At 37.0% G+C, this 72089-nt stretch overlaps 1 pseudogene; it reads right to left on the bottom strand.

The window, feature by feature from the left end:
• Nucleotides 1–16488: 16488 nt before the first annotated feature.
• On the bottom strand, nucleotides 16489–53452 carry LOC122438930 (annotated as a pseudogene).
• Between the last annotated feature and the right edge of the window lie 18637 nt (nucleotides 53453–72089).

Raw genomic sequence — 72089 nt, 5'->3', positions numbered from 1 at the left:
CATACTCTACTCCAGATTCCAGACTCATCCAACAGCCCAAAGAGCTGATGAAGAAACTCTTCCCAGGCTTGGGCATGAAAAAGAGATCAGAATGCAGGAAGTTGTTCTAAATTACAATTCTATCATCTTCAGCTAGAATAGTGTCTGACATTTAGATGAAGCACTGTAAGCAGCATTTACTTATAAGAAAAGAACCTGTGTTTGGAATCTCATTCTGTATTATTAACCTGAGTAGTTCTAAGAAAGCTATAACTCCTTGAAGTCACTGTTTTCTCTTCTGTGAAATGAGGATGGTAACATCTACCACTCTGAGTTCTCTGGAATAGCAATTAGTACTCAGTACTACTTACCAGAAAGAAATGAAAAAAAGAAAAATTACATGTATATAACACATATAGTATTAATACTATAGGTATATAAACATATATATACATGTGTATATAATACTCATGAGCAGAGACAAATATATTAACTCTCTGATGTTCAGTGTATTTAAAGGATAAATATTATGTACATGGGTAGAAAATTGCTTTAGTGTTAAATACTATGGGGAATGTAGCAGTATACCTGAAATACCATACACTCCTTCTTTTAAAGAACTTATAGGTATTAATATATAATTTTTTATTTGCTAACTTAACCCAAATAAAAATTCTAGCCACTAGTTTTGGCATCCCTATTTTTATAAATGAGAAAGAAAAGCGTTGAGTAGTAAAAGGTAGTAATACTAACAGCAGTAGTGTTGTTGCTATAGTCCAGTAAACAAAATATGATGTAAAATGTTTCTGATCATAAAAACAGGAGCTATTGCAAGGAAAGGGTGGGCCTATCCAATGGATAGCTTCAGTGAAAAAATAAAGGAGTTTTCTTTTTTAAAAAAGATATTTTTTGCTTAGAGAATGAAAATTAGGCTTGAGCCTAATGGATTACAAGTTTTAAAAAGGGCTACTTTGATATACATCTGGGTGGATCCCCTGGAGAAGGAAATAGCAACCCACTCCAGTACTTTTGCCTTGAAAATTCCATGGACTGAGGAGCCTGGTAGGCTACAGTCCATGGGGTCGCAAAGAGTCGGACACGACTGAGCGACTTCACTCACTTCACTCACTAAGACACAGTGGAGTTGGGTATGAATATCTTGATATCAACAGTAAACCATGTGTAGTTTTGTTACTATTTTTATTGGTGACACTATCATTTGAGATTTTTTAGAGTGGAATGAGATATTTGGTACAAAATCTAACCCTCTAAAAATCAACAGATAAAAGTAGAGGCTGGAATTGAGGAAACCAGGAAGAGGAGCTTTCAATTGCTTATATTTTTTCAAAATGGGGAGTGAATTTTTTTTTTTTTTTTTTAATGGAAAGTGGGGGAAAAGCTGATTCTGTAGTGGTATATAGATAGGAAGACAAAATTTTAAAGGATCATAAAGATACTATTAGGTTGGTGCAAAAAATACTGTGGTTTTGCATTGTTGAACTATGCTGTTTGATATTGGAATACATTCTTAAATGTGGTTAATGCATCATTTTAATGTACATTACTTGCTTTTAAGTTTTTTTGCTAGTGACTTATTATTTGCTGTTTATTTTATTTTATTTTAGCCTGTAGAAATGATGTTAGACAAAAAACAAATTCGAGCAGTTTTTTTTAAATTCGAGTTCAAAATGGGTTGTAAAGCAATGGAGGCAACTCTCAACATCAACAATGCATTTGGCCCAGGAACTGCTAACGAACATATAGTGTGGTGGTGGTTCAAGAAATTTTGCAAAGGAGACAAGAACCTTAAAGTTGAGGAGCATAGTGACTGGCCATCGGAAGTTCACAACGACCATCTGAGAGCATCATCGAAGCTGATCCTCTTACAACTACAGGAAAAGTTGCTGAAGAACTCAACATCAACCCCTCTACAGTTGTTTGGCATTGGAAGCAAATTGGAAAGATGAAAACCTCAATGAGTGGGTGTCTCATGAGCTGACTGGAAATCAAAAATTCACCATTTTCAACGTGTAGTCTTCTCTTATTCTATATAACAACTACGAACCATTTCTCAGTTGGATTGTGACATGTGATGAAAAGTGGATTTTGTATGATAACCTGTGATGACCAGCTCAGTGGTTGGACAGAGAAGAAGCTCCAAAGCACCCCCCAAAGCCAGACTTGCACCAGAGAAAGGTCATGGTCACTGTTTGGTGGTCTGCTACCAATTTAATCCACTATAGCTTTCTGAATCCTGGTGAAACCATTACATCTGAGAAGTATGCTCAGCAAATTGATGAGATGCAATGAAAACTTCAAAGTCTGCAGCTAGCATTGGTCAGTAGAAAGGGCCCAGTTCTTCTCCATGGCAATGTTCAACCACACATTGCACAACCAATGCTTCAAAAGTTCAATGAATTGGGCTATGAAGTTTTGTCCCATCTGCCACATTCACCCAACTTCTCGCCAACCAACCACCACTTCTTCATGCATCTAGGTAATTTTTGGCAGGGAAAATGCTCCCACAACCAGCAGGAGGCAAAAAATGCTTTCCAAGAGTTCATGGATTCCCAAAGTATGGATGTTTATGCTACAGGAATAAACAAACTTATTTTTCATTGGCAAAAATATGTTGATTGTAATGGTTCCTATTTTGATTAATAAAGATGTGTTTAAGCTTTGTTGTAATGATTTAAAATTCATGGTCTGAAACCACAATTACTTTTGTATCAATCTAATACTTTAAAATATTTCACCTTTTGAAAGTACTTTCACACTCATTATCAGTAAACTTTCAAAGAACCTGAAAGGTGGAGCAAGACAGCGATCTCTTTCATTGCCAGAGATGAAAACTAGAGAACACAGGAACCATAGAATTTGCTCAGTCACAAAAGTAGCAAGTCCCAGATACCCAAGGGTAACCCATATTGCCCATCTCCCAGTAAATTGCTTTCACCCCACTGTATCACACAATCTGTCAGATATATGTGCATTATTCCCTTTCCCATAACAGGTAATGTTCTAACTTGCAGTATACTTTCTCTGAGGGACTTTTGGAAATTAGAGAAATTATAATCATGAATATTTAAGATTCATGGAAAGTAAAAATCATTTTTATAAATATTAAATTGTAGGTGACTAGGAGTATGAAATAATTTTAGTCTAAGCTGCTAGCAATGATTAAACATAATTTCAAAGCGCTACTTTTTTGAAATTCTACCTATTTTTAAACCCAGTACTTAGCAAGGCCCTTTTAATGTTGCCTTTTGTATTGCTTGCTTCCTCCTACGCATAAAATCTGTTACATTATATTGACATAAATCAAGATAGAAGATATTATGCTAAAAAAAATGGTGTTAATTGGGGACCACACAAAGAAAAACGGTAAGAATGAATGTTGCAAGGATATTTTAAATCCAAGAGAAGAACTGGTTTTGCTGATTGTTGGGAATAGTCTCTCTGTAAGGAAGAGTGATTCCTAATGAGGATGGATGTATCACCTAAGTGTTTACGAAACAGCAGCAGCAAGGAAGAAATTGTGATGCATGTAGAGAGCCTTTTCTTTGAACCATGTCTTTTATAAGGCTACACTTGAAGCCAGTAGAAAGCATTCTCCTATGTATTGTACAATAAGCAAATGGCATGATGGAAACAAATATCATCAAGCACTAAAAGGCTAGAAATTGTGAGTTCTTTGTTTTCCAAACAAAAGAATTTTCCACTGTCCAGTTGTCTGACAAGCAGTCACTGAATTTATTTCAGTTTCATAATCAAGATGAATTAATGCAAGGTAAGAAAATTATTTAGTAGAGGGAGAAAACACATGTATGGGGTCAAGTATATTAACACCTAATGGTTTGGTTCAGATTTTACTGAAAACAATTAATACAAATAAAACAAAAGATGTAAGAAAAACATTTCTATCTACCCAACAGGAGTCTATAAATAATTATGTATATCTATTTGTTTAAAATGTAAACATAAATATACAGAAAATACTCATTTTCAAAATGAATATTGCATGTAAAATTTGCACAGAGGAAAAAATTATGGTATTTAAGTTTTTTGTCTGTCATGCTGTTATACAAGGATAAGAAATACTATTTCATTTCCAAATTAACAATAATATCACCTTATGGTTATATGGTACATTTTGTCTGAGAGCTTAAAAGGTCAACACAATGCAAGTTATAACAGGATTTTATCATTAAAATTAATGCCTTTTCTGGTGGTGAAAATTCAAAAGTGATAAATAGCATCTGATTTTTGCTGGGTTGGCACAATGCAGACATAGGAAATTTAAAAATTTGTGACTTTGTATTTTCAGATATTTAAAGAGATAAAGAGAACCATCTGGATACTTCTACAACATTTATATAAGTTTTTCAGGAATCCAGTTTGAACCTTAAAGGTTAAAAACATGCCATATGTAAAAGGTTCAGTTCAATTTGAAGTATTCATTTGAGAACATTTAAAATATTTTCTTGGATTTGAAAATCTATGACATAGACAAGTCTCCAGGAATATCAAAGATGAGAATACTTACTGCAGTATAATCTGAAATTCTGACACATATCATCTATCATAGCATATTTCATCTATATTTTAATATATTCTCAATATAGTGTTGAAAACAGTAAATTCAAAATTATACTTTGGTCCCAAATTGGTGCAGCTACTGTGGAAAACAGTATGGAGGCTCTTTAAAATAATGGAATTTCTATAGGATCCAGCAATACCATGCCTGGCCGTATATCCATAGAAAATCATAATTTGGAAAGATACATGCACCCCAATGTTCATTGCTATACTATTTACAATAAACAAAGCATGGAGGTGACCTAAATGTCCACTGAAAAGCGAGCAGATAAAAGATGAAGTATAGATACACGATGGGATGTTACTCAGCATAAAAAGAATGAAAGAATGCCATTTCCAGCAATATGGATGGACCTAGAGATTACTAAGTAAGGCAGATAGAGAAAGACAAATACCGTAATACTCCTTGTATGTGGAATCTAAAAAAAGATGCAAATAAACTTATTTATAAAACATAAATAGACAAAAAAACAAAAAACAAAGAAACCATAAATAGACTAACAGACATTGAAAACAAATTTATGTTTACCAAAGTGGAAACAAGGGGAGAGATAAATAAGGAGTTTGTGATGAAAATATATGTAATAATATATGTAAAATAGATAAAAAATTAAAACCTACTGTATAGCATACAGTGCTATACACAATTTCTTGTAATAATCTACAAGGGAAATGAATCTGAAAAGAAATATACATGTATGAAAATCTGTATACACACACACACACACACACAGACAAATGGCCACCCACTCCAGTACTATTGCCTGGAGAATTCCATGGACAGAGAAGCCTGGTGGGCTTCAGTCTCCTGAGTGACTAACACTACTGCTATGAATAACTGAATCATTTTTGTACACGTGAAACTGGCACATTATAAATCAACTATCCTTTAATTAAAAAAATAAATACTTGGTCCCAATCACAGGGTTATCTGTGATCACAAGTCTCCTAATTAGTTTATCCATTGTAATTCTCTAGAAAAAGACATAGCAACATATTGCTTGTAAAGAAGATGAAAGACAAGTGATAATATGTTATATGTGCTTCCTGTAGGTATCACTTATCAATGATCCTTAGCACTGATTACACTATAATTTCAGATGACATTTTAAAATACATAAACATATTCTTGAAAGGTATATAACAACCACCTCTTAGAATTTCAGGTGAATAATGGATGCTAAGAATCATTCAATCTTTCACCTGATTTTACAGCTTAGGAAAATTGGAGCACAGAGAAATTGAAGAGACTTTCCCTTAGGTTATGCAGTATAAGTTGTTAGTAGAGCTAGTTCAAAAATTTAAATCTACTGATTCACTTTAGTTACATTATTCTATGGGCTGAAGAGTAAATTAAGACTTGTATTTATTTGTGTTTATTAAGCAGATATAAGTCTTAGAGAGCCATGACACTTTCAGTATAGGACTGTAAGTTTTAATAATTATTTGATGACTGATTTAATTAAATCAGTACTAACATTGCAACTAGTGTCACTGTGACCTGAATAAAATGTAACTAAACTTCAGTGAGTAATACATACCCACTCATTCATTAAATCATTATAAAATATGTTTCTACTAAGTACTAGGCAGTGTTCAAGGCATTCACAGCATAGGGGCCAACAGAAATAAGTCAGTTTTCATGAGATTAATTTTTTTAGGAAGAAATGACACAAAATAAATACGTTAGTTGATGATAAGCACTTTGGAAGAAAAAAAAGCACTTTGTAAGCAAGCATGCCTAAGGCACGATGGAGTTTCATTTGAATAGGGTGTAAAGAAAAGCCTCAGTTTAGAAGCTAAAATTTGATTTGTTAGCAGGAGCCATGAGGAGAAACATTATTGGCAGCTGGAATACCAAGTGTGATGATCCTTAATAATAAGTATGCCTGATGTGCTCAAGAAACAATGAAAGATCTAGAGCAGTGGATATGCGAGTGAGTTATTTATAGAGAAGATAAGAGCAAGGAAGTAAGCAAGTCATGGATTGGTGAAGACTGTTAGGGGCCTGAGGCCATGGAGATGTATTGGACTTTTAGATTTAAAGCCCTCAAGTGGTCTGAGCAGAGAAATTATCTGATCTTACATTTTAATAAGATCACTCCAGTTGCTGTGTAGAAGACAGACTAGTGGAACAAAAGTAGTAGGAGGGAGAACAACAGGAAGTTAGTGCAAAGCAGACAAGAATTATACTCCAATTAAAATAAATTAATTAATTTAAATTTTTTAAAAAGTAGACGAGAGATGATGTGACCCTGAAGATTATTACACCATGACTAAATTCTCTGCGAAACACGTTTCCCACACTGTAATAGATCAGTCAGGAAACAGATGGATCATTTAAATGGCATAATTTGAGAAAATTTTAATACAGGAATATTTCCATGGGTGGATCAAGGTTTAAAGATGTTATCAACAAATAGTGTAATACAATGAGGCTAGTTATAACAGGGAAAAAATACTACCATCTAGGCCTAATGAGTGGATGCAATGGGAGAAACTATCACTGGAACCTAAATAGCAGAGTATGGACCTAACAGTGTGGACTTAACAGAAGCAGAAGATACTAAGAAGAGGTGGCAAGATTACACAGAAGAACTACACAAAAAAGATCTTGATGACCTGGAGAACCATGGTGGTGTGATCACTCACCTAGAGCCAGACATCCTGAAGTGCAAAGTCAAGTGGGCCTTAGGAAGCATCACTATGAACAAAGCTAGTGGAGATGATGGAATTCCAGCTGAGCTATTTCAAATCCTAAAGGATGATGCTGTTAAAGTGCTGCACTCAATATGCCAGCAAATTTGGAGAACTCAGCAGTGGCCCCAGGGCTGGAAAAAGTCAGCTTTCATTCCAATCCCAAAGAGGGGCAATGCCAAAGAATGTTCAAACTACCACAGAATTGCAGTCATTTAACATGCTAGCAAGGTAATGCTGAAAATCCTTCAAGCTACGCTCCAACAGTATATTAACCAAGAACTTCCAGATGTACAAGGTGGACTTAGAAAAGGCAGAAGAACTAGAGATTAAATTGTCAACATACACTGGATCATAGAAAAAGCAAGAGAATTCCAGAAAAAAAAATCTACTTCTGCTTCATTAGCTATGATAAAGCCTTTGACTGCATAGAATAAAACAAACTGGAAATTTCTTAAAGAGATAGGAATACCAGACCACCTTACCTGCCTCTTGAGAAACCAATATGCAGGCCAAGAAGCAACAGTTAGAACTGGATATGGAACAATGGACTGGTTCCAAATAGGGAAAGGAGTACGTCAAGGCTGTATATTGTCACCCCTCTTATTTTACTTATACACAGAGTACATCATAGGAAATGCAGGGCTAGATGAAGCACAAGCTGGAATCAAGATTGCTGGGAGAAATATCAATAATTTCAGATATGAAGATGACCCTACGCTTATGGCAGAAAGCAAGGATGAACTAAAGAGCCTCTTGATAAAAGTGAAGGAGGAGAGTGAAAAAGTTGGCTTAAAACTCAACATTTAGAAAAACAAGATCATTGAAAGCAGACCCATCACTTCATGGCAAGTAGATGGAGAAACAGTGGAATCGGTGACAGACTATTTATTCTTGGGCTCCAAAAGCACTGCAGATGGTGACTGCAACCATAAAATTAAAAGACACTTTCTCCTTGGAAGAAAATTATGACAAACATAGACATCATATTTAAAAGCAGAGACATTACTTTGTAACAAAGATTCATATATTCAAAGCTATGTATTTTTACATTCATCATGTATGGATGTGAGAGCTGGACCATAAAGAAGGCTGAGCACTGAAGAATTGATGCTTTCAAACTGTGGTGTTGGAGAAGACTCTTTAGGACCCCTTGGATTGCAAGGAGATCAAACCAATCAATCCTAAAAGAAATAAACCCTGAATATTCATTGGAGCGACTGATGTTAAAGCTGAAGCTCCAATACTTTGGCCACCTGATGCAAAGAACTGACTCACTGGAAAAGACCCTGATGCCAGGGAAAAAAGAGAGCCGGAGGAGAAAGGAATGACAGAGGATGAGATGATTGGATAGCATCACCAACTCAATGGACATGAGTTTGGACAAACTCCAGAAGATGGGGAAGGACAGGAAAGTCTGGCGTGCTGCAGTCTACGGGATCTCAAAGAGGTAGATAGAACTGAGCAACTGAATATCAACAAATAGCAGAAACATCACTTTGCAGACAAAGTTTCATGTAGTCAAAGCTATGGTTTTTCCAGTAGTCATGTATGAATGTGAGAGACCATAAAGAAGGCTGAGCACTGAAGAATTGATGCTTTTGAACTGTGGTGCTGGAGAAGACTCTTGAGGGTCCCTTGGACAGCAAGGCGATCAAACCTAAATATTCATTGGGAGAACTGATGCTGAAGCTCCAATACTTTAACCACCCAAAGGGAAGAGCCAACTCTTTGGAAAAGACCCTGATGCTGAGAAAGACTGAGAGCAAGAGGAGAAGGGGGTGACAGAGGATGAGATGGTTGGATGGCATCACTGACTCAGTGGTAATGAGTTTGAGCAAACTCAGGGAGATGGTTGAGGACAGGGAAGCCTGGCGTGCTGCAGTCCATCCGGTAGCAAAGAGTCAGACATGACTTAGTGACTGAACAACAGCTACCAAGAGGAGAGCTATACAGAGAAGGCTTCTAAGCGGGAGTAATAGCCAAAAGGGACACTGGTCACATGCTGGCAGAGAAGTATCCAGGGGAATTATTAACCCTATGTCACTCTACTGTCTCCCTCGACCAAACCCAAGGAAAAACCAGATGGCAAGAAATGCTTTGATGAGGCTCCCACAGGTGAGACCTTTAAGAATAGAATAATGAGGAGAGTAAGCACTTAAGCAACTACAGAAGTTGTCTTAACTCACTCCAAGAATGTTCACACACTGACTATTAAGAACTTACTATAGCTTAGAGAAAACACATGCAGAAATTTGAAATATATATATTTCTGGTAATAATTCATGCATACAACCAATTTATTAACATTGTTAATGTGTTCTTATTTGGGGGCAATGATGTATAAAGTTTAAATATTATCAATTTTTAATGAAATTATTCCATTCAGTTAATCAGTGAAAAATAATGTACATTTGCTCATCTCTATATGATCAAATCTGACATTGAGAAATTATTAAGAGGTACTGAACATGTGTCAAATATTTAAGAGATTTTCCAGACTATACAAACATACTGAATTCACTCAAAATTCTACTTATTCTCTTAACCAGTTTCTCTTTTTTTCTGTCTTGACCCTCGTAGTACATGCAGTTTAAACAGGTATTTCAGATGTTGAAAACCATCTCATTTTCCAAAATTAGGTAATTTTGCGAGGTATTTCCTTCTTTCGGATTAGTTCAGAATAAAATTAGTACCTCTTGGACCAGTAGAGTTCTTAAACATAGAAAGTAACAGTTCACAAAAAATAAATATTATGTTTTATAATGTTTTTTAATTTTCAAAGCATTTTTGTATTTAAGAACTAAATTGTTAGGGAAAACATAAATAATAAAAAATACACACTTGGCTGAGGAGGGTTTTATGAAAAATTTGGGGGTTTTATGAAAAATTAGTTGCTGTCAGTCATCCAAACAATCAAAAACAAGAGTTTAACTCAAGTTCAAATGAGTTTGTTTCTTCAGAAATCACTTCTTGTCTGTACAATTCAGGGAAGATTATCGTTTCATGGCAGAAGGACAATTTTCCCTGCTTGCTCGCTTGAATGTTCACATGCTCTTCTGCTGTGGTCTGTAGGTGTATTTCCAGTTATTAAGCAATTAAACTGATCCAGGTGAATATGAATGGAGAATGCATTTCACTGATAACTCACTGGAAGCTGTTAGCTTTCATCCACTTCCTGTATTTAACCAACAAGTAATCTTCAACCCACATCACACGAAATATCCGATACTTATTTTTGCTTCTATAACAAAACATATCCAAGGTTCTTTTATGATGTGCGGTCATTACTTTCTTGGATAGTCCACAGAATTCTATTTGCTTGAATTGTAGTATTACAAGAATTATAATTGCTTATTTTGCTCTGGGAAAATACATTATCACTTCTAAGAGTAGAGTCAGCAAATGGATGTGTAGTTTGGGCTGGTGAAGTGGAAAGAATATGTGCCTCAAAATCAGAGTTTTATTTCATTTTACAAAAGCATATATTGCTCACCATGAGATTCTAACTACTTTATAAACACTAACTCAAAAAAAAAAAAAAACCTGCAAAGAAGTTTATCATCCATGGATCATCTTTCTCAATCACATTTTATGAATAAAGATACTGAGGCTCAGGTGGTTAAATAACTGACCAAAAGTCATATAGCTTAAAAGTGGGATATTGAATCAGTCAGTCTCCAGTCCCAACATGGGGGAAACATATCTTACTTCAGAACATTGTAAGGACCCGATGAGATGTTTAAGTGCCATCAGCAAAATCTGCCTGACACATGGCCAGGACTTAGTAAATATCAGCTACTGTTTGCTATTTTTATTTAAAAAATAGGTGCCAATTGTAAAGCAAGTTTGGATAAAAAGAGAGTGAGCCAGGCTTTCAAGCAGAGAAAGATTTTTTATAGGAAGAAAGAAAGTGACTGGCTTTAGAGAAAAAACAGTGTTCCCCTTTACAGCCAACATTTCTTATGCCCTATCAATGGGAAATTGTGCCCCAAAGGGAGGGGGCCTTAATTTATCTTTAGCATGCAGCTGGGGTCTTGTGATCATGTAGTCAGAGGGGTCTTATGGTTGGGTGGGCATGTAGTCTTGAGAAATTCACACCAGTAGGGAAAAACAGGTATCACCTTAAGGAAAAAACAGGCTGCCACCAGGGCAATGTGGCCATTGTGACTTTATCAGTCACCACAATGGGCCATTTTTAAACTATGAGTCCCTTATGGACCCTAACACCAATATTGTCAGCTTTATTTTCCTTCCAGTTCCTTTACATTTAGAAAAGATTGCACTGTAATTTCCTCAAAATTCATGAAAAGGCTTAAGAATATAGTTGACCCAGCACCAAGAACTGGAAGTCATTCATCTCCCTTTACCCATTGCCCAAGTCTAGAAGTGCTTTCATTTTCTTCCTCTGTTTGAGTGGCTGCTTTTCCTCTTCCTTGGGACTGGCAAAAAAAAAAAAAAAAGTAGTAGTCTTCTGTGCTCAGAGTAAAAGGCAATGAGAAATTCACAAACAGCAACAAAATTACAACTATGACTCCTTCATATGCAAAACTTACAAAAGCCTCAGGTTGTTATCAAGAAGTTTGGAATTCTTGGTGGCTCAGATGGTAAAGAAGCTGACTGAAATGCAGGAGACCTGGGTTCGACCCCTGGGTCAGTAAGATCCCCTGGAGGAGGGCATGGCAGCCCACTCCAGTATTCTTGCCTGAAGAATCCCCATGGACAGAGGAGCCTGACGTGTGAAGGCCACACTCCATGGTGTCGCAAAGAATCGGACACAACTGAGCGACTAAGCAGACAAGCACACACGTCTTAATGTGATGCTGGAGAAGACTCCTGAGAGTCCCTTGGACAGCAAGATCAAACCAGTCAATCCTAAAGGAAATCAACGCTAAATATTCATTGGAAGGACTGATGCTGAAGCTCCAATACTTTGACCACAGGATGGGAAGAGCCAACTCATTGCAAAAAACCCTGATGCTAGGAAAGATTGAAGGCAAAAGGATAAGGGGCAGCAGAGGATGAGACGGTTAGATAGCATTTCCTACTCAGGGGACGTGAATTCAAGCAGACTGGGAGATAGGGAAGGACAGGAGAGCCTGGCGTGCTGCTGTCCATGGGGTCACGAAAGTCAGATATGACTTGATTATGGACTAAACAGCAACAACAAATTCTTAATTCAGTGCAAGAGGAAGGGGCATTACAGGTGATTTAAGCCATCACAGCATCACCACTGTTCTGATGCAAATGAAGACATTCAGTGTAATGACAGAAAAGTAAAAGACTATGAATATAAAGGATGTGCTTCTTGCCAAAATGGACCATTCAACCTCTGTGACAAGCAGATTAATCTAAAATCTCATTTTTTCTTATTTACGAAATAGAAGCCCTGATGCATTTTCTGCTCACCTTTCAGTCTATGAGCAGTATTATCTACTCTCCCTATGTTCTGCTTCCTTCCCCAGACAATGAAATGTGCTCAGTATTCTTTAAAACAAATGATTTAACAAATAAAAAACTATTGTTTTACTCCACTTTCTTCTCCAAGATTTCTTGATTTCTCTCCTATTCATTAATTTTTTTTGAAAGGACTACAGCTGCCGCCTCTGTTTCCTCATCCATCCTTTACTTTCCTACTTATAGGCTCCTCCACTCTTTCTCTCTGAGTCTTCTCCTCTTCATAAAATCTGTTTCTACCATGGTCACTAATGACTTCCAAATTTCAAGTTCGGTGGAGATTTTCAGTCGTTAGTTGAGTCAAAGTCTCCACTGAACTTGAAATTTGACAAGACACAGCAAAGTCTATTCATTCGGGTAAAACAACCCCAGAAAATGAGGAAACAGAGAGCAGTTAGGCCTCCACAGTATCCACAATGCCTTGAGACCAAAGAGAGGGTGTTCAGTCCCTCACGCTGGAAAACCCCTTGTTCAGATGACTCTTTCTTTTCATACTCTTGATTCAAAATTCAGAGATCTGTCCTTTGCTCCTCTTTTCTCACACTACATACTCTGCAGAAATGATAATATCCACTACTCTGACTTCAGTTTCCTTGTATGTAGATTCTTTGAAATATCCTGGGCTCCAGCGCAGTTACGTCTTGCTCTAATGCCCAGGTGCCATCAGCTGCTGACGTCTAGAGCAAAGAAGCCTATCACTCGCTTCCTGATCTGTCACGCTAATCGTGCTCTTACTTAGTCCAACTCTGGAGACTTCTGTTTTGCCATGTTATACATTCAGCGGTCTTTAGGAACTCACCTGGGCACCCTCTCTTCAGTTTCATAGCATTGTGGATACTGCAGAGGCATAACTACTCTCTTTCTCCTCATTTTCTGGGATTGTTTTACCCAATTCAATAGACTTTGTTGTGGGGTGCTAAGCCAGGTCACATCCCAAGTATCTCCTACCTCCTTCTCTAGGCTTAAAGGAAAGCTAGGAAGTTCTGGAAAAAATTGGGAATATGGCTTGGCCCTTTTTCAGCTGGTCATGTCACTGCTGTACATATCACCTGGGTGGCCACATGTTGCACTGGCTTTCCCTCTAAGGGAACTTGACATTTTTCTAATATGTAGCTGGGAAAGTGAGAAACAAACCCCCTTGTTCAGAACTCCTGAAAAAGTATCTGGTTGTTTCTATTGCTGGAAACACAATGTTGTCAACTGAAAAAGAGAAGCGAGGAGGAGTAAGAATATTGTTTTATCCCTCACTTTCTGTCTTCACACAGTCAGCTCCCCTCTGGCAATGGGAATAGCTACTTTCATTTTTACATTCCTTAACTTAGAATTTGTTCTTCCCTTTGCTGTGGCTAAGATATAGATATAGCTGATACAGATATAGGTTTGGGAATAATGCAAGGTCCATAGATCCTTTAGTGCCGGTTGACAGATAAAAGAAGGTTAAATGAGAGGGAGAACTAAGCATGTTTCTAACTCTGGGGAATTGTTCCAATGGGTAATACAGGTCTGTATATTGACCAGCGTCAGTGGACTCTGTCCACTTGACCCACCAGACACTAGGGGAGAATCCAAAAGGAAACATTGATAATGTTCTCTATGACACAAAAGGATAATCCAGTAGAGGTTTTTATGCATAAATCCACTACATCTCCAAAGACAATTTTAATGACTTCTATCTATTGCAGCAGTTTGAGATATGAAATGATATGGTTTCTGACTATTGCTTTTCTGTGGGATTCTGGAATCTGTGTTAAAGATCACTGAAAGTTTAAAAATAATATCTCTAAAATTAAAATTGAATAGCTATGGTCATGTTTATTTGCCAAAGGCATGGTTGATGATATAAAAATATGATCTATTTCAGCTGGCCAGGCAGCATCTTAATAAATGCACTGATTCATGCTGTGATTTCAGTCACTTGAGATGAGTTTTTTGTATTAAACCCTTTCCTCCTGATTTCAACTTATTTTTGTCTTATATTTACTACCTCCAACAAATTTATGTAGACAACCTGTGTAAATGGTGGAAGAAGGATAAAGAAATCTCTTTTGCTTTGTAAATTTGCATTTTGATTTGTGTGATGTCAAAATGGTTCAGAGGTAGTTAAAAAAGGGAAAGCATTTACCCAGAGGTTAGAACCTGACCGAAAATGAGAAACAGTTGAGGATATCCAGATAAATGGTTTCCTTATAAATATCCATTGGAATTATTCAGGGTGAAAGAAGACAAAGATTTAGAAGTCTGATATACCAAAGGGCTCTAGAAATTGCTTAAAACAGGTCTTTTCATGCTAAAAGTCAGAAATAGGGAGTGTTAAGAAGGCAGTTATCTACCTGTAATCTAAATATCAAGTGACTACACATGGTACCTACTAGATTCATAAACTATGAAAGTGAATTATTGCTTCTGCAAGGAGTGAAAATAGCATATTCATCCATTCATTCAAAAATTATTTATTAATAATCTAATATGTGACAGAGACTGTGGGGTTTCAGTAACAAACTATAAATTGGTGTGACATAAAATAAGGAATGAAATACATGGATAAACAAGATACCCAAAGATCATGGTAGGTTTTATAAAAGAAATAAGCAGATGTTGTCATAGAAAAAACAGAAATTCAAAGTTGGGAATCTATTCTACATAGAATGGTCAGGAAATACTTCCCTCAGGGTGTGGCATTTTCAGAGCTCTAAAGAATAAGAAGAGCCATGGGAAAGTGGTCCAGATAGAGGTGAGAGTGGATATGTGGATACAAGGATCCACGGCTAGAAAAGCTCCATTTCTTCAAAGAAGACAAAGAGTAACGCAACTGAAGAAAAAAAAACTGGGGGAGCACAATGGATTAAAAACCCAGACAAGAGTTAAAGCATGCAGTATCTTATAGATCAGGATACAGAGTTTAAATTTTATTCTAGAACAACAGAAAGTCACTAAGAGGTTTTAAGTAGGGAAGTGACACGATCTGAATGATCTTTCAAAACTATTTGTTTTGTGACAAAATTAGAAGGATGAAATGGGAAAGTCCTCAGACTAATTAGAAGACTACTATCATAATACTGGCTAGAGATGATTGACACTTAGACTAAGGAGGAGCAGAGGAGGTAAAGAAAAGTGGATTGAATAGACTTGTATTTCGGGGGTTGTTCATTTTAGTTCAGTAACTCAGTCCTGTTTGACTCTTTTTGACCCCATAGACTTCAGCACACCAGGCTTCCCTGTCCTTCACTATCTCCCAAAGTTTGCTCAAACTCATGTCCATTGAGTCAGTGATATCATCCAACCATCTCATCCTGTTGCCCCTTTCTCCTCTTGCCCTCAATCTTTCCCAGCATTAGGTTCTTTTCCAGTGAGTCAACTCTTCCCATCAGGTGGACAAAGTATTGGAGCTTCAGCTTCAGTGTCAGTCCTTCCAATGAATATTCAGGACTGATTTCCTTTAAGACTGACTGGCTTGATCTTGTTGTCCAAAGGACTCTCATGAGTTCTCCAGCAAATTCAGAGGTAAAACTAACAAACAGATCATTGAAGAAACACAGATTAGAGAAAATGTTGAAATAAGGATGATTCTTGCTTGAGCAGGTGATAGTTCCATTATATAAACAGGAAACAGCTTGCAGATAGAGAGGGTAAACAGATGATCTGGATTTTTGGTTGGTTTCTTCAATAGAGCCTTTATTTCATCTTTAAAATATCACAAGGAGATTTTAGTAGTTGCCAAGCATCTTATTGTTTCCATAGGTAGACAACTCTTAGATATTATTCATCAGCCAGCTGAACTTTTCCTTTTTCAGAAACATAGATACCATACCCAAATTTTCTGATATTCTCAGTTATAAATGTTCTGGCTTGCTGAATCAAAATAGCTAGGTTTGATACATGTTCAATGCCATTTTCTTCAAGAATTACCTCATCATTCTGAACTTGAGATGGTGAACAAGGAATGCCTAGTCTCATTCAAACACTACAGATGTAACTTTCAAATAAGAAATTTCTAATTTCAACAGGAGACTCATTCTAAATAATTAGGTTGACTGGCAAGTGGCACAAATCTCATCTTGTAAGAGGAGCCTAGTGCAACAGTCTTGATCATGTTCTATGCTTGACAAGATAGTGCAAGCAGTAACCACTTCCTTTCTATTTCCCTACCATTTGTCAGGGTAGAGTCTCTTCATTTCAAGGAAACTGAATTCTACACTGATGTGACTGAAGTTTCTCCACAGTGGGGTCCTTGAAAATAACTGTACTTCCTTTCAGAGTGATGTCAAGATTTTCTGAAATATTAACAATCTGATCAAAATCATCTTCCTTCTTACAGTAGAGGTAGCAAAAAGTGTAAATAATCTCTTTTGAATGAATTATGTTTGAATTACCCTAAGGGAGATATCAGGAAGATAGCTGAATATATGTAATTGAAGCTTAAAGAAGAGATCTAGATAAAAGATATAAATTTGGAAGTCATCAGCATGGAGGGTAAATATTACTTATGGTCATAGTGAGGCAGGAGGTAGATGTAGATGTACCCCCCTCCTCCCAGGGTAAAACAATTGGAGATTCATTCCCTATTGACCAAAACTCCAAGAGGAGAATGTGAAGTGAGTGAAGTCGCTCAGTTGTGTCCGACTCTTTGCGACCCCATGAACTGCAGCCTCCCAGGCTCCTCCATCCATGGGATTTTCCAGGCAAGAGTACTGGAGTAGGTTGACATTTCCTTCTCCAGAAGAGGAGAATAGCAGGACAATTAAGGGAGGAGGCTGGGCCCTGCGCAGACCACATATTTCACATTCTTGAAGTCAGGAGACCTCCCTGGCCACACATGCACAGAAAGCCCCCTTGAAGATCAAAGGGGAGTGATGTTAACTAATGTCAGGCTACCCACAGGCCTCTTTGGTAGAATCCATCTTGGCTAAGAGATGCGTGTACACACATGGAAAGATCCTGAGATACCAAAGATGGACAGTGAACCAGACAAATCAAAATGATTGGCCAAAGGAAAACCAAAAGAAATGCTTCTTAAAAGTAATTCAAACTGCCATGTGGGTGTGACTCAGGCACTCTTCCTCTGAGTCAAACTGTGTGTCCAACCACATGTTCTGTATTCTTCATCCTCTAAATAAATAATTGAGTTGCTTCACTACTTTCCACCTTTGTGGAAATTCCTTTGTGCAAAGTCGAAAAGCCAGGGCCCTTGTCACTGAACTGGTCTAGTGGCTAGGATCTAGTGCTTTCACTGAGACAACCCAGCCCCAGGCTCTGGCTGGGAACCCATGCCCCACTCCAAGCGATTGCAGGTTGAAGCCACTCGAGATCAGTAGGACTAGGTAAGATCATCTAAATGCCAGCTGTCAGACACCAGGGGTAAATCACACATGTGTAGAAATCCTAAAAGCCTTTTGAGGATAAAATCTGAAATGAAAAACCATGTTTGCCAAAGAAATCATCACAGAGGAGGACCCACACTTAATTTGGGTTTTGTTTCTTGATTCTCCTGTGTCTGAAATTTATTCTATTTCGTTGTACAAGGCTTCTGGCATTGTTCAAAGAAATTCCTGTGATTCTATCATTTTAAATACTATTTTCAAAGAATGGATTAGCATGTTAAATATGTTGGCGATTTACATGAGAGACTTCCTTGAAATAATTAATTCTACAAATGACAAAGAACTGGCTAATGAAAGTGTTGACAAAGGTCTAAGTCTTAGGTGTTGAATGACAGAATCAGCTTTTACAAAAATGCAGTTCAGAGTGATGATTTGGAATGTTAGAAATAAATGATATTAGTTTGTAATAAAAGTTACATGTTTCACAGACTCACAGGATGGGAGAGCAAACTTCTCTTTGCCCAGTGGGGTATAGTAAGGATGAGGGGAAGGGATAGTTAGGGAGTTTGGGATAGACATGTACACACTGCTATATTTAAAATGGAACACCAAAAATGACCTACTGTATAGTACATAGAACTCTACTCAATGTTATGTGGACAGGGGAGGGGAGTTCGGGGAGAATGGATACATGTATATGCATGGCTCAGTCCCTTTGTTGTTTATCTGATACATTGCTAGTCAGCCATAATCAAATACAGAATAAAAAGTTTGATAAAAGAAATTTAAATATATCAGTTGAAACAATTATTAAAGTAAGAGATGCGAGCTACATCTCTATGTAATAGTTTATATTTTTTAATTTGGAGGTTCAAAAAATAAAGACTAAACTTCAATTAATGATGTGATATAGGTACTTAAAATGGAAATGTAAGCTGTGTGGTTATCAGTGAAAAGCAGATAGACCTGAAGTGTAAGTCTATGCCATCACTTTCCAGCAATGGGTCTTTGGAATCTTAATATCTATGCCACTTGTCAAATTGTCTTAATAACAGTCTAGAATATAAGGAGCTTCTCTTAAAAATTGTTTGAGGGGATTTTTCCATGCTACTAAGCATACTGGAAAATTATTATAATAGTTGCACAATAGTCCATTTACTGAAAGTTCTAAACTGTCATTTCTTATCATCTTGTTGGATATTTAGAATCTTTTTATTTTACATTATTATCAGAAATTTTTATTTGTTTTGAATCTTAGCCCTTGGTATTCTGCAGAAGCTCTACTATATACACCCCACACACCATCTCTCTACTTGACCTTCTCTTTGAGGGTGTTTAAATGCCCTCTACTCCTTCACTCTCATACCTCCAAGATCTCTTCTGCTTTCCCCCTCAGCAGTTGACCTTGCTTTAAAAAAAAAAAAAAAAAAGAAAAGAAAGGAAAAAAAAGAGAAAAAGCAAAGAGAAGAAAATGTTCCAAATTGCTACAATCAAGTCACCTATTTGTATCTGTGCCTATACATTCTGTTTTCCCTTCTGTTGCTTTGAATGAACAGCCTGTGTTTTTGTTGAAGGACATTTCTTCCACTTGTGCACCTGCTCAAGCACACTGCTCCAGGAATTTTTCTTTGTCTTGGACATTTTAATTTTCCCTCTTGACTAAATGATCCCAAAAGCACACAAACATTCTGCTATTTCTCCCATCTTGATAAAAATAAGAAAAAAAAAATCTCAATACCACATCCTTTGTCTACCTTATTTGCTCTCCTTTAGAGGCAAACTTCTATGTGTTCTTTATAAGTTGCCTTCAGTTCCTTTCTTTCCAGTCTCTTGACTCTTGCCCAATTAGCATTTCACCCCATATGCCACCAGAACTTTCCTCAAGGTTATCACTGCCTCAGTATTTTAAGCCAATAACAAATTCTCCATTCTCATCTTATCTATAAGGCCAGAAGTACTAATAAGGCTCAGGATAGTCTCCTAAATATACTCTTTTCTCAGCAACCAGGCTTTCATATGTTCTTTCTCTCCCAGTTTTTCTAGCTTCTCCTTCTCATTCAGTTTTGCTGGGTTTACAGTATCTCATGACCTCCAAACACTAGAAAGGCTCAAATCTCAGTTCTAACCTTAAAACCTCTTGAATTCATACCATAACTTCCCTATGATCTCACCCATGAATTTTTTATGCTGAAAACTTCCAAATATATATCACGAGCTCAGACCTCTCTGAACTCTAGACTTAGCCATACAACTTTCTAGTCCATATATCTGCTGAGATGTAAGTATCTCAAAGATTGAACTCATGATCTGTACCTCCAAATCGGCTCTTCCCACAATCTCAGTAAAAATCAATAAACTCAATCTCCCTAAAACCAATCAATAAATCAATACTCTGTCTTTCCCACTGCTCAGGCCTAAAAAAATAGTCATCTGTAATTTTTGTTTGTTTGTTTTCTCTTATACTTTTCCTCTGTCAGCACATTCTTACCTTTCACCTTCAAAATATGCCTGGTATCTGAACACTTTTCATCGTTTCCTTTACTCCTATCCTAATACAAGCTACCACTATCATTCACTTAGATTATCATAATAACCTTCTAGTTCAAGCATGTGTACTTTTTCCTGCAAGGATGAGATAGTGAGTGTTTTAGGTATTGCAGGCCATAAGGTCCTGTTGCAGGTACTTAACTCTGCCAAAATTTGAAAGCATTCCATCAACAGTATACAATTAATGAATGTGCTGTGTTTCTGTAAAATGTTATTTATTAAAACAGGAAGGTGGCCAAATGTGATCTATGAGCTGTAGCTTGCCAACACCAATTCTAGTTTGTCTCCTTGACTCATCTTTCTTTCCTAATGTCTGTTGTCAACAGACCGTGCTCCCCATTTCACTCACAGTAAAAGCCAAACTTTTTCGTATGGCATACAAAGTTTCTAAACAATATGTTTCCTCAGTTTTGCTCCTGTGTTCTAGCTACATTGATCTTTCTGATGGCCTTTGAACTTGCCACATGCATGAGGGGACCTATCCTTTCTCTTTCCTGTCTGAGAACCCATGAACTATAAAACTCACTCTCCACCCTCCTCAGGTCCCTGATCAAATCTCTTATTTCAATGGAGAAATCAACATCGCCCTCCTCCCAACATGCCCCATTCTCTTTCTCCGCTATATTCTTTTTCTACCCTCATCAGTTGGTATGCTAAAAAATTTTATTTTCATTTGTCCCTCCAATCAGAATATCTCCCATTAAAATACTGGTATATACATGAGGATATGTTTATTTTAATGGTTTTCTATTTTATCTCCAGAGTCTAGAACAGTTTCTGGTATATAGTTTAGAACTAAAAATTAAATAGTTATTGAATGAAACACTCCTTAAATGAACTCAGGGAGGGCAAGAGAAAGTTCTTGGCTTAGATGCAACAGAGAAATTACTGTATCACATGATAAAAGTTATTTAAAACTTCAAATGCAATACACCAAGGTTTATCTCTAAACTTTTTCACATAACATTTTGATGCCTTTTTTTCTCCTCTGTCTCTATGATGCTTAATTTTTTTGTGTCAACTTGATTGAACTAAGGGATGCACCGAGAGCTGGTAAAACCTTATTTCTAGATGTTTCAATGAGGGAATTTCTAGAAGAGATTAGCATTTGAACTCAACCGAATAAAGCAGATGTCCCTCCCCTACGTGGAAAGGCATCAGCCAATTCCATTGGAGGCACACACAGGGCAAAAATGTGGAGCAAGGGTGGGTCTGCTGTTGATCTGAGATACCCATCTTCTCTTGCCCTTCTGGTTCTCAGAATTTCTGACTCAGACCAGTACTTACACCCTTGGTCTCCCAGTTCTTAGGCTCTCAGACTTAGACTGAATTCTACTTTTGGCTTTCCTGGGTCTCCTGTTTGCAGACAGCACATTCTAAGACATTTTGGCCTCCTTAACTATGTGATCCAATTCCTATAGCAAATCTCCTTTTACCTCTAACTGCATCTCTATCTAATATATTTATTATTGGTACATTTCTCTGAAGAAACTTGACCCAATATAGTCTCTACAATGAAAATGACTTTATTTAACAAGCTTTTAAATTTACCCAATACAGCCACATGTACATGCTAATGTGCACACTATTCTCAGTGTACATACTAATCTCATATTTTCTCTTATCATGCTCACACATGAAACAGATAGCTCAAATATTTTCTTGGGAGCAAAGAACTTCAGTGACCATTTTCAAGCTTTCTGTGTACTATAGCAATTATACCTCTGAATTTAATCATTATTTTCATTCTTGGCAGCTCCCACTAGACCAGGATGCTATTTAGTTTATGTCTAACTGATTTATTTAGTAATTTAATAACTAATTTAACTTATGATACCCAAGATCTCCCAATTTCAGGTATGAGAAAAGCATAGAATGAATGAATGAATGAACAAATGGATGAATGAATAGTTAGTAGTGCTGGAATCACGGCTTGGGCTCTCTTATTTCCAGTATGGTATTCTCTCTGCTACAGCCTACTCCCATTATGGTGACTTCACTAATCCTTGTTAAGGGTAGACAGTCCTCTGGACCACAAGTTGAAAAAACAAAGACAAAAAAAAAACTACAAAAGCACTACACACAGAACTGCCCTTCTAATTAGACAAGAGATAATTTATGAAATGAGAATACAAGCCAACCATAGAACCGGTTTCACAAGGTTATTTTGAAAACAAAAAAATGCATCAGAAAATTAGTCAGTGACTGAAAAAATAACCTATACAAAATAGAGAAGGGCTGGTAGATAAATCCCTTCTATGACTCTATAATAGTAATTCTTTTTTTTTTTTTTTATTAGTTGGAGGTTAATTACTTCACAACATTTCAGTGGGTTTTGTCATACATTGATATGAATCAGCCATAGATTTACACGTATAATAGTAATTCTTAAATGGATTTAGTTTGAGTTCTTAAACCCCTAACATCAGTTTCACACAGGATGCTTGTTAAGAATTCAGGATTGGTGACCCCCAGTCTAGTCTTCAAATTTTTGGAGAGCTAATCCTGGAATCTGAATTTTTAATTATCAGAGTTGTATACATAGATTTACAGACAGAGCCTTGCTACTCAAAATATACTCTGAAACCAGCAACAAGGAGAGCACTCTGAAACGTGATAGTGATAATGCATATTCTCAGGCCTCTTCTCAAACCTACCAATCAGAGTCTGCATTTTAACAAGATTCCTGGGTGATTTGAATGCAAATTAAAATTTGAAAGGTACGACTCTTGAGAGTATCTTTCCATAAGCAATAAAACATAAAGAAACTATTGTATCTCCTAACAGCTAGTCTTTCTTTACACCTTCCCTTAATCGCTTTCCAATGTTACTCTAGAGTCCTATATGGAAACTAGACCATTAATTTACATAAAATGGGATTACGTAATACATAAAAACAGAATGTTCAAAGAGGAAAGGACCTCAGAGAGCACCTCCTTGAACTCCTTCATTTTATGGAAGCAGAAAGATCAGACCCAGAGAGGTCACCTGGGCTCATGGAGATAACTAATGGTTAAGCCAAGAATACACATCAGGCCCCCTGATTCTGATTTCCTGGCTGCTTTAACTACATGCCACTTCTTTTCAGAAGAATTTTACCCATGATTGGGATTTTACTAAAAATTTGACCTTTAACTTATACAGTGTTTTTGAAAATAAAGTCTAATAGCATGTAAGAGATCCACTGCTCTAGTCAAATGTTACATCATCAGTCATTCTAAAAAAGGACTAATTAAAAAAAAATGTGCTAGGCTTCTCTATAATCAGGAAGATTATTTTTTAATCTAATTCATTTTTCAGAATAATTACTCAAAATCAATCACTGTCAGTTTATAACAATAATCAGAGAGGAGTTAGAAAATATTGGTGATATTTCAGGGTTCAATTTCTTCTCCAGATAGGAAGATCAAATCATTCCAGCAACTGGGAATTGCATTACAACTATTTCTAAATGGAATTTAGCTGCATCATTTTACATTCCTAGCCCTTTGGTCTCCAATGTTCAATTTTCTTGAGTGAAAAATATATGCACAGTGGATAGAAGATGGCATTTTAGAACTAATTACAGCCCCTTTCAACTTCCTAAAGGAGGCTTTCTGAGCAAGCAAATGCCTTCCTTCATTTCTTTCTTTGCTTTTTGTCTACTCAAAAAAGGAATGACAAGTAACTCAGTCTTGAATGATTCTCTTTTGAGCTGTGAAAGGGACAAGTAAGAAAGGAATGTGCCAGTAAAGCAATAATACAGGGGATTTGCATATTAATGATGATCTACTCATACAGGATTTGTTTCTCAAATAAACAACCTAAGTTATTCTGCCTCTCCACCCCAACATATGTGAAATCACTTAGCATAGTGCCCAGCACAGGGGTTCTAAATAAATTTTATTGTTTTATAAGCCCTAAACCATAACATAAGCATTTCCTGCAAGTATCTAAGCAGATGTTTCAAGTCCAGTTAACTCTTTCAGAAGAGAGAACATTACATAACTCAAAATGTAACTGTTTGTACTTAGAAATTGTGAAATAACATGGGTCAGGACACAAACAGTTTTAACAGAGGAACACAACTGAGTGAATTCAGATTGTGTGCTGGGGGAAAAAAAAACCACGGTGCTGACTCATGGTCCATCTGATATTGTTTTTCTGGCCAAATGCTTCATTATGTAAGAATTTCTTCTTTGATATGGCTACTTGCTGTTGACACTGCTCACAGTGACTTCAAATGTCACAAGGAGCAATGCCGGCGCTGTGGGTTTCTATTTGTGAGACAGATGACTCAGTTGGTCTAAAATGGTTTCAGAGGTATTAACCTTGGAATAGGATTAGATGGCTATTTGATAATTATTTTTAGTCTAATATAAGCCTCAGTTTCTTCTCTAAATTGAAGATACAAATATCTGCTTTAGAAGCTTTCTGGGAGGGATTAATATAAAGCTATAGGAAAGAATTACATCAAGTGTCTGACCTTAGCTACACACTCATTAGTATTGATTTATTTCTCCCTTTACACATGCTGATCTGGTGACTTCTTGTCTATGTTCCTAAAAACAGTAAGAACTAGAGAATTTGGCAACTTCTGTTCAATCCAAGGCAACTTACACATCTAAGAGTAGACCAACCCTATAACTGACAGAACTGCTACAAAGGATAGTCAGCAATAAGGAGGATAGTACCCTTGATTATGTCTAGCTGTATGTATGCAAATATATTTGGAATTCAACCAAAAAGCTGACACAAGAAATGTGAATTTAAGAGTCTTATCTGCAGATAGTAAATGATGACCAGAGCTTATATCTTGCCAAGAATTTTTTTTTTTTTAATATGAAAGTAATAGCTAAATACTTTGTCAGTAGAAAATATCAGAATCTGGAAGTGCAAACTACATGTAATTTTTCAGTATTCAACAATACTCTCAAGTCAAACCTAGTAAAAGTAGATAAATGAAAGGAAATCCTCCAAGACTGAATTTAGCCATCTTTCTATTTGAAACACATGAATTACATTTAATTGAGCTAAGAGGATATACTATTCAATTGATGGTTTTAGTCAATAAGGCGTTAGAACAATGACTCTGCCAAAATTTCATATTGGGAAAGTGTGTACCCTACTAACACAGTGAAATATATTACTGAAGTCTTTGGGAGTATGTACTCAGGCTTGAAATTAAAAGACACTTACTCCTTGGAAGGAAAGTTATGACCAACCTAGATAGCATATTAAAAAGCAGAGACATTACTTTGCCAACAAAGGTCTGTCTGGTCAAGGCTATGGTTTTTCCAGTGGTCATGTATGGATCTGAGAGTTGGGCTGTGAAGAAAGCTGAGTGCCGAAAAATTGATGCTTTTGAACTATGGTGTTGGAGAAGACTCTTGAGAGTCCCTTGGACTGCAAGGAGATCCAACCAGTCCATCCTGAAGGAGATCAGTCCTGGGTATTCACTGGAAGGACTGATGCTGAAGCTGAAACTCCAGTACTTTGGCCTCCTCATGCAAAGAGTTGACTCATTGGAAAAGACCCTGATGCTGGGAGGGATTGGGGGCAGGAGGAGAAGGGGACAACAGAGGATGAGATGGCTGGATGGCATCACCGACTCAATGGGCATGAGTCTGAGTAAACTCCTGGAGTTTGTGATGGACAGGGAGGCCTGGCGTGCTGCGATTCATGGGGTCGCAAAGAGTCGGACATGACTGAGCAACTGAACTGAACTGAACTCAGGCTTGATAAAGTACCCTGAATTTAATTCAATAAAACTTTTTTTTGGCTAGATTTTTATCTGTTAATAAGAGAATCTCAACAGGAGATACTTGAATATTTAAGTTCAGCCACTCAGTCATGTTCAATTCTTAGTGACCCCATGGACTACAGCACGCCAGGCCTCCATGTGCATCACCAACACCCAGAGTTTACTCAAGCTCATATCCATTGAGTCAGTGATGCCATCCAACCATCTCATCCTCTGTCGTCCCCTACTCTTCCGCATTCAATCTCTCCCAGCATCAGGGCCTTTTCAAATGAGTCAGTTCTTCACATCAGGGGACCGAAGTATTGGTGTTTCAGGTTCAGCATTAGTCCTTCCAATGAACACTCAGGACTGATTTCCTTTAGGATGGACTTCTCAGATTTCCTTGCAGTCCAAGGGACTCTCAAGAGTCTTCTCCAACACCACAGTTCAAAAGCATCAATTTTTTGGTGCTCAGCTTTCTTCACAGCCCAACTCTCACACCCATACATGACCACTGGAAAAACCATAGCTTTGACTAGATGGAGCTTTGTTAGCAAAGTAATGTCTCTGCTTTTTAATATGGTGACTAGGTTGGTCATAACTTTTCTTCCAAGGAGCAAGCATCCTTTAATTTCACGGCTGCAGTCACCTTCTGCAGTAATTTTGGAGCCCCCAAAAATAAAGTCTCTCACTGTTTTCAGTTTCCCCATCTATTTGCCCTGAAGTGATGGGACCAAATGCCATGATCTTAGCTTTCTGAATGTTGAGCTTTCAACCAACTTTTTCACTCTCCTCTTTCACTTTCATCAAGAGGCTCTTTAGTTCTTTGCTTTCTGCCATAAGAGTGATGTCATCTGAATATCTGAGGTTATTGATATTTCTCCCAGCATCTTGATTCCAGCTTGTGTTTTATCCCACCCAGCGTTTCTCATGATGTATTCTACATATAAATTAAATAAGCAGGGTGACATTATACAGCTTTGATGTACTCCTTTTCCTATTTGGAAACAGTCTGTGGTACCAAGTCCAATTCTACGTGTTGCTTCCTGACCTGCATACAGATTTCTCAAAAAGCAGGTCAGATGGTCTGGTATTCCCAATTCTTTCAGAATTTTCCACAGTTTGGGGTGATCCATACAGTCAAAGGCCTTGGCATATTCAATAAAGCAGAAAGAGATGCTTTTCTGGAACTCTCTTGCTTTTTTGATGATCTAGTGGATGTTGGCAATTTGATCTCTGGTTCTTCTGCCTTTTCTAAATCCATCTTGAACATCTGGAAGTTCACAGTTCATGTACTGTTGAAGCCTGGCTTGGAGAATTTTGAGCATGACTTTGCTAGCATGTAAGATGAGTGCAGTTGTGAAGTCGTTTGAGCATTCTTTGGCATTGCCTTTCTTTGGAATTGGAATGAAAACTGACCTTTTCCAGTCCTGTGGCCACTGCTGAGCTTTCCAAATTTGCTGGCATATTGAGTGCAGCACTTTCAAAGCATCATCTTTTAGGATTTGAAATAGCTCAACTGAATTTCCATCACCTCCCCTAGCTTTGTTCATAGTGATCCTTCCTAAGGCCCACTTGACTTGAATTTTTGCATACCATAAAAATCAAAGTGTACTTGGTCAAACTAAGGACTGGATTCTTGAGGAACACAGCAATAGTTAAGCCGTTACATGAATGTAGAATGTGTGATAACTGTACATCATCAGGATACTCAGAAGCTTGAAAAATTACCTACATCATAAACAATGGCTTGACTATACTGTGAAAATTATCTAATTCATACTAAGAGGGTAAAAAAAATATTAACCTGAAAGAAAAAATCTTTGAAAGATGGGAATTTTATTATTTTGCTAAGGCTATCATAACAAAATATCACAGACTGGGTGGCTTAAGCAACAGAAATTTATTTCTCATGATTTTGGAGTATAATATCCAAGATCAGGGTTTCAGCAGATTTGATTTCTCCTAAACATCTATTTCTGCTTTATTGACTATGCCAAAGCCTTTGACTGTGTGGATCACAATAATCTGTGGAAAATTCTGAAAGAGATGGGAATACCAGACCACCTGACCCACCTCTTGAGAAACCTATATGCAGGTCAGGAAGCAACATTTAGAACTGGACATGGACCAACAGATGGTTCCAAATAGGAAAAGGAGTACGACAAGGCTGTATATTGTCACCCTCCTTATTTAACTTATATGCAGAGTACATCATGAGAAACACTGGGCTGGAAGAAGCACAAGCCGGAATCAAGATTTCCGGGAAAAATATCAAACCTCAGATATGCACGTGACACCACCCTTATGGCAGAAATTGAAGAGGAACTAAAAAGCCTCTTGATGAAAATGAAAGAGGATAGTGAAAAAGTTGGCTTAAAGTTCAACATTCAGAAAACTAAGATCATGGCATCTGGTCCCATCACTTCATGGCAAATAGATGAAGAGACAGTGGAAACAGTATCAGACTTTATTTTGGGGGGCTCCAAAATCACTGCAGATTGTGATTGCAGCCATGAAATTAAAAGAGGCTTACTCCTTGGAAGGAAAGTCATGACCAACCTAGATAGCATATTAAAAAGCAGAGACATTACTTTGTCAACAAAGGTCTGTCTGGTCAAGGCTATGGTTTTTCCAGTGGTCATGTATGGTGTGAGGTGGGCTGTGAAGAAAGCTGAGCACCGAAAAATTGATGCTTTTGAACTGTGGTGTTGGAGAAGACTCTTGAGAGTCCCTTGGACTGCAAGGAGATCCAACCAGTCCATCCTGAAGGAGATCAGTCCTGGGTATTCACTGGAAGACTGATGCTGAAGCTGAAACCCAATACTTGGCCACCTCATGCAAAGAGTTGACTCATTGGAAAAGACCCTGATGCTGGGAGGGATTGGGGGCAGGAGGAGAAGGGGACAACAGAGGATGAGATGGCTGGATGGCATCACCGACTCGATGGGCATGAGTTTGAGTAAACTCCAGGAGTTTGTGCTGGATGAAGAGGCCTGGCGTGCTGCGATTCACGGGGTAGCAAAGAGTCGGACACGACTGAGCAACTGAACTGAACTGAAGACTTCTTTTCTTAACTTACAGATGCCAATCCGCTTGGTATGTCCTCACACACAGCTTTTTCTCTGTATATGCTCACCTGGATCTCTTTCTCTTCTTATAAGAATATTGATCATATTGGATTAGGGCTCTAGGGGTCTCATTTTAACTTAATCACCTTTGGAATCTTGAATAAGGTACGATAAAACAATGGACACTAGCATAAAATTTTGTGAAGTTTTAACAAAATCTCTGCTTTAGTTAATAACACTATATCACATGTTAAATTCCTATTTTGTTAATAATATCTTTTATATTCTCAGAATGGGATTAAAAGTTCCAAGGCTCATTCAAAAATGTTTTAATCACAAAGATGGGCACAGTGAAGGACAGAACATGACCTAACATAAGCAAAAGCTATTAAGAAGAGGTGGCAAGAATACACAGAACTATACAAAAAAAGATATTAATGACCCAGATAACCCCATGGATCTTAATGACTCAGATTGCTCACCTAGAGTCAGACACCATGGAATGCAAAATCAAGTAGGCCTTAGGAAGCATCCCTATGAACAAAGCTAGTGGAGGTGATGGAATTCCAGTTGAGCTATTTCAAATCCTGAAAGATGATGCTGTGTAAGTGCTGCGCTCAATATACCAGTAAATTTGGAAAACTCAGCAGTGGCCACAGGACTGGGAAAGGTCAGTTTTCATTCCAATTCCAAAGAAAGGCAATGCCAAAGAATGTTCAAACTACCACACAATTGCACTTATCTCACATGCTAGCAAAGTCATGCTCAAAATTCTCCAAGCTAGGTTTCATTAGTGCCTGAACCGAGAATTCCCAGACGTCCAAGCTGGATTTAGAAGAGGCAGAGGAATCAGAGATCGAATTGCCAACATCCACTGGATCATCAAAAAAGCAACAGAGTTCCAGAAAAGCATCTATTTCTGCTTTATTGACTACACCAAAGGCTTTGACTGTGTGGATCACAAAAAACTGTGGAAAAATTCTTCAAGAGATGAGAATACCAGACCACCTGACCTGCCTCTTGAGAAACCTGTATGCAGGTCAGGAAGCAACAGGTAGAACTGGACATGGAACAACAGACTGGTTCTAAATCTGGAAAGGAGTACGTCAAGCCTATACATTGTCACCCTGCTTATTTAACTTATGTGCAGAGTACATCATGTGAAATGGCAGACTATATGAGGTACAAGCTAGAATCAAGATTGCCTCAGATATGCAGATGACACCACCCTTATGTCAGAAAGTGAAGAGGAACTAAAGAGCCTCTTAGTGAAAGTAAAAGAGGGGAGTGAAAAAGTAAGCTTAAAACTCAACATTCAAAAACTAAGATCATGGCATCTGGTTTCATCACTTCATGGCAAATAGATGGGGAAACGATGGAAAGCATGAGAGACTTTATTTTCTTGGGCTCCAAAATCATTGCAGATAGTGACTGCAGTCATGAAATCAAATCACGGTTGATCCTTTGATGAAAAGCTATGACCAAACCTAGATAGCATATTAAAAAAGCAGAGACATTATTTTGCCAACAAGGTCCCATCTAGTCAAAACTATGGCTTTTCCAATAGTCATGTATGAATTTGAAAGTTGGACCATAAAAAAAGGTGAGCGCCAAAAAATTGATGCTTTTGAACTGTGGTGGTATAGAAGACTCTTGAGAGTCCCTTGGACTGCAAGGAGATCAAACCAGTCCATCCTAAAGGAGATCAGTCCTGGGTGTTCATTGGAAGGACAGATGTTGAAGCTGAAGCTCTAATACTTTGGGCTTTGATAAGAAGAACTGACTCCTTAGAAAAGATCCTGATGCTGGGAAAGATTGACTGTAGGTGGAGGAGAAGGTGATGACAAGAGGAGAAGATGACTGAATGGTATCAACGACTTGATGGGCATGAGTTTGAGCAAGTTCTGGTACTTGATGATGGACAGGGAAGTCTGGCGTGCTGTAATTCCTGCAGTTGGTGAAGAGTCAGACATGACAGTGACTGAACTGAACTGAAGATAATGAACTTTGTAAATTTTTACCAGTAATACTGGATGCCAAAATACATGGAACTATATCAAAATTTTGAGTGAATATAAATTAGAAATTTAGCATTGTATTCATACTAAGTCAAACAAATAAGATCGAAATGCTATATATTTTTTTAGCTAGGCAAATATTCTTAAGTAGAAAAGCTTTTGTATACATACATATATATGTTATATGTATATACTATATATATGTATAATGTATAACATATGTATTTTAGAAAACTTAAGTTTTAACTTAATCACCTTTTGATTGAATTAAGATCAGCCAATCAACCTCATTTAATTTTAATAACCTCTTAAAAGGCCCTGCTGCTAAATAAGTTACATTCTACAGGACTCAGGGTTAGAATTTCAATAAAAGAACTTGATTGGTGTGGGAAGAGTTTGGAGGTGGGGGTGGGTTTGGAGACATAATTCAACCCGTAACAGGAATATATCTGTGTGTGGCCAGGTCCTATTTCTTACTGTGAATTTTGTGCTGTTAAACTGATTTCCTTTTTGAAACAGTCTTTAGGAAATTCTAGCATGTTTTGTTATATATTTATCATTTTATTATCACTCTTACAGGTCTGTAGGTTAGTTATTAATGGGACATAGATGTCTGACCTTTTTATTATGACTAATATTTTAGTAAAAATCTTTTACTTGGAATGGAGTTAATAACTGAGCATAAAACTGAATAGCACATCTGGCATCCAAACTTCGTTTAAGATATTCATTAGGACAAATTGACAGGTTCAAAGAGCACAGTATAGTAACATCCTATTTTCTCCAAATCAAAGGCTAGAAGGAATAGTGTTGTTAGAGAAATCTAATTGCTATTGTTATGTAAACGTTGACTTTGGAAGATTCTCAAAAAGAAATTTAGTCGGTATTTCTGTATAGATTTAACTTCTAATAAATTATAAGTCATATTATGAAATGTGAAACTAACTTAGAGAATAGTAAATTCATTCAGTCCTCCATAATTTTAGAACCCTAAATGGTGAATTTCTCTAATTTCTTTTGCTATGAAATAAAGAATAAGCTTAAGAAGCATTTCCAAACTTTGTTTCCTCTGTAGAAAAAGTAATTTAAATGTAAGATATAACAAACTATTTAAAATATTTGCATTATCTTGTCTGAGCAGAGCTGTAAGTGTAGTTTCATAGGAACTGATGGTATTCCTCTAATCTGTCTGATGCACTAGTTTCATCTTGACACCAGGTCTATTGACTTCCTTCTATAGCACATGAGGAACATACAAGACACCATCCATCTTCCTGGGTTTCCCTTCATACAAATCAGGGTTCTATCTTCTAAAAGACAAGAAAGGAGTTTCTTTGCCTTTCCTAGGACATGCTAGAAAACTTTTACTTTAATACTGCTATGTTTTATCACATATTTCATTTTTAAATCTCTATTTCATTCTTTTCCTATTAATAGTACTTATTACTAAAAGATTACTATGAGAAAAAGTTTCATTCTGAGAATACTTTGAAAACCAGTAAAGATCAAGTTTAGAAGATTTATAAAACGATCACAGATAATTCATGCTGAGCATAACTTTGTAAACATCCAGGTTTTTTTGTTTGTTTGTTTCTTGGCCAGGGATCAGATAGGAGAATTTTTTTATTTTCTTATTTATAAGTGGCTATTTAGTTGCAAGCAATAAAAATAAACCCCTTAAAAAAGTAAAAGAAAAAAAAAACAATTTAGGATACTTAGCAGTTCACAGAATTGAAGTTTAGCATTCAGTTATAATAAAGAACAGAAATCAAGGCAGCTCTAGAAAGTTTAATCTCATATAAATTGAGATGCACTGAGACTGGAAATACTAGTAAAATTGGGATTTGCTAGAGATAACTGGATAATAAATATATTTACAAAGATTTATGGCAAAGGAATGAGAAAACAAGCATCACTTAACTAAAAGGCTATAAAATAATCCATTGTTTAGATCATTGGAAGTAAAAGGTGGAAGATTTGATGCTATAGAAATAGTGCAAAAATAAGCCTGGATCATCAAGATGGCCCAGAGTTCTAAGATTTTCTTCTAACTTTCAAATCATGCCGAATAGAAAGAAGCTTTGGAAAAGTTAATAGCTAAAATGGACCAACTAGAGATTTATCATCATTTTTAAAAGATATGAATTAATAAAAAGAGAAACCATGCAAGAAAACAAGACAAAATACAAGATACAACACAGCTTTCAGCTTGTTTATGCCATTAAGATCCTATATGTTACTCTTAATATACAAAAAGTATTTACCCAGCCAACAATAATCTATTCATGTAGGAATACTGACATTATTAAAAAATTATTCAAGTCCATCTAAAAACTTTCATCTATTTATTATATTTAAATTTATGTGGGAGTTTCCCAGGTAACTTAGCTGGTAAAGGATCTGCCTACAATGCAGGAGACCCAAGTTTGATTCCTGGGATGGGAAGTTCCCCTGGAGAATGGACAGGCTACCCACTTCTGTATTCTTGGGCTTCCTTGGTGGCCCAGGGGTAAAGAATCCACCTGCAATGTGGGAGACATGGATTCGATCCCAGGGTTGATATATGGTATTATCTAATTCTATATCATAAAAATCCTGGAATGTGAAGTCAACTGGGCCCTAGGAAGCATCACTACGAACAAAGCTAGTGGAGGTGATACAATTCCAGTTGAGTTATGTCAAATCCTAAAAGATGATCCCTTGAAAGTGCTGCACTCAATATGCCAGCAAATTTGGAAAACTCAGCAGTGGCCACAGGACTGGAAAAGGTCATTTTTCATTACAATTGCAAAGAAAGGCAATGCCAAACAATGTTCAAACAACCACACAATTGCACTCATCTCACACACTAGCAAAGTCATGCTCAAAATTTTCCAAGTCAGGCTTAAATAGTATGTGAACCGTGAACTTCCAGATGGTCAAGCTGGATTTAGAAAAGGCAGAGGAATCAGAGATCAAATTTCCAACATCCGTTGGATCATCGATAAAATAAGAGAGTTCCAGAAAAGCATCTATTTCTGCTTTATTGACTATGCCAATGCTTCTGACTGTGTGGATCACCACAACCTGTGGAAAATTCTAAAAGAATTGGGACTACAAGACCACCTGACCTGCCTCCTGAGAAATCTGTATACAAGACAGGAAGCAACAGTTAGAACTGGACATGGAACAACAGACTGGTTCCAAATAGGGAAAGGAGTACGTCAAGGCTGTCTATTGTCACCCTGCTTATTTAACTTATGTGTAGAGTACATCATGAGAAATGCTGGGCTGGATGAAGCACAAGCTGGAATCAAGATTGCCAGGAAAATTATCAATAACCTCAGATATGCAGATGACACCACCCTTGTGGCAGAAAGTGAAGAAGAACTAAAGAACCTCTTGATGAATAAGTGAAAGAGGAGAGTGAAAAAGTTGGCTTAAAACTCAACGTTCAGAAAACAAAGATCATGGCATCTGGTTCCATCACTTCATGACAAATAGATGAAGAAACAGTAAGAGACTTTATTTGGGAGGACTCCAAAATCACTGCAGATGGTGGCTGCAGCCATGAAATTACAAGACGCTTGCTCCTTGGAAGAAAAGTTATGACCAACATACACAGCATATTAAAAAGCGGAGACATTACTTTGCCAACAAAGGTCCATCTAGTCAAAGCTATGTTTTTTCCAGTCGTCATGTATGGATGTGAGAGTTGGACTATAAAGAAAGTTGAGTGCTGAAGAATTGATGCTTTTGAACTGTGGTGTTGGAGAAGACTCTTAAGTGTCCCTTGGGCAGCAAGGTGATCAAAACAGTCCATCAGTACTGAATATTCATTGGAAGGACTGATGCTAAAGCTGAAACACCAATACTTCGGCCCATGATGTGAAGAACTGCCTCATTTCAAAAGACTTTGATGCTGGGAAAGAGTGAAGGCAGGAGGAGATGGGAACAACAGGGGATGAGATGGTTGGATTGCATCACCGACTCAGTGGACAAGAGTTTGAGTGAACCCAGGGAGCTGGTGATGGACAAGGAGGCCTGGCGTGCTGCAGTCCATTGGGTCACAGGTCAGACATGACTGAGCAACTGAACTGATATCATATAAAAGTATAAAACTATGAAAAACTATTACAAAGATATATTTTAATTACAAGAAAAAGTATATAAAGGATTACTCTGGGAAAAAATATAAGAATATAGAATAAATGGTCCAAACTAATGTAAAGCATAATTGAACAACATCTCTGAAACTAAAGTTGAAATTGAATTCTTAAACGATATAGCACATTATATAAACATATGTTTTTAATATTTTTAGCTCCTTCATAATATCATTCAACTTGGGAATATAGTAGAGTAATGTCTTAAAATAATTTTTACAGAAAGGATGGTGGCATATCCTTTACATATAGGCAATTTGTCTTTCAAAAATACAATAACCAATAGGCATTATTTAGCAAGTTGGGACACTGGGAATATAATATATATGAAAATTATATTTTATGTTAAACTAGAATGTTAATCAAATTGAAGAATCATAGAATGGATATGTTGTGATGAACAGATTTTAGAACTATAAAGCTAATAATAAAGGAGAGAATTAAGGTTTCATACCTGTAAGTAAGCAGCATGTACCTTGAAAATAGAAAAATAATAGCATAATTAAATAATATAGAGATAGAAAAATTAGAAAAAAGAAGAAAGAAATAGAAGAAAGAAGAGAAATAAATTTAAGTGAGATAATATTCTTTTGTTTTATCAAGAATTCAATACACACTACAGCTTAAATATTAAGAGAAACACAACAATGAATCTATAACTTTAAGTGTCTTCATGGTATTCTTTTATAAGTTGATAAAATTCTTTAGATACTTGTATATTACAGAGGAATATTTATCATAAATTAAGCAACTCTAATTTGATCTTATTTTCACTTTTTAAATACATTTATTTAGTGGCTTACACTGAAATCAGGTATAATGCAATCCCAGGGTTTCAAATTAGTTGTATTTATAAGCTTTTATACTTTCATAGAGATATCTGGAACAATGTTACCCAGTTGTTAACAAATGATTTTATTTCAAATACTTTTAAAAATCTTTTTTCCATTTCATGATTTGGACTATCTTTTTTTTTTTTTTAATAATAACAACTGCATATCATCTTAATGGGAAAGTCATCATTCTTTCCAAAAAGTATGCTCTGTATAACATATATTTAGATAGAGTATTTAAAATACTAACTCATAAATTATAAATTGGAGGGAATCATAGTATCTGTCTTACAGTTGACATGAAGATTTTTGCAAAAACAGAATACTTCCTTGAATGTAGTAAGCAAGCAATATGCATTACCTACTCCTTCAGCTAGGGCTTCCCGGGTGGTTCAGTGATAAAAAATCCACCTGCAGTGAAAGAGACATGTATTTGATCCCTGTATTGGGAAGATCCCCTGAAGAAGAAAATGGCAACCCACTCCAGTATTCTTGCCTGGGAAACTCCATGGACAGAGGAGCCTGGCAGTTTACAGTCCATGGGGTCGCAAAACAGTGACATGCCTTAGCGACTAAACAACAACTCTTTCAGCTAATCATATTTATGCTAGGAGAGCTGTCATTTTTACTTAAGTGGGAATCTGATAAATTATAATTTGCAAATGCTACTTATATTTTTTCTCTTGAAAAACAGAAATAACAATAACTATTAAAGAATGACTGTGGGAGTGATTCACTCTTTTGTACCAGCTCACTGTACTCATTTATAATTAAATACCTGCTGTGACTAAGTATTGTGGAGGTGCTCTAGACATAGTAGTGAACAAGGGAGATTGCTTGTAGACATTCAAGGTTTCTCATCATTAGGGAAAATTCTCTATGGTAAATCTTGTAACATAAAATTTCTTGTCCTGATCAATACAGTCAATATATTTTAATGTTGATTGTGAAAGAATTCAAATGTTAAATGACATTGTTATTAAGCTCATTTGCATCTGTTAATTGTAAAATTGTATAAATTAATTCTGATATAATTTCCAGTCATAATTTTTGATTATAGCTTATAAGCATCAATAACCTTTTAATATTTAACACCGACTCAAATGACTTACATCCTCATATGTCCCATATCATTTCCTTCAGAAGACCATGAGTGTACGCTAAAGAAAAATGACTTGTAACATCAAGAGGTTTCCACTTCCCAACAACCGATGACTTCCCAGTAGAAGCTACTGCATATTCTTACTACAACTCACTTTTTTATAAACTTAATGTTTCATAAATAAATAAACTATATAATTAGGGCAGTGCATTTTTTTTAAATAAAAGAGTGTTACAATATACTGGCTCTGAAAATAATAGATTACCAAATATATAATGTCAAACACAAAAAATTCCAATAATGAACACATTCACTAAAAATTATCTGTGTTTAATAATGAGTAGAGACTTCCCCAGTGGCTCAAATGATAAAGCGTCTGCAGGAGAAGGCAATGGCAACCCACTCCACTACTCTTGCCTGGAAAATTCCATGGGCAGAGGAGCCTTGTAGGCTACAGTCCAAGGGGTCGCGAAGACTCAGACACGACTGAGCGACTTCACTTCACTTCAGTAATGAGTATGAACCACTATCGTGGGCTTCCAACATGGCGCTAGTGGTAAAAGAATCTGCCTGCCAATGCAGGAGACCCAGGAGACATTGGTTCTATCCCTGGGTCCGAAGATCCCCCAAGAAGGAAATGGCCACCTGCTCCAGTATTCTTGTCTCAGAAGTTCCATGAACAGAGGAGCCTGGCGGGTACAGTCTATGGGGTCGCAAAAAGAGTTGGACACAATTGAGTTTGCATGCACTATCTGATATAGTCCTTAAGGATCAAATTTTAAATTATCTTAAAAATAGGTAATTCTTTAGATAAAAAGTTGTATACTTAAGCTACATATTTGTAAACCCTCACACATATAGTAAGAAAATTATGTGCAGGTGGTTAGGTCTTAAATATTTAATAGTAATTTGCCAGCTTGATACAATATGTGATTCACATAAATACTTTATGACTAACAGTTTAGAGAAATGATGTTACTTTTGTAATTACAATTCACCTCTTTATCTTTTGATACTGAGTGAGTTTTATTGAGTATGATTGAAAATATAAAATTCATAGGCTAATTCTGAAATGTTATTCCAATAAAGTAAGTTCACCCTTGAGAGGAATTTTACCAGAATGATAAACTGGTTTTAGTCAAGATGTGAAATCCAGGTCATTAGTCAAAAGTGATATTCTTCTTGGTTAGCCAAGAAGCTGTTGAAATTGGGTAAGCCAAGAAAAACTAAAATGTTAAGTGAATAGAGAATCAGGAACATGCAAAGCCTACAGTAGAATGTCTTGTCATACCAGCTAGGTAAGAAGTGTAAAAACTAACCCAGCAATAAGATTGCTGAAGAGAAGTCTTAACAAAATGTTCCAACTGAGAAAAAGATATAGCAACCAGGAAAGAAAGCAGGCAGTACAAATTGCCTCTGAAGCAACTTTTACTGCCTCCAGAAGGAAATGTTTTCATGGCTGTGGCATTTTTTTTTTTTTTTTTTACTGAAAGCAAAATATTCACTCTAGAAGTTTGGCACTCTCAAATGCCTCTTCTGGGAACACGATAGGTAAAGATTTTCTAAATATCAAATTCATAGCACATAAAAACTTTGCAGGCAAATGTGACAATATTTTATGATATCTGCCACACATGCAAACTTTACAAAATAACATGAATATACAAAAAGATTTTTCTCTAACAGTAAGTTTTGACGACAGTGATTAGAGATTATTTTAATAAAGAACCTAAATAGTCAGCAAAAGACAGTTGGCTAAATTGATTAGGGCAATGCTATGTAATCATAAGAACTCCTTTGAAAAACTCCATTAAATTGATATATGTAGGGATGTAGATGACTATCATGTATGGTGAAAAATGCAAATTGCACAGCTAAGCGTATAATGTGACTAAGTTATGTATTCATATAACTACACATATATACTTGCATATTTATGATTGCATATATTTGTGTGCATAAATTATAGATATTGTGTATACAGATATAGATGTTCAGAACAGAATAAATAGGTAGATATTGAAATGTGGGGTTGTGTTTTGCGTATTCAGTGTTTATCTCAGTCAAGGTTGAGACAAGATCTGAAACTTTTAACTTTCCCCTCCAAATGATATTTATTTCCTAAAGCTTTAGATAACTTTTTACTTACAGTATTGTAGAGAAAAAGAAGGGAAAACAATGTATGCAGTGTAGAAAAATAATTTAATAACCCTCATGGGACATTTCTGTCTTCTTACTCAATTCTCTTACTTGCCGTTTGTCTTCACCCCCTCATCCTCGTCTCCAATCTCTCTCTCTTTTTCCTCATTCTCTTTCCTTCATTTTCTCTCTCTGCTTATCTCTCCTTCTCTCTCTTATACACAGACTCTTTCCTCCCCAGGCTGCTTTTTCATCCCCTCCTATTAGTCTCTGAACCATTATGTTTTAAGGAATTTTTCATTATCTCATGTACAGGAACAATGGCTATAAAGAGGTCATATTTCATAAATGGTTATCTTCCATAAATGGGAAAAATAACATTGTAAGATTGTCTTTTGTATATGAACATAAACATGTTTTAGAAAATTATGGCATGATATTCACCAAGCTATTGATAATAGTTATAGAAAATTTCGGGGAGTACAGTTGAGAGCAGGAAGACTCATAAACTATATATACATGCACGCCTGGCTTGTTTGTATGTTTGTAGCAAAAACACACTATTTTACTTTGCAATAAAATACACTATTTTGTATTTTTGTGTAAAATAAATACTTTAATCCAATGTTTCCACTCATCTGTGTCATTCTTATAGGCTCCTATCCTATCTTCTACCTTTAATCTTATCTCTTTCAATATACTGTTAATGGTATAACCAGCATGATTATTTTTAATGCAAATTTGATACTACTGCTCATGCTATACTTCTAAATGAATTGTTTTGATCTTAGGATAAAGGTCAGCTTTCTTAAAAGAACTTATAGTCTTCTTATGAAATATTATTATCTTTTTCCTCTTTAGCTTCATCTATTGTCTTTCTATTGTCATATTTTTCACTTTAGTTCTTTTAAAGGTCAGTCCTTTCTTCTATGATATTTAATAATTTTCTTCATTGCTAAAATTTCTCTTTCCCCTTTCTTCCAAAGCCCTCTATTTCCTACTGAAATTCTATTCAGTCTTTGGGATTATACCTAAATGCCCTCTCTTTTATTAATTCTTCTCTGAATTCAAAAGTCCCAGTAAGTGTAGTGTGCCTCATATCTATTCCTACAGCACAATGAATCTTTGCTCTTATCACCCTTATAACACATTACTCTTTTAAACTTTTCTATATTCTTCATTAGATACTAAGTTCCCTGAGAAAAATCATTCTATGCACTTTATTCAACGCTACATCCGAAATGCTTGGCTTGTAGGAGGTGTTAAAACAGATGTTTCAATAATAATCACTAAACCAGTTGGTAAGTAAATTGCATGTCTATTCACTATTGTAATAAATAATACATCAGACTTGCTCTATCAGCCAAAATGGGATAACTTGTATCAGACTAGCCTTCTCTTAAGAGTAAAGGTAGGGACTTCCTAGGTGGCCCAGTGGTTGAAAGTCTGCCTGCCAATGCAGGGGACAGAGGTTCGATCCCTGGTCCAGGAAGATTCCACATGCCACGGAGCAACTGAGTCTGTGCACCACATCTACGGAAACCGCAGGCGTGGAGCCTGTGCTCCTCAGCAGGAGAGGCCCTGCAATGAGAAGACCACACAACACAAAGAGCGTTCCCGCTCGACACAACTAGAGAAATCCACATGCAGCAATGAAGACACAGCACAGTCAAACATAAATAAAAAGAGCAAAGGTAAACTTCAAAAATACAAAAAAAAAAAAAAAAAAAAATCTTTTCAAAGCATAGAAAAGCGACTGTGGTGCTCAGGATTTGAGAGACAAAGGTCCTAGACAGAAAAAAAAAAAAATTGTATTGAAGAGGGCTCTCTATTCACCACTGCTTTTTTCCTCTGGACACTGTTTGTTTGTTTGTTTGTTTGTTTCTAATTACTCACAGGGCATAGCATTCAAACAGAAAGTTGTGGCTTGGAGGGTGCAGCAGTCTTACTGAGTAAGGAAGTCAAAGTGGAGTTTGAGGCTCCAATGAAGCAAGAGGGTACGAGCTAAGATGCTCCTGAGATATGGAAGCAATAAAGATGAGTCCATTATTTTACACAGTCTCCCTCAAGGAGTTTGGGTTTCCTCAACTGTACATGCACAAAGTAAGTATTTAAAAGGCAGCTGCTATGAGGATAAAATGAGATTTGGAAAATATTATGGTGTTAATGAGACAAAAATTGAGTTTGACGTCCAGCAAAGAAGGAGAACATTTCTAAATGCTTCTGAGATCTTAAAATTATTTCAATCACTTGTTGGACAAAGACAATTTTATTACAAGAGGAAAATTAAATGCTATCCTAGACAGGCATACTTAATCCTCATTACCCAAGGATTTCCTACTTGTAAATTTGCGTATTCATTAAAATTTATTTGTATCCCCCCACAAAACCAGTGCTTATGCTTAAGTGTTTTCACAATCATTTGTGGACGTGCACAGAGTGGTAAAACTTTTACATTGCCCAACACCTATATTCTCAACTGGAGTCAAGCAAGGTAATACTCTGATTTCTTGCTTCAGCTCTCAAATTACAGACAAACTTCCTTTCTGTGAAAATGTCTTTGTGATTTTTTGTTTCCTGTGATTTCTTTTTTAAAATGACCCCCAAAGCACATAGCTGAGTGCTGTCTAGTGCTTCTAAGTGTAAACAGGCTATATTTGCCTGATGGAAGAACTGCACGTTAGATAAGCTACACGTAGGCATGAGTTACACTGTTATTCCCGGGTGGCGCAGCGGTAAAGAATCCGTCTGACAATGCAAGAGACGTAAGAAACGAAGGTTCAATCCATGGATTGGGAAGATCCTCTGGAGTAGAAAATTGCAACCCACTCCAGTATTCTTGCCAGGAAAATTCCATGGACAGAGGAACCTGGTAGGCTACAGTCCATAGAGTCTCAAAGAGTTGGGCATGATTGAGTACACACACATGAATACTGTGCCGTTGGCTGTGAGTTCAATGTTAACGAATCAACTATGTATATTGAATATTGTTCTCTTTAACAGAAACACACATAAAACAATATTATATAAAGAATCCACCTGCCAATGAAGGAGGCATAAGAGATGCTAGTTCTATCTCTGGGTTTGGAAGATCCCTTGGAGGAAGAAAGGGCAACCCACTCCAGTATTCTTGCCTGGAGAATCCCATGGACAGAGGAGCCTAGCGGGCTACAGTCTGTAGATTCTCAGAGTTGGACAAGACTGAAGTGACTTAGCATACACACATCCGTGTACCTTTAGTATCTTGAGAGTATTGTGACAGAGGCCCCCAGGAACCTAGTTTTGTATTTCCCCTAAGAACATTGGTTCAGTGTTCACTAATTCAGTGACTCTATTGAACACAGTTATCAGAAATAGTGAGAACTGACAGAACCACGATTCACATGCCCTGAAAATTTTTTGTATAAAACATTAAGCATTTATTCAAAATTATAAGTTGAGACAGGAAAATAATCAAGAAACTAGAAGTCAAAAAAATAAAATACAAACACATACTAACATGAGACTCTTAGATAATCCAAATATTGCAGTTATCAGAGAACATAATTTTATTATGAATATTGACTTTATCATGATCATAATAATAAACACTGGGAAACCTATATAATACTCAACCATCCCCTATGACTACCTATAGACTTCATTGTGTTAATGGGCACTTTGCCTAACAGTTTAGAAGGTAACACTTAAAATAACTATATTAATTTGTCCCATAACATTAAAAAAACACAAATAAAATGTGAATAACAAGCTGGAATTCATAGAAAGTAATTAAATAAAAACTGAAAATTTGAAAAATAAATACATAATAACTAATGTATTCAAGAGCAGACTAGACACAGCAGAAGAATTAGGTAATTGAAAAGATGGTGAGTAGAAAAGTATCTAAATTGAAGCAAATACATGAATAAAGAAATGGAAAATATAGAAGTGAAAGAGATATATTGGATATAATAAAAGTTATTTTGAAAATTAAAAAATGAGATGAAAATTTCAAAAAGAAAAATATAAGTATATTGATACTAAGAAAGAAGAAAGAAAGAAAGTGAAGTCGCTCAGTTGTGTCCAACTCTTTGTGACCCCATGGACTGTAGACCACCAGGCTCCTGTGTCCATGGGATTCTCCAGGCAAGAATACTGGAGTGGGTTGCCATTTCCTTCTCTGGGGATCTTCCCAACCCAGGGATCGAACCCGAGTCTCCCACATTGCAGGCAGACGCTTTATCCTCTGAGCTACCAGGGAAGCCCATATTGGTACTAATTGGAGTACAAAATGTAGTAAGAGAGAATAAGAGGCAGAATATTAAAGTAGGTATTGGTCAAAATTCTAAGTATTGACCAAAATGATGAATCATAACTTGTCACACATAACAAACATTCTTTGAATTCCAAACATGATCAGTATTAAAAAAAAGTTATACTCAGGTACATACATCATGGTAAAACTGCTATAACCCAGTGACTAAGAGAAAAATGAGAGAGGCAAATGAAGAAGGAAGGGATCATTGTCAAAGGGCTAACAGTGAGAAGAACAGCTGGATCTTTAAAGAAAACATTGAAAGCCAAAAGACTATGGATGAGAGATTTAAAGGACAGAAAGGAAATAAATGTCAACCTAAGATTTTTATTCAATAAAAATATCCTTTTGAAATGAATCAACAGTTTTAACATAAAACTTTTTTCCATTAAAAAAAATTGAGAAAGTTTATTTAGTTGAAATTCATATGAGAGAGAAAAAAAAAAAAAACCTCCAAACAGCTTTGTAGGGAAAAGAAATGCAATTTTAGAAAAAGGTATTATAGTGTACAAATAAATAAAGGCTGCCAAAAAGAGACATTTCCATATAAATCTACATAAATTTTGACTGTTTAAAACAATAATAATGATTTGTCACTATTTCAAATATATGTAGGGGTCAGGGAGATCTCCTGGAGAAGGAAATGGCAACCCACTCCAGTATTCTGGGCTGGAGAATCCCCATGGACAGAGGAGCCTGGTGGGCTACAGTCCATGGGGTCACAGAGAGTCGGACACGACCAAGTGACTTAAGCACAGCAGCAGCAGCAAATATATGAGAGAACAAGACGCACGAAAACACCAAAACCAAAGCATAAAGGTAGGAGTGAAAAGAAATTGTTAGAGATATTTATAACTATCGTAGGAGAGATAAAAGTGCTTAAAATATACTCATATAACTATGAATGCTATAATCTCTACGTTTGGTAATTCACTTCTAATAAATAATAAACAGTGAAATTGAAACTGTTGGAGATCTGAGTCTAGGTCATAACAGCTGATACAGTTTTTATTGGTTTCTCTTTCTCATCTCAGTGTATTTTCTCTAGGTGCTTTCCCCAGAAATCCAGGCATCATGCCATGGGGAAGCCACATACAGTGTCCCTATATGTCCCTATATTTGTGTTTCTGTCATATTTCCACTTGAAATTTCAGCCAATAGGATCCTAGCATCAGTCTCCAAGCATATATGTAAAGTATCAGATAATTTCAGTCATCAGCACTCAGGTTGGCCCAGGTAATTCTGAATGGAGCAAAGACAATTTGCCCCACCTAGTCTTACCTAAATGGCTAATTTCTAAGGAAAATGAATGTTGTTTTTGTAGATAATAGAATACCAAGTGTTGCAAAGAAGAGGAGAGCTGGAACTCTCATAAGCTTTTAGTGAAAATATAAATTGGTACATCCACTATGAAATTCCCTGGTGGCTCAGAGGGTAAAGTGTCCGCCTGCAGTGCAGGAGACCTGGATTTGACCCCTGGGTCGGGAAGATCCCCTGGAAAAGGAAATGGCAACCCACTTCAGTACTGTTGCCTCGAAAATCCCATGGATGGAGAAGCCTAGTAGGCTACAGTCCATGAGATCACAAAGAGTTGGACACAACTGAGTAATATACAAATATCCATGACCCAGTATTTTGATTCAAGCTGTATGTCCAAATGAAACATATATATACATATATATATATATACACACACATATATAATATATATTATGCATATGTATGCTGAAAGACATACATGTAGCAGAATTTTTATAATATTTAGAAACTGGAAACAATCTAAAAGTTGTCATGGGTAAATGAATTGGAGCTTATCCATACAATATAATACATTGTAATTCATATAATATGATATAATGTTACTATAACATAATATAAAATAACTAATGACACATTCATCAACCAGATGAACTTTATAATCATGTATATATGATATGATTTTAAATATTGGGAATAGCATTTGGTTAGCATCCCTTTAAAAACAGAAAACAAGCAATCCTAGTTATTTCAAACAAAGTGCATTTAATACAGGGAGTTAAATACAAAAGTAATGAAAAGGCTTAGAAAACAATAAAAGGAAACTAGGATACTCAGAAAACTTTAGAATGTTTTGTTTTTTTTTTTTTAATTAATTTAACCTGAAGTCCAAGACAGCTAGTGAGCTGCCTAAGAAACCACCACCAAGAATGCTACAAAGGAAGCCAAAATGCTAAACAACCTCTGGAACTGCAGAAGTCCGTTTATATTGCTACTCTGGACAGAGCAGAGCCTCTAACACCTCGTCATGGAGACAGAGCATGCTCATGGCTGCCGTGTGATCAGTGACCACCTGTGTTGAGCTGCTGAAGCTGCCCCAACAGAGAGCTAGGTGTCTGTGCTTGCCTATCTCAATTATTATTCCCTGAGACTCTACCAGGAGCAAATAAAAAGTGATTCTCCCTTTCTTCAAGCTTTTTGGTCTTCCCAGTAGAAGAATTTAACCAGAAACCTACTGCCAAGGAGATCTGTTTAATCTTACTCCTAGCTCCCTGCAGTATGAAAACTGATGGGGAAAGTCATTTAGTCGTGTCCAACTCTTTGTGACCTCATGGACTGTAGCCCACCAGGCTCCTCTGTCCATGGAATTTCTAGGCAAGAGTAGTGGAGTGGGTAGCCATTCTCTTCTCCAGGGGGGGATCTTCCAGACCCAGGGATTGAAACTGGGTCTCCCACATTGCAGGCAGATTCTTTACCACTAGTAAAGAAAGCCCCTCCTGTACTATACCAAGGAGGGTAAAGTGCAGAATAACCAGTATAGTCCATTCTGTTATGCCTATTCAACCAGGGGATTTACTATAGCATCAAAGTGTTGAAAAGGCTGGGAAATAAATTGTATATAATGAAACTGTTCAGATATTAACATTAATACTCAGAAAACTAGTTATTACCCCTAGGTCAGGAGAAGTAAAAGGGAAAATCATATCCCTCAGTGCCCACAAGTGCCATGCTCTTGAGGTTGTTGGAGCCAGTAGACTGCATGTGGGAATTAAGAAAAGGGAGGATTCTGATTCACCTAACCAAGAGAGTGGAGGTGCTATTCACTGAAACATGCAGTGTTAGAGAAACAGAATCAGCTCTTCTTGGCAGAAATGTAAAAAACCTACATTCCCATTGGTGCTGCAGTGGACCAGAAAAGTGAAAGTGTTAGTCAGTGGTATCTGACTTTTTTGTGACCCCATGGACTATAGCCCACCAGGCTCTTCTGTTCATGGGATTTCCCAGGCAAGAATACTGGAGTGGGTAACCATGTTCTTCTCTAGGGGATGCTCTTGACCCAGGGATCGAACCCAGGTCTCCTGCATTGCAGAAGCCACCAGGAAGTCCCAAACCCACAGGCATAGCAGAGGGGAGCATGTACAGCCAGAAAAGGTGAAGGACGGCTAACAACCTACACAAGGGAAAGGTTTTGCTATTGAAACTATATAAAATATTAAGCAATTAACATAAATTGGATTACTAGAAAGTCAATATTTTTGTGTTAATTTAAAATCTGTAGCTTTTAAAGTTTTTAGAAATATAAATATTAACAAGCATTTGAAATTATTCCAATGACAATGTACATTTATGTACACAACAATACCAAATTCCATGCAGGTTGCTGAGACTAGTGTTTGCCCTAGAAATTATAAACAGAACTAATGTGGAAATTTAAATATAAACACTGCGGGTCAAGAGGTATTATGAGATACTTAGTGGTTTCACTAGTTAATCTCCATGAGAGAGTAAATATCTTTAGATAATGATTTAAATCATGTCCCTGAACAAGCAGCTCTATGATTTAAATATCTAAAATCAGCAGTTTTCCTGTTCATTTGCATTACCCAGAAAGACTTCTTCCTGCTCATAAAAACTCTTTGAAAGTAGGTCTTTCTGACCTTGAATGTCTTTTAAAACTATTATTCTACGATATTGGGCACTATCATCAGCATAAGACACGATGTACCATGTCAACTGTATTTTCTCCACAAGCATTTATTGAAAACCTACTACTTTACTATGCTCCATCTGTTGAGGGAGACAAAAATAAAATAGTGAAATTGATCAATCTTTCTGCCCATAGATATTTCTTTGTTTTTGTATTTTGTTTTTGTTTTCATTTATTTTTATTAGTTGGAGGCTAATTACTTCACAATATTGTAGTGGTTTTTGCCATACATTGACATGTGTCAGCCATGGATTTACATAGATATTTCAATCCAGTAGATAATTGACTACTATTTTTGAAAAACTCAGAGGAAATCAGTGTAACTGATACCTGGATTGTAGTGTTTAGCGAACCTTCTCCAGTGTTCTTGCCTGGGAAATTCCATGGACAGAGGAGCCTAGTGGGCTACAGTCCATAGCCAGGAGTCAGATGCAGTGAGCAGTGCTAAATGAGCCTGGGGACATATCACATGGCTAAAGGAACAATACTGAAGATATTGATCTTAATATATTTATCTTTATCTTGAGAAAGGATGATATTAAGGAATATTTAACAACATAATGTCAAGATCAAATAAGTGTGCTTTGAAAGATCACTTTAGCTGCTCTGCATACAATGAATTCAGAGATGCTTTTGCAACAGTTAGGTAGAGAGACATTGGTGGACGTAACATGGACAAAGTGTTCCAGGAAGGAGGGAGGGATGGGCAGATTGGAGAGACATTTAGTGAGCAAAGGATTAAGGCTGGCAAGATTGAATGAACATCCACACCAAACACTAAAACAAAACACCTCATATCTTCTCACATGACTTTCATTCTCACTGCTGCGCCAAAAGGAGTTTCTTAAAGGCCCTTAGTCATACTCTCTCTTCAAAATCAACAGTTATTTCTTGGTTTTCTTTCTTGTTGTCCTCTGTAGCTATTAATAGGTTCCCTGGTCTCTCATACTTCTCTGATCTAATTGTTCCCTATATTGAACTTTCTTGGAGGATTTACTCTAAGCCAAATCTTTGGCCAAGTTTCCTGTTTTCATTGATCATAACACTCACCCCAGGTGTACTATAGTCCTATAGTCAAAACCTTAGACTTGTTTTGAGTCCCTTTTCTTCTGTCAAATTGGTTGACAAGTTCTATTGACTATTTACATCTAAAATATCTCTTTCTCTCATACTCTTCATTTCTGCAGTCTCACTCTACCTGAGTTAAGTTCAGTCACTAAGCCGTGTCTGACTCTGCGACCTCATAGACTGCAGCACGCCAGGCTTCCCTGTCTATCACCAACTCCCAAAGCTTGCTCAAACTCATGTCCATCAAGTCAGTGATGACATCCAACCATCTCACCTTCTGTCATCCCCTTCTCCTCCTGCCTTCAATCTTTCCCAGCATCAGGGTCTTTTCCAATGAGTCAGTTCTTTGCATCAGGTAGCCAAATTATTGGAGTTTCAGCTTTATCATCAGTCTTTGCAATGAACATTCAGGACTGATTTCCTTTAAGATTGACTGTTTTGATCTCCTTGTGGTCCAAGGGACTCTCAAGAGTCTTCTCCAACACCACAGCACAAAAGCATCAATTCTTTGGTGCTCAGCTTTATTGATGATCCAACTCTCATATCCACACATGACTACTGTAAAAACCATAGCTTTAACTGTATGGACCTTTGTCAGCAAAGTAATATCTCTGCTTTTTAATATGCTGTCTATTTTTGTCATAGCTTTTCTTCCAAGGAACAAGCATCTTTTAATTTCATGGTTACAGTCACCATGTGCAGTGATTTTGGAGCCCAAGAAAATAGTCTGTCACTGTTTCCGTTGTTTCCCCATCTATTTTCCATGAAGTGATGAGGCCAGATGCCATGATCTTCATTTTCTGACTTTTGAGGTTTAAGCCAACTTTTTCACTCTCTTCTTTCATTTCCATCAAGAGGCTCCCTAGTTATTCTTCACTTTCTGCCATAAGGATGGTGTCGTCTGTATACCTGAGGTTATTGATATTTCCCCATGCAATCTTGATTCCAGCTAGCGCTTCATCCAGTCTGGCATTTTGCATGATATAATCTGCATATAAATTAAATAAGCAGGGAGACAATAAACAGACTTGACATACTCCTTTCCCAATTGGGATCCAGTCTATTGTTCCATGTCCATTCTAACTGTTGCTTCTTGACCTGCATACAGATTTCTCAGAAGGCAGGTCAGGTGGTCTGGTATTCCCATCTCTAAGAATTATCCACAGTTTGTTGTGATCCACACAGTCAAAGGCTTTGGGGTAGTCAATGAAGCAGAAATAGATGTTTCTCTGAATTTTCTTGCATTTTCTATGATCCAGTGGATGTTGGCAATTTGATCTCTGGTTCCTCTGCCTTTGCTAAATCTGGCTGGAACTTCTAGAAGTTCTCGGTTCACATACTGTTGAAGCCTGGCTTGGAGAAATTTGAGCATTACTTTGCTAGCGTGTGAGATGTTCCAATGGTGTGGTAGTTTGAACACTCTTTGGCATTGTTTTTCTTTGGGACTGGAATTAAACTGACCTTTTCCGGTCCTGTGGCCACTGCTGAGTTTTCCAATTTTGCTGGCATATTGAATGCAGCACTTTAATAGCATTATCTTTCAGGTTTTGAAACCACTCAACTATAATTCTATCACTTCCACTAGCTTTCTTCATAATGATGCTTCCTAAGGCCCACTTGACTTTGCATTCCAGGATGTCTGGCTTTAGGTGAGTGATCACACCATTGTGGTTATCTGGGTTATTAAGATATCTGGGTCATTATCTTGGTCTTTCTACCTCACCTACTTGCATTTCTATGGTACCTTCCTCCTCACTATTCCCACCAACTCCAAATCTACCCCTCTCCATTTCAGTTTACACATGATTGACATACTAGCTGTAGATAGCTTAATTCTGTGTTCAAAAATATATAATTTCTCTGAAAACAAATCTTCTACACCATTGACTACCATACAATTTTCTATGTCCCCTGATACTAACTTACATTCCAATCTTAATGGAAACTACCCACTTATACTAGCCATTTTAAGTTTACCAGTCCATATGTCCATGTCCTGTAACACAATATTATTTATGTTTTAAAAAGTACATGCATATATACCCATGAAAATATATGACAATACACGTTCCATCAATGAATTGAAATCTATGGCTAGGAAGAGAGGTGAAAGGGAGATATACTTTATTGTTGAATCATTTATGTTTTGTACTGTGCAATGTATTGTATGTCTTCAAAAATATTCAAATCATCCTTTCAGAATATAAAGATGAAATGGTGTCATTTTATCTCAATAGGCATAATATTTAAAGGTCAAATTTAATATTCAACAATATTCAGGCAGTGGAAATTATACCTGCCTTTGCAAATAAAATCAAGTTAACTTAAATGCAAAAAAAATTGTGCTAAGCAGTGTGAGGAAACACAGAGAAAATACGTGATTGCAGCCTTTCATGGAAATATTCCACCTTAGAAAATCTAAAACCAATATCATCCATTTAGTTTACTCCTAAATTGTAAACTGGACCCAAGATTTGCATTTATATGTAGTTAGTTGCATATGTGTGTGCACATGCTTAGTCATGTCTGATTCTTCGTGAACCCATGTACTGTAGCCAGCCAAGCTCCTCTGTACATGGGATTTCCCAGGCAAGAATATTGTAGTTTCCTTCCTCTAGGAATCTTCCCAATCCAGGGGTCGAATCTGCATCTCTTGTGTCTCCTGCATTGGCAGGCAGATTCTTTACCACTGTGCCATGTATTTACATAAAAGGTGAGCAGTTGAGTGAGATAACTACCTGCTATGCCAATCTATTTCCTTTTCCCTTTTTCAGTATTTATTTGGTTTTGTTTATATTTTTAGATAACATTTCATTTTCCCTCTGGAAAATCAACCAATTTCTTTTGTAGTCTGAGATGGACTATGGTGTTGGAGAAGACGTTTGAAAGTCCCTTGGACTGCTAAGAGATCAAACCAGTCCATCCTAAAGGAAATCAATCCTGAATATTCATGGGAAGGACTGATGCTAAAGCTGAAACTCCAATACTTTGACCACCTGATGCGAAGAACTGACTCATTGGAAAAGACCCTGATGCTGGGAAAGATTGAAGACAGGAGGAGAAGGGGACGACAGAGGATGAGATGGTTGGGTAGCATCACTGACTTGATGGGCATGAGTTTCAGCAAGCTCTGGGAGTTGGAAATGGACAGGGAAGCCGGGCGTGCTGCAGTCCATGGGTCTGCAAAGAGTCAGACACACCTGAGTGACTGAATTGAACTGAGTCTGAGATGAGTTGATCCTAGCTGGCTCAGTTGTATGAGTTTCCCTAACAGGGAAACCGAGAACCAATTGACTGTGATCAGTTCACAGATGGACAGAAAGTTGCAACCTGTCAGTCCCTAGGTTTTTGCTGCAGTGTTTAAATAAGCAGCAGGTACTCTTTCTGTGTTATTAAACAAGTAGGCTATAAGCTTAAAATTGCCCATTTTTTAAATTGGGTTGTTTGGGATTTTTTGAGATTCAGTTGTATGAGCTGCTTATATATTTGGTTAATAACCCCTTGTTGGGCTTCCCTGATGGCTCAGATGGTGAAGAATCTCCCTGCAATGCAGGAGACCTGGGTTCAGTTCCTGGGTTGAGAAGATGCCTTAGAGGAGGAAATGGCAACCCACCGCAGTATTCTTGCCTGGAGAATTCCATGGACAAAGGAGACTGGAAGGCTACATTCCATGGGGTCGCAAGAATCAGACGCGACTTAGCTAACACTTTCACTTTTTCTTTCAACCTCTGTCAGTTATATCATTTACAAATATTTTCTCTTATTTTCTAGGTTATATCTTAGTTTTATTGATAGCTTCCTTTGTTGTGCAAAAGTTTTTAAGTTTAATTAGGTCACATTTGCTTATTTTTGCTCTTTTATTTTGCCTTGGGAGACATATACCAAAAAAAAAAAAAATTGCTACAAATTATGTCAATAAGTATTCTGCTCATTTTGTCTTCTAGGAGTTTTATGGTTTCAGGTTTTACATTTCAGTCTTTAAACCATTTTGAGAAGTTGGGTTTTTTTGTTTGTTTTGGTATATGGTGTGAGGAAATGTTCTAATCTGTCTTTCATGTAGCTGTCCAGTTTTCCCAGCACCACTTACGAATGGGACTGTCTTTTCTCCATTATATATTCTTGCTTCCTTTGTCATGGCTTAATTGACTGTAGGTGCACCGACTCTCAGCATGCATCGATGATGCCCCGCGGAGGCATGACTACAATCAGGGATCCGGGTAGTGTCCGAGGTGCTCCTTGATTATGTACCAACAATGACTGCTGCCTCCTTCTCCAGGCTCCGCCTCGGGACCTGGTTGCCTCGGTATCCCACGTCTGAGCCTTTTTCTTGGGCAGGACTGCAGCAGATCCAGTACCACGCTGTGATGTGGAGTGTGTGGGGCCAGAATGTTTGTCTGGCTCAGGCTGGGGTGTGCAGCAGGTGGTCTGGGGACAACCAGCAGCCAGCAGGGCACACTCTTCTCCTCATTGCCTCTGGGACTAGCCTGACCATCCATAAACGTGTGTTCCTCCCAGGAAGAGTCCAGGCTTCCCACAGCCCTTCCATCTGTCCCAGCAGCCCTCCAACCAATGCCAAAGCAGCATTTCTTCTCTGTAGGACCCCAAGTCTGGGTCCAACCTGTAGCTTGAAGTGCTCATTCCCCGGGGTGAATCTCTACCCATGTAATCATCATTTTCCTCCCAGTCCCCTCCCAGAGGTACTGGGAGGTCCTGGTCCAATCACTTTCCTCCCCTTTCTATCTGATTATGTGTCTATCTTTCATACGGCCTTGGTTGTATACGAGTCCTTCTGCTGGTTTTCTGTTTTCAATGAGAATCATTTCACATGTAGATGCATTTTTGATGTATTCATGGTGGGAGGTGAGCTCCACATTCTTTTAGCCCACCATCTTTATCCTGCCTAGTACAGTGCGCTACTTTTCATTACATTTCTTTCAATTGTAATGAAATGTTTCATTAATTATTTATTGAAAAAATTATTTACAATGATTAATTCTGCATTTGTTACTCCTACAATGATTAATTCTGCATAGGTTATAAACTCAGCGACAGCCGGGATCACATCAATGCTGTCTTACTCCTCTCCACAGTCCCAGGAGATAGTCAAAATGAATCAAATATTGAATCAACTTCCAATAAATGTTAAAATGCTTGCAGAATTGTATTTCAGATTCTGTTGTGCTAAACACGTCAAGTAATGTTGACAGTAAGTGTCTCTTACTTTTGTCGTTGTTGTTCTAAATTAGCTCAGTATGCTGTATAGAGACCAGCACCCAAAACAGAATGTCAAGATTAGAATTTCTGACCAAGTCAGCTTGTTTGAGTCTCATCTTTAATAAGAACAATCTCAAGATCAACAGCCACAAATGAGATTTTAAAATTATTCTAAAAGTTCACTGTTCAGAGAAAAGTCCCATTTTAAAAAGAAATATTATATATGCCTCTAACATGTTTTGAAATGTTAGCTTAAAAAAGGTGCAATTTCTGGTATTGTTTTCATAAATGTTTAGATACTTTGATCCTTGAAAATAGATCCATAAGGTTATATTTATTCCTTAATGCTTGCCTAAACTCCATTTATATAAATAATTTTATTTTTTGATTTTCAAATAGCAAGTATTTTTCAATTATGTCATTATTGGGTTTGATTAAATTGTGATTTTTGGAAACAGAAATAAGTACCATGCTTCATGTGATAGCATGTTCACCATTTATTTCAGATAAATTTTGCTTGAACTTATATTTATTCTGGGAGTTAAGGAAGGAGAGCAGATGAATATTAAATGTATTCAACATAAATACTGCAGAAAGATTCCTCTGCAATTTGTTTGCACACTTTTTAAAAATTTCAATATATAATCATAAGTGCTGATTGAATCTTTTTTCACTCAAGTGAATTTTAATAATAAAACTCCTTTTATCTCATTATTCTTTATGCTATCCACCAAATACAAGAATGAAACTATAGAGAAAAAGCTTATTACCATCCAAATATTTCAGCATTAGCAAGGACCATTAGAAGTTTACAACTTGTATAACACATTTGCTTATTTAAAGTTACAAGCAGAGTTTCTTTGCTTATTCAATGGATTTGGTACTCTTATCAAAAACAGCTGCCAAAGACGTTTATTTCTGGACTCTCAATTCTCTTCCATTGCTCTGTTTGCTTATAAAGACCAGTATATAGACATATGCCCGACAACATTGTTTTGGTTGCTGTAGCTTTGTAACAAATTTTAAAACTGGGAAGTGTGAGTCCTCCAGATTTGTCACTTATAAATATTATTTTGATTATTTGGACTCATAAGTTCCATATGAATTTGAGAACCAGCTTTTCCACTTAAACAAAAAAATGTATTCCTAAAATCATAAAAATGTTCAGTCTTTCATAATCGTAATGTCAGCTCTGCTGTGGCATGCTAAGTTGCTTCAGCTGTGTCCAGTTCTATGTGACCCCATAGACTGCAGCCCTCCAGGCTCCTCTGACCATAGGACTCTCCAGGCAAGAATATCAGAGTGGGTTGCCATGCCCTCCTCCAGGGGATCTTTCCGACCCAGGAATCAAACGGGCCTGTCTTAAGTCTCCTGCACCAGCAGGCAAGTTCCTTACCACTAGTGCGACACGGGAAGTCCCAAAGTCAGCTGCAGGTTTTTCCATATAATGCGTTTTGTCATGTTGAGATTTTCTTCTACTCCTAGTTTACCCTAATGAGAGGGTATTGGATTATCTTAAGTGCCTTTTTTCTTTTTCATCAATTAAGATAATTTTTTTTCTTTTCTTCATACCAGTAATGTGATATATTACATAGCTGTGATTTTCTTATGTTGAATCACTTTAATTCTGGGATAAATCCCACTTGGTCGTATTATGTAATCTTTTTAATGTGATGTTGGGTTCAGTTTGCCAGTATTTTGTACTTATATTTATAAGAAAAATTGTAATTTTCTTTTATGGCTTTAACTGGCTTGATATCGCAGTAATGCTGGCCACATAGAATGAATTAGGAAGTGTTACCTTCTTTTCTATCAAACATTTTGTAGAATTCACTAGTAAAACCATCTGGTCCTGGACTTTTCTTTGTTTAGAGGCTTTTGATTACTAAAACAATCTCTTTGTTGCTGCTCTGTTGAGATTTCTTTTTCTTCTTGAGTCAGTTTAGATTTAACTTGTCAGTATAATTTGTTTTTAAGAATTTGTTGATTTCATCTATGTTCCCTAATTTATTGACATACAGTGTTCATAAAATTCCCTTATAATCCTTTTCACCTTTGAAAAGTTGGAGTTAAATACCCACTTTCATTTCTTGCATTAATTATTTGTAATGTTACTAAAAAGTAACATTCAATGAAGTCTCAATTTTATGCTGTTCTGTTCAGTAAATATTAAGACAATTAAGAACTTTTATTTTGTCATTCAGTGATGCAAAAATATGTGATATTTTTACCTCAGTATTCCTAAGGAAATCATCAGAAATTCATATATTAAGTGAAAAAGATTTGTTTCAGAATTCTTTACAATAGTAAACACTTATAATCTAAATTACCAGCATTAGGTAATAAATAATACTATGGAATCTCTTTGAAATGAATTATTATATAGATAACAAAAATGTAACATAATACTTAATGTATTTATTGAAATGGAAAATCTCAAAATATGTATTTAAAAAAACTGAAGGAATACAAAATGTTGAAATGTTATATAAAATACAGAGGTAAACCTGTTTTTGAAGATGCCATGGGACAGACTTTCTGCTCTGATTTTCCTTGATCTTACTGTCAGAGAGAATTCCAGATGAGCTAAAGATCTGAGTTCAAGCTCTCTACCTTTGGGAGAAAGAATTGAGTCAAATGAAAAATACTGAATTTCCATAGACCTGGAATGAGTCATGGCTCTATGAGCTGGCTAACCTATTTTAGCTTGTGTGTGCCTAATTAGTATATCAGGTTATTGGGAGCACAGTATTTTCCCACATTTTCAAAATTATACCTTGTAAACTTTACCAGCCTCATTCAGTCCTTCAGAATAATAGTCCAAATTGAAACTGTGGGTAGAGTTGAACGAGTAGAGTTTCTTCAGTAGAAAGAGTTTGACTTTGATTTATGCTGATTTTTAAAATTTTGAATACTTAATTGTTGGGATTTAAACATTTTACTATGCCTTGAGGCCTAATGGAATGTAACACAATTATAATAAACAGAAACATAAAATTATCTAATTATGTTACTTGTTTAGAAAAATGCAAAAATATGTTCTTATGTAGATTGCATCAAAGCCAGTGAAGCTTCCAATGATCCTGCCTCAGGCCACAAGTCTCTGGGGTTATATCCTCCACCCTGAAGAGACAGATAAGAATGGTATATTATCTCACAGTTCTGCTCATTCTGACAAAACTGCTCATCCCTTTTCTTCTTAGGCACCCTTCTGACATAAGCAAATCTAAACCTATATGACTGATGCTATTCCCACATTCATAAAACCCAGAGAATTTCCTTCAAGAATGATTTATATTTATTCTGCTAGCAAATTTGTTATAATTTTTTAAATCTATGAGTCCCAAGAAGATACTATGAAAAATACTTAAATAGTACTACTATTACTACAGCTGTTGCCACTACTAATAAAAAAGCAAACATTGGAAATAATAAAGAGACAAAAAAAGTCTTAGTCTGTATGATAGATACTGTGACTACCAAGTGTCCATCTGGTCTACTAGCTTTCAATTCTGGACCACAGAGAGCAGAGAATGAGCTATGTACAGTTTTTTCCTTTAAGAAACATCAGCGTTAGTATCTATCACACTTACAAGCTCTATAGTGGCTTCTATAAGACCTGTAAACTGAAGAAGTCCTGCCTTCCAGTTGAAGACATGGTGCTTTGACACAAAGGCATGTCTTCTTAAAGTACTTGAGTCAAAAGCCAAGGAAGACTGGCTTTTACTTAACTTGTCAAGGGAAATGCAGGTCTAGAAATTTTATGGCATACAGATGAGTCCAGGAATAGGGAGAGGTTCCTAAAGAGAGGCCGCAGAGATGACAGTGAAAACTGGGGCTGAAAACAGTGAACTTGTTCTAAAATTTTCCACTTTTCCTTGATCCAACTACAATTAACATTCAAAGAATGAGCTCTCTAAGCCAGGGCTATGGACATTCTAATATAGTCTAAGACAGTATTTATGTAATTCAATACTTTTTTTCCTCATTTGTTTGCTCTGTTCATCCCCATAGAAATTTTGCAGGGTTTACATGAGAAGCCCTGTTGCAAAGTATCTGTTGTATATAAACCAAGATATCAGAACAGCATATCTGGCTGGTGAGGTCACTGCATGGGTGATTGATTGGGATCATAGCCTTTCTAACCGCTCTGCAACAGCTGAGCAGTTGTTTAATTGACTGCTTCATAAATGGTTTCAAGTATCCAAACTGAATAGTGTCAGTTTAGCAAATTCACATCAATGTAGACAAAGAATCAAACCTAGGTGATTGATCTAAATGAGTTTGTATGATTTAAAGGAAAAGAAAGCACTGATTTTTGAGAAGTATTATATGTTTGTCATTAGGCTGAGCAATTTGTTTCTCATTCAAAGCCTGTGAAGTAAATTTTTATCCCCATTTGACTCTTGAAAAACTTATACTCACAAGAGTTAAGAAGTATCTCTGAGGTTACATGCTTTTTTAAGTGACAGAACCCAGATTCAAACTGATCTGTTGCTTCCAAACCTAGTGTTCCTTATGTCGCACTGTGCCATACCATTTCTCACTAGCACTAATGTTAACTGCCAACTCAGAATGGCATTATTAAAATGAAGGTGATGGAGCTAAAGCCAAGTTTAGGAAGGTACATCTTTCCAGAATTCCCATTAGGAACAAAAGAGCAAAAGAGCTGACTTTTTAAAATACCATGAGCTAAATACTCGACATGCATTACCTCATTCCTCTAACAATTCTGTGTGCTGTTACCATCAATGTCCATCTTACATATAAAAAACTAAAAGACAAAAGACAAAGAAACTTACATGTCTTTTAGCCAGCACATGAAAACAACCCAAAGCCAGAATTGTTAAACATTTTGATGGATGTATTTGTATCCTTTTTATAATCCTCTCATAGTAAGTATTTCATTAAATACTGTTTCTTGTCATTACTTTCATTGCCTCTTTTCATGTTCTATTATTGAAGTTTCTTGACAAAAACAGAGCAGAGATGTCTTCTTTTTAATGCCCGAATGATCACCACAAACAAGAAACTGGATATTGACCTTTATCTCTCCAAGTTAAGACTAGGCCAGCATTGGAACTGGACAATGTAACTTTGTCCAAATATCAATTTTTATACATTCTACATCCATAACTTAAAGCATTTTTCTTGATATAAATATGTTAACAAGTAGAATCTTTAAATTAAAAAGGCATTTTAGTAAAGATTGGAAATAAAATATTATTTCACATTGAGGTTAGTGAAGCCAAAGTAGGCTTTTAATACTCCATCAAAGGTTGAACCCATGTATACTTAGAGAGGGATGATAATTAAATTATCCTATTAGTTAAAAATAAGAAATGTTATTTGATGTTATATATTTGCTTAAGTTACACTTTATTTTGTGCATGCTCTTTAAAATCTACATCTTTATAGTAACCACAACTTTCTACTATGGTCTGCTCAATTTATTTAAAAATCCTCAGATTTCATTCATAGGGGTAATTTTATCACTGAAACTATATAATGGAAAAATAAAGTAATAGAGTATGATATAATATAAGGCACATTTGGATATCAGTCAACAATGATGTTAGCAGGATATTCAGAACTTTTTTAATAATACCAGAAAAAAGTAAATGCAAATTACATTAATACAAATCTGCTCTGTTTTAATTTACCAATGAGTCAGAATTAACCTCATCAGTCTTTTTCTGAAGTAATGTACAATCTTATGTATAATCTTTTCATGCAAAGAAGGCACAATAAAGAACAGAAATGGTACAGACCTAACAGAAGCAGAAGATATTAAGAAGAAGTGGTAAGAATACACGGAAGAACTGTACAAAAAAGACCTTCATGACCCAGATAACCATAATGGTGTGATCACTCACCTAGAGCCAGATATCCTGGAATGTGAAGTCAAGTGGGCCTTAGAAAGCATCACTACAAACAAAGCTAGTGGATGAAAACTGGATGAAATTCCAGTTGAGTTATTTCAAATCCTAAAAGATGATGCTATGAAAGGGCAGCCCTCAATATGCCAGCAAATTTGGAAAACTCAGCAATGGCCACAGGACTAGAAAAGGTCAGTTCTCCCAATCCCAATGAAGGGCAATACCAAAGAGTGTTCAAACTACTGCACAATTACACTCATCTCACATGCTAGCAAAGTAATGCTCAAAATTCTCCAAGCCAGGCTTCAACAGGATTTCTGGTTTAAAAGAAACGGATAACCCCAATAGAAACCAGTTGAGAGCCCATGATAAGTTTCAACAATGCTTATTTGATAAACATTTGTCAACATGATGTGATACGTTATAGTTGAAGAAAGCAAGACTTACAGTCAAAAAGACCATTTGCAAAGATAAGGACGTATCTGTTCTAGAAAAAGTGACAGCTGCAAATACAGCGTGTCTGCTGCATAGAGTTCAAGGGAAGGCGCCCCAGCTTATTGACTGCAAAGGTAGCTTTATTAACCTTTCTGACATTTCCATTACACTGTGAATGACTTGAAGGGAAAGACTGTCTTACTCATAGCTGCAAACCCAGAATAGCCTGGTACATCCTAGGAACCCAGTTAACATGTACAGAAAGGAAAGAATTAAGCAAACTTCTACTCTTGATGAGAAACATAGACTATTCTGCAGAAAATTTATAATCAAGGTTTTTTGACAATTGGATATACTGACCCTGGTGAGGGTCTGGTGAGGGTCTGACAGAGAAAGAAAGGAACAAGTTTTTGAAACAATTATAATAGTTTTTAAAAAATGATTGCAAGGTAATGGAAATAGGGCATAAATTTTTAAAAAATTAGGGGAAACACTGAAGACATTACAAAGGTAAAGTCTGTATACATTGACTATATGTAGACATTGTATGCAATGTATACAATGTATAATGTATAATGTATACATTGACTATATGTGACTTTTAAGAGAATGAAGCCAAACACAAGAATAACAATGACTCCTCAATACTGCCCTATAGAAAATCTTTCTCCTTTGCTCTAAATTTATAGTTCCAACTACCCACTCTGACAACTCTGAGACAATTCTGTCTCATCATTCCCAAATTAATTTATCTTTAAACACTTTTTCTATATTCCCACCCACATCAACAGACAACTTGTTTTGTTTCCCAGTCTTGCCTTGGGACCAATACCACTGCCTCCCATCTTCCCAAAGAGGCCTCTCATTAATCTCATGTAAAAAAGTTCATTAGACGGAAAGCAAGTGTTTTTCATTAAGTAAGGGAAGAAAAACTTGTGGATGAGTTAAGTTTCTGATTGCCAGCTTTAGCTTTAAAAGTGTAAAAAAGTTCACAAGTGCTTATGTAGGGAGGAGTAGAAGAGAAAGGAAGCATATAAGAGCAAAGAAAATACTTTAAAAATGGACAAAAACAATGCACTAAATTCCCAGGTAACAATAAGGGTCACAAGCAGACAAGAAATTTGCCATTCCCCTTCCCCTTTAGTTATTTGGCTTAAATGAAGAAAAGATGGGGTACCAGGATATGGAATGTTAGTCACTCAGTTGTGTTCTTCGACTCTTTGTGACCCCATGGACTATAGACTGTCAGGCTCCTCTGTCCAGGGAATTCTCCAGGCAAGAGGGTTGGAGTGGTTGCCATTCCCTTTTCCAGGGGATCTTTCCAACCTGGGTTTCCTGCATTGCAGGAAAATTCTTTACCATCTGAACCACCAGGAAGTTGAAGGGGAGTACCTAAAGGCCATCTGTGAAAGTATAAAACTCTTGCTCTTAACACAGACAAGATGACTTGCTCTATAAAGATAAGAGTCTTGAGAAAAGATCATTAAAAACTCCAAAATTGGTGTTTTGCTAAAACCCTAAAAGAGTCAAACCACTAAGGACCACCTATCTTAATGGCTGTTAATGACTTTGTGATAATATTTGAACCTCAAAATAAATATCATAATAAAGATAAAAGGAAAAAGGAGAAGAATGATTCTAAGAAAGAGGAAATATGAAGAGAGAATTATAAAGTTTGGACTGTAATCATCAGCATCAATGGCTTTATTGATATTGTCAAAAACTTCATAAAATATGAAAAAATTCTAGTTATTATAATGCCAAAAACATAAAACATCTAGGAATAAACAATACATGAAATATGTAAGAGCATGGAAGAATACTAGAAAGCAGCCCATAACACTTACATGAAAGGAAAGTGAAAGTCACTCAGTCGTGTCCGACTCTTTGTGACCCCATGAACTATACAGTCCACAGAATTCTCCAGGCCAGAATCCTGGAGTGGGTAGCTGTTCCCTTCTCCAGGGAATCTTCCCTATCCAGGAATCAACCCAGGTCTCCCACATTGCAGGCTGATTCTTTATCACCTGAGCCATAAGGGAAGCCTATATAAAATATATTTCAAAAGAATAAAGGAATTTTATTTTTTAAAATAACTAAAACAGTACCATTTTGACCTCAATGCATTGGTTTCAGAGATTCTATGAACTTCCTGAAGTGTCAGGCCAAATTTTCTGTGTATGACATTTGTGCATATTTTTCAGGGAGAGGCTTTATCTTTCATAAGGTTTATTAAAGTCACTGTAATTAAAATTTTCTTTAAAGTTTAGAACGGTAAACTAGGGGAACATGTAAATGGCATTTACATAATATTGAAGTAGGTAAAGACTCTCCAAGTTTAACTGCAAAAGCACATGCCCTAAAGCAAAATATAGATGCATTTGACTACATAAATATTAAATAATTTTTAAGAAAAAGAAATTGTTAACAAAATTAAAAGTAAAATTCTGCTGGAAATAATTGCAGCATAGACAGAGAGGTAGCATAAAATGGAGCTGAGCACACAAGTTTGAAATGGAATATACACACACACTCACCCCTAATACTACCTTATCATTACTAGGGAGAAGGCAATGGCACCCCACTCCAGTACTCTTGCCTGGAAAATCCCGTGGATGGAGGAGCCTGGTAGGCTGCAGTCCATGGGGTCGCCAGGAGTCGGATACGACTAAATGACTTCACTTTCACTTTTCACTTTCACGCATTGAAGGAAATGGCAACCCACTCCAGTGTTCTTGCCTGGAGCATCCCAGGGACAGGGGAGCCTGGTGGGCTGCCATCTATGGGGTGGCACAGAGTCGGACACGACCGAAGCGACTTAGCAGCAGTAGCAGTAACTTTACTAGCTATGTGACTTTCCAAAGACTGTGTTCTTCTCATTCTTTATTCAAGTCTAAAATAGTGATTACAATGCTATTTAATAGGATTATTGAGAAAAGTATATAGCAATTTTATTTGTAAGTTCATATGACGGCTGAGCGGGTGCAGGAGGGTGGAAAGGAGCTACTCCACGTTCAAGGTCAGGAGGGGTGGCCATGAGGAGATACCCCTCAACCAAGGGTGGCCATGAGGAGATACCCCTTGACCAAGGAGCAGCGGCTGCTCTTTGCTGGAGGAGCCGTGAAGAGATACCCCGCATCCAAGGTAAGAGAAACCCAAGTAAGATGGTAGGTATTGCAAGAGGGCATCAGAGGGCAGACACACTAAAACCATAATCACAGAAAACTAGCCAATCAGATCACAGGACCACAGCCTTGTCTAACTCAATGAAACTAAGCCATGCCGTGTGGGGCCACCCAAGATAGATGGGTCATGGTGGAGAGGTCTGACAGAATGTGGTCCACTGGAGAAGGGAATGGCAAACCACTTCAGTATTCTTGCCTTGAGAACCCCATGAACAGTATGAAAAGGCAAAAAGATAGGAAACTGAAAGAAGAACGCCCCAGGTCGGTAGGTGCCCAATATGCTACTGGAGACCAGTGGAGAAATAACTCCAGAAAGAATGAAGGGATGCAGCCAAAGCAAAAACAATACCCAGTTGTGGATGTGACTGTTGATAGAAGCAAGGTCCAATGCTATAAAGAGCAATATTGCATAGGAACCTGGAATGTTAGGTCCATGAATTAAGGCAAATTGGAAGTGATCAAATAGGAGTAGCAAGAGTAAACGTTGACATTCTATGAATCAGCGAACTAAAATGGACTGGAATGGATGAATTTAACTCAGATGGCCATTATATCTACTACTGTGGACAGAAATCCCTTAGAAGAAATAGAGTAGCCATCATGGTCAGCAAAGGAGTCTGAAATGCAGTACTTGGATGCAATCTCAAAAACGACAGAATGATCTCTGTTCATTTCCAAGGCAAACCATTCAATATCATGGTAATCCAAGCCTATGCCCCAACCAGTAATGCTGAAGAAGCTGAAGTTGAACAGTTCTATGAAGACCTTTTAGAACTAACACCCAAAAAAGATGTTCTTTTCATTATATGGGACTGGAATGCAAAAGTAGGAAGTCAAGAAACACCTGGAGTAACAGGCAAATTTGGCCCTGGAGTACAGAATGAAGCAGGGCAAAAGCTAATAGAGTTTTGCCAAGAGAACACACTGGTCATAGCAAACACCCTCTTCCAACAACACAAGAGAAGACTCTACACATGGACATCACCAGATGGTCAACACCAAAATCAAATTGATTAGAGTCTTTGCAGCCAAAGATGGAGAAGCTCTATACAGTCAGCAAAAACAAGACCAGGAGCTGAATGTGGCTCAGGTCATGAATTCCTTATTGCCAAATTCAGACTTAAATTGAAGAAAGTAGGGAAAACCACTAGACCATTCAGGTATGACCTAAATAAAATCCCTTATGACTTACAGTGGAAGTGAGAAGTAGATTTAAGGGACTAGATCTGATAGATAGAGTGCCTGATGAACTATGGATGGAGGTTCGTGACATTGTAGAGGAGACAGGGATCAAGATCATCCCCATGGAAAAGAAATGCAAAAAAGCAAAATGGCTGTCTGAGGAGGACTTAAAAATAGATGTGAAAAGAAGAGAAGCAAAAAGCAAAGGAAAGATACTCCCATTTGAATGCAGAGTTCCAAAGAATGGCAAGGAGAGATAACAAAGCCTTCCTCAGCGATCAATGCAAAGAAATAGAGGAAAATAACAGAATGGGAAAGACTAGAGATCTCTTCAAGAAAAATAGAGATACCAAGGGAACATTTCATGCAAAGATGGGTTCGATAAAGGACAGAAATGGTATGGACCTAACAGAAGCAGAAGATACTAAGAAGAGGTGGCAAGAATACACAGAAGAACTACACAAAAAAGATCTTCATGACCCAGATAAATATGATGGTGTGATCACTCACCTAGATCGAGACATCCTGGAATGTGAAATCAAGTGGGCCTTAGAAAGCATCACTATGAACAAAGCTAGTGGAGGTGATGGAATTCCAGTTGAGTTATTTCAAATCCTGAAAGGTGATGCTGTGAAAGTGCTACACTCAATATGCCAGCAAATTTGGAAAACTCAGCAGTGGCCACAGGACTGGAAAAGGTCCGTTTTCATTCCAACCCCAAAGAAAGGCAATGCCAAAGAATGCTCAAACTACCACACAATTGCACTCATCTCACACACTAGTAAAGTAATTCTCAAAATTCTCCAAGCCAGGCTTCAGCAATATGTGAACTGTAAACTTCCAGATGTTCAAGCTGGTTTTAGAAAAGGCAGAGGAACCAGAGATCAAATTGCCAACATCTGCTGGATCATCGAAAAAGCAAGAGAGTTCCAGGGAAACATCTATTTCTGCTTTATTGACTATGCCAAAGCCTTCGACTGTGTGGATCACAATAAACTGTGGAAAATTCTGAAAGAGATGGGAATACCAGACCACCTGACCTGCCTCTTGAGAAACCTATATGCAGGTCAGGAAGCAACAGTTAGAACTGGACATGGAACAAACTGGTTCCAGATAGTAAAAGGAGTACATCAAGGCTGTATATTGTTACCCTGCTTATTTGACTTATATGCAGAGTACATCATGAGAAACGCTGGGCTGGAAGAAGCATAAGCTGGAATCAAGGTTGCTGGGAGCAATATCAATAACCTCAGATATGCAGATGACACCACCCTTATGCCTGAAAGTGAAGAGGAACTAAAAAGCCTTTTAAAGAAAGTGAAAGAGGAGAGTGAAAAAGTTGGCTTCAAGCTCAACATTCAGAAAACTAAGATCATGACATCTGGTCCCATCACTTCATGGGAAATAGATGGGGAAACAGTGGAAACAGTGTCAGACTTTATTTTGGGGGGCTCCAAAATCACTGCAGATGGTGATTGCAGCCATGAAATTAAAAGATGCTTACTCCTTGGCAGGAAAGTTATGGCCAACATAGATAGCATATTAAAAAGCTGAGACATTACTTTGCCAACAAAGGTCCATCGAGTCAAGGCTATGGTTTTTCCAGTGGTCATGTATGGATGTGAGAGTTGGGCTGTGAAGAAAGCTGAGTGCCGAAAAATTGATGCTTTTGAAGTGTGGAGAAGACTCTTGAGAGTCCCTTGGACTGCAAGGAGATCCAACCAGTCCATCCTAAAGGAGATCAGTCCTTGGTGTTTATTGAAAGGACTGATGTCGAAGCTGAAACTCCAATACTTTGGCCACCTCATGCAAACAGTTGACTCATTTGAAAAGACCCTGATGCTGGGAGGGATTGGGGGCAGGAGGAGAAGGGGACGACAGAGGATGAGATGGTTGGATGGCATCACCGACTCAATGGACATAAGTTTGAGTAAACTCCGGAGTTGGTGATGGACAGGGAGGCCTGGTGTAATGCGATTCATGGGGTTGCAAAGAGTCAGACATGACTGAGTGACTGAACTGAACTGAACTGATGACTCACATTTAGTATGAATCAACAAATATTAAATACGAGGGTCTTCCCTCATAGCTCAGTTGGTAAAGAATTTACCTGCAATACAGGAAACTCGGGTTCAATTCCTGGGTAAGGAAGATCCCCTAGAGAAAGAAATGGCAACCCACTCCAGTATTCTTGCTTGGAGAATCCCCATGGATAGAGGAGCCTGGCAGACTACAGTCCATGGGGTCAGAAGAGTCAGACATGACTTAGTGACTAAGCCTGAACAAGTATTAAGAGGGGAAAGATTCTATATATGTGGTATAGGTAATTGTACAGGATTCTCTTTAAACATACGGAAAAAACACCTTGATGAAAACTTGGCATCAGACATGAACAGAAATTCTAGTAAAGTAGTGCAAATGGTGAAAATCCTCAGAAACAATATACAGCCTCACACTCAGAATAACAAACAGGTCAGTGCAAGTTGCTTAGAGTTGGTTCTAAATTGAATCTAGTTCATACATTATTAATGGATAATGTGTAGCATATGATAAGTATTTAATAAATAAGTATGAAATAAATGGTTCTTACTTCAATATTATTAAGTAATAAATTTAACCTACATTAATGTTTTAGAAGTTAAAATAGAATAAACCATACAAATAAATAAGATTAAAAGAGAAATAATTCTAAAGGAATTAAATGATGAGACAGGATTTAAAAGAAACTCTAAAAAAAGATCACAAATCACAATGGTAGAATGACTTATAACAACTCTAAGTTACCACACACTAAATATTTATAACAGATGCTTAAAACAGTAATGGAGTAGAACATTCCACAAAGAAGAAGACGGGTGGTAGGAAAGGAAGAATCACTTGGAGTCGATCACTCATATAACTTGAATGAGTTTGGCAACATCCCGTGTTTCGGAGAGTCCCACTCCTAGGGAAGGTGGGGAATCTCAATTTCTTTCCCCTCTCTTACTCACCCTTTCCCTTGACTCATTCTTCTTTCAGCTCATGTTGTCATCACAGGTGTTGCGGCTCTATAATTAAAATAGGGTCAACTGTGTCACTTGCAGATGGTAGACAGCCCAGTTTCTCCCCAGGCTCACCTTCCACTAACACAGCCTCTTTCTTCATATGTTCAAATTTTTTCCTGCCTTGGTTCATTGTGAGAAGGAAATTGATGCCATATGTGAACGCACTTTAAAGTTACAGTGCAATAGAATATTCTAACATTATAAATAACTGCCTTGAAGTTATATGATTCAAAAACATCTGCCCCTTGAGGTTTGAAAAGGTTCTGTTTCAGGACTCAAATGCCTGTGAGTCTCACTAATGCTTAACCTCATCATTTGTCTCACAGCAATGCATTATCAACACCCTACTTACACCTGCCTGAAGAACTAGTATGTCAGCCTTCCATTGAGAGGGTAGCATTTCAGGGACCTCCCAGCTGACCAAAAAAAAAAAAAAAAATTGAAAAAAAAAGGATAACGAGGACACAAAACTACTAATACTCCTATACAGGGAGATTGAGTATAAATCAAATAAGCTTAGATGTCTCCTATGTTTTGGGTCCATGCAATTAGAAGAAAGAATAGCTTCCCCTGGAGTAAGAATAGGGAAGGCAAGCAAAGGGAAGAAAAGTAAAATATATGGAGCCACACCACAACAGGAAGAAGGAGTTTCACCATCCAAACCGCTAAGACAGGAACACAGTAACTGAGTGTTGTCACTCATAGGAGATGGAGGAAGAAGATCCCTTAACTATATCACTTAAGCCAGTCTCCTAAATCCCAGACTAGCTTCCCTTCCCCTAAGGAATGCCACTTCCCATTAGCCCCTATGTTTGTTAGTCTGAGTGTTTTACAAAATGGACCACCTCACACAGGAATTTATGAAACAGATTTTTGTCATAAGATTGGACCACAGTAAGCAGATGGGGTAATGTGAAGCTTCAAGTAACAGAGAGATAGAGAGCTCATTCTAAATTATTCATAGGAAATACACCTCCAGACTGCAGAAATATCCCACGTGAGATGAACCCATACCACACACACCTGCCCTATTTTTATTTTTCACTTTGGCTTGGCACCTCACATACACAAAGTCTCTCCGAGATTACAGTGGTTTGGTTGATTGCCAATGGCTGATATTACATCATTGATATGAGAACTACATTAGCCATGCCTTTGATGTGCCCCACATAGAGTGGAGATGGCAGAATATATCCCTAAATATATGTAGCCTACATCTGGCTGTGACAAGATACAAATTTCTTCGGCACTCTGAGTTGCATTACTTGAAGTGTTAATTTTCATGTGCTTGGATTTTTTTTTTAACCCAGCAAATTAATTTTCTCAAGCAGTAAAGTGCAGTTGATAATCTTAATAATATAAAACTCTCCTCATTATTTTTCCAAGTTTAATTTTGCCCTATTTACAGCCCATTTAGATAAAGCAAATTAAAGAGGCCGTTCTTTTTGCATGTGTGTGTGAAACTGTATACTAGCATGTAAATGAGGAATATCTCAGCTTGGTAGCAATTATTCACACTGAATGTGTATTTATGTCTATATATTTACAAATGCATACGTATCTCATTGGCACTTTGCAAAAATATACCTGAATTTATTCTTAGGTGGTCTCAAGAAGACATTTCTCTTTTAATTTCTCTCAGAAGTAAAAAAAAAAAAAAAAAAATTGTCTAGCTCCAGAATGTTGCTTACCATTACTGGTTGTGGCCTTAGGGACTGTTACTTTTATTACCTTTCTGAACTGTACTTCAAAGGAACTAATTAATTGATGCTCTTAGCAACCTCATCCTGACAAAAACATATGATTCTCAAATGTTAAACATGGAACCTCTGATGAAACTGTCAGGAAAAAGCTGAAAGTGGTTATTAATATGGCGTTTGATAAATATCTGCTCAGCCTCTCACTGTGCCTCGTCTGTTTTCATTGTGGAAAGTAGTTAATCTGATTGATGAGATCCTGGTTCATATTGTCTCCCATGCTGAGTTTAATAACGGTACTTTTTTTTTTTCCAAAAAAATTCTTATTTTCAAGTGAAGATGTTTGTGTCTTCTCATTTGATTGTCTTCAGGAACACAAACTCTAAGGGGTCCCTGGAACTCCCTAAGGAGGAAGGAGTTACTTATTGTCACACAATCCCATAAACACAAGAAATGGGGCTGGTTTCCTGGCCCTGGCTCTTTGCAAAAGTGAGAGCTGATGGGGTTGCTGTCAAATACTAATGCTAACCCTCCAGGCGTAGAAGAGCAAGCCCATCAGGACAAATCAGGCAGGCAACACAGATAGGCTACAAGCCTTGGCTCATTATAATTATCCACCATCTCCCATGAACCATAACTTTTTCTTATCATAATTCAAATAGTTTCACTTTTAGATTAAGCACAGTCGCAGCAATGTCTGACACAGTAAAGGGCTGTGCTCCATGGCATCCATGTTCTAACTATGGTGGAGCCTCTGAAGTCTTCTTTTCCCACCTGAATTGCTAAAGTGTTGGCCTACATCACTGTCCCCAGCTTAGTGGAAAAGAAATTCTGATGCAAGAAGATAGTTCAAAAACTAGCCTGATTGGAAGCAGTAAGAGATCAGTTTTGAAATAATCTCTTAACGTCAGAGTAATAAACCACTATGAAAATTCAAGCAAAGATGGAAAACTTCTTTTTTGTGGTCAGTGGCTCAGATGGTAAAGAATCTGCCTGCAATGCAGAAGATGTAGGTTCGATCACTGGGTCGGGAAGATCTCCTGGAGAAGGAAATGGCTACCTACTCCAGTATTCCTGCCTGGAGAATTCCATGGACAGGGGAATCTGGTGGGTTACAGTTCACAGGATCTCAAAGAGTCAAACATGACTGAACGACTAACTTCCATTTCCACTTCCATAACAAACATGACCAAATTATGAATCAGAGCTTAAACAAGAAAGAGAACATGGTGCTAAAGTCTCCATTCTTTTGGTAAAAGATCTACAATCACAGAGGCAACTATGCTGCTGCATTCAGTTCACTATCACAGATCAAGCAGAACAACTGTTTGTCATTTTGTGTGTTGATGCAGAAGTCAACATCCTTGTGGACCATCTAGATCTGTAACTTGCAAACTTGAAAGCTATGCATTCTCACTTGTTCAGCAGTACCTTTTCTGTATCAGTTAATAATGGGTTGTTGGATAAGAAACTTCTCTTCAGTTCTTTTCTAAATGCCCTTCTAAATGCTAAGTGTGTATCTGTTCATAAACTTAATATATATGAACACACATTTGCACACAGTCTCTAAAACAATGTGTATCTTAAGGAAATGAATACTTATTTTACATTAATCAATATTGAGTGGATAAGGTCAACACATTGTGAAATGAAACTAGCCTCTTTCTTAAACATGTCTCTTACTCTTTAGGACTTTTGCTCTTCATATTAATCTTAATCATCTGGCTTAAGATAGTGATTGCTAGTTTTCTCCACTATGGAGTCATTTCTGTCACACTCTCCCTCTACAATTTATTTTTTGGAAGGAAATCCCAATGTACTTTCCACAATTAGTGGGTGGGGAGTTATGCTTCACCTCCTAGAGGGCTAAGTATCTATAATAATTATCAGGAAATTTTCTGCCTTGCAGGTTTGTCTGTTCTCCCCATATATTCAATCATCTATTTATGTCAATACAGATTAATATATATTTGTTTTATAATTTCAGTTATAAATTAACCATAATTTTTGCTCAGATTATTTCAGCTTTGGCTAGTGGAAGTGCTTTGAATTTCTATGTCATTTTGACATACTTCTGTCACTGCAGATCTTGTGGTTTTTGCAGGGAGTGGGGCACACTTCCTTACATTCTAATACTACAAAGATGTTCCAGGATCATTTTGTATATTTCCTACATCATTCCTAGAATCAAGCTTATATACAAGGATATCTAGTACCATTTTTGGAGACTGGTACTAGAAACCAAGATCTAAGTACTAGGATTATTAGAAATTATGCTTTAATTGAAAATCTCTATTTCAAAAACAAATTATTATTTTGTATGCCTCTTATGATATCATCTTAAAATAATTGGACAAGGGGAGCAGTGTGAAACCTGAGGAAAAATTTAAATCATATATTTCAATGATATGACAGCACACAAAAGCTGTATAAATATTTCTCCTTGTAGAAGAGCACTTAAACACTGAAAAACTATATCTGGCCTAAAAGAATGTTT

The sequence above is a fragment of the Cervus canadensis genome, chromosome 3 (genome assembly GCF_019320065.1).
Source record: "Cervus canadensis isolate Bull #8, Minnesota chromosome 3, ASM1932006v1, whole genome shotgun sequence".
In the NCBI taxonomy this organism is placed as follows: Eukaryota; Metazoa; Chordata; class Mammalia; order Artiodactyla; family Cervidae; genus Cervus; species Cervus canadensis.
The sequence above is the reverse complement of the archived record's forward strand: the minus strand, read 5'-3'. Positions and strand labels throughout refer to the sequence as shown.